The sequence below is a fragment of the Convolutriloba macropyga genome, chromosome 14, assembly GCF_964194025.1.
Source record: "Convolutriloba macropyga chromosome 14, txConMacr16.3, whole genome shotgun sequence".
NCBI lineage: Eukaryota > Metazoa > Xenacoelomorpha > Acoela > Convolutidae > Convolutriloba > Convolutriloba macropyga.
The window spans coordinates 2,692,774-2,743,746 of NC_134481.1; the positions used below are offsets into that span (position 1 = coordinate 2,692,774).

The window sequence follows — 50,973 nt, forward strand, 5'->3', positions numbered from 1 at the left end:
AACTTGCATCATGTAAAACAAAGAGTCAACCAAGTACTCCTTTCTATTCAAACTAAGATAGCACAAAAGATACTGAACTTTATCTTCCAGGGACATGTTGAAACATTACAAGTATCAAACACTGACAAATTAATCTCTTCTTTGTTACCACCGTCAGAAAGGATGGCCCGTAAAAACCGTTTTTAGATTTAGAAAAATTTATTAAACCATTCAGAAAGATCAAAACCAGATGTGGAACGTCTAAGAAAAAATCGACAGCATTAGCTCAACCCTAACGTCCAACTATCCCAAAGTGGCTGGGTCTTCAAAAGTTGACTTACAATTACTGACAAGTTAAACCTCATAAGGCAACTAGTAGGCAACTTTGACATCATTGGTTGCAAAGCTACAGTACTTATCTTCTCATAACAAGCTTTTACAGTCTAGCTAAAATGCCTGCAATAACTCCAGACTATTTTTGATCTTTTATAATGCATACTTTCCGGAAGTCCATGCTTTATTGGTTTAATGCTGATATTGACCAGGGGGTACCAACAATGATTGCATTAGCGGGTTAGACCAGATACTTTGCAAATATGATAAAGAGGTGTCAGGACAATATACCGAATACCGTAATACCCAATTCCAAAATATAAAAATTGCCAAAAAACCCAATGACAAACTACCCAATGTACCAAAATACCCAATGCCAAAATACTCCTGCCAAAATTCCCAGTTCCATTACACCCAAAACCAAACTACCTTATTAATAATTCAATAGTTCGTTTATTGAAATTAGCGAACTTTACCTTAATTAAAGTACCAGTCTACAATGAAGTACAAATTAACTAATTGGACGCAAATTAAGTAAACAAGTTGCAAAATTATCACAGAAATTGAATTGTTCTAAATAATTTGACGCGTCATTTTACTCTTTAAACTCGGCCAAGAACAGACGCTAAACAGGAGCGAAATTACTTGGGGTACGTCCCAGCACAACTGATTAACTTTAATCCTTGATTGACATGAGTTTCAAAAGAAGTTAGAAACAGAGACCACTAAGTATTGACAAAGCTTAGAATGAAGCTCCTATAAATGTAAAGTTACGGAAATTACCACTGGAAAACATTTACTATCAAAGAAAAACGATAATAGTCATGAAATTGTTCCTGGACAAGAACAAGCAAAACAGATTTTTGGTCAAATGAAGAAGACCGCAGGAAAGGAACAGAATCCAGTCAATAATATGATAATTGCCAGCAGCATGCTACCAATTGAATCCGATGTTGCAACTCAGCTGTCTTTACCAACCAGAATTTCAATAATCGAACGCTAAACCGCCAAACACGAGCCGCCATTTACATTCAGACATTTCGAAGTGCCCGCCAAACTTAAAGAATTCTGCTTTTATGACACAGGAACAACTGACAACGAGGAATTGTTGATTTTTGGAACACAAGAAAATCTAGAGTCGCTGAAAACCTACAATGCGCTTTGGCTCTGTGACGGAAATTTCAAAATATCTCCCGGCCAATCTTACCAGTTTTACACAATTCATTTTCAGATTGGAGGATTTTTTCCACCTTGTATTTATGCTCTATTTAGCAACAGAAAATGAAACTCGTATCGGAAGCTCCTTGTTTGCTTGAATCAACTTACTGTGGAGTTAAGCCGGAAAAAGTTCTCCCGGATTTTAAAAGGGCAGCAATCAAAATCTTTTCAGAAAATTATTCAGCAAGTGAGATAAAAGGCTGCATTTTTCAACTGTGAAAGTTTTAACAGGAAGATATGCGAACTTGGCCTAGAAAAATTTTTTGAAAACAACCTCCGAATGAGCATTGACGTTGCGAATCATTCCTGCACTCAATTGCGTCCCTGAACCAATGGTATTGACCTCTTTCGATCTTGTAATTGAGGAAACACAAGATTTACGTTTGTATTCATTACGTTTGAAATTATTTGTAATCGGTTACGTTTTTCTGTGCGAACATTCTAAAAGTTGACGTTATTTTGTCTCGCTTTTTTTGTGTGCACAATTAGGCTTTACCAGTTCGGCTTGGAACATAAAACGAGAATTCTTTATCAAAGATAGCATCAAAGTGATTATTGTTATTATTACAATTGGGTATGTTGGCATTGGGTATTTTGGCTTTGGGTATACTAGCATTGTGTATTTTGGCATTGGGTAGAATGGTATTGGGTATAATGGCATTGGGTACATTGTCATGTAACCGATAAGGAAATTTTTTCTTTTCATTTGAAAAAGTGCGAATAGGTGAAAAATCTACGACGATTTGAATCGGTTTTGAATATCCGAATCGGGGATTAAGCTAGAAGAAAGTGAAACAAAGGCGATTGCCCGTTTGTGCCCCCCAGTACATTATGCCCCCCCAGTTACAGAGCACGTGTCCTTACACGGTAAATCATTATTTAAAAATATGGCACGCGCGTCAGGGGGATGCAAAAAATATGCACCCACTAAGCCACTAAGCTGGGGGGGGGGGGGGCAAAAACGGAAGAGGTCCAAACTTTGTTACCAAACTGGCAGCGACTACAGCATCCTTTCGGATCATTTACCATCTTGGATAATCACAAAACCCCTGTTGGGTTCAGGAGCAACGACACAGAGTCATCATTTTGAAACAATTAAATAATAATATTAATCCCAGCCTCAATATTCGGTTCATATCCACCAATATCCTCAAACGAAGGGGGCGATCCTCAAAGAACCGATACCCATGGGGGACTGGAAGCCCATCAAATTGGCCCCAATGTTCCCCAATACTTCCGAATAGAGATATTTGATTTAAAAAGAATGCATTACTAGCACACGTGTGGTCGCTTTAACATTTCCTTAACTTCATATACGGTCCCAAATTCGCATTTTTAAAGGAGCACAATGATTTTCTCTGGGCACTTATTTTCAAAATGGGAAGCAAATATATCTCAATTGATCAACAGGCCTGGTCAACCAGTTCATTTCCTTCAATTGTGACATTCATCATATGCCCGGAGCAGAATCCGGAACTCAGGAATTTTCAAATTTCAACTCTAAAAAATTTCAAATCAAAATTAAATTTATGGATTCAAAATTTTCCCCACTTGACGACCATCGGTCGACCATCTCGTCAAGACGCTTTCTACGGAAGACTCAGAATTATGTTTACAACAATTAGTGGAGGAGCCATTGAGAATTGTTTAGTTTGAGAGAACCATTCAATCTGAAAAATAATTTTCGAGTTTGATCACCATTTGAAAAACATTTCAAAAGGTAAGCAAAAACTTTCTATTAAATGATGAGAGAAAAAGTTTCAAAAAATAATCTTAGTTCAATACTTGGTTAAGCAAAAAGAACAAACTGTTATCTCTAAAATTAATTGAGATTGACGATTGAACCTGGTCGCAACAACGCGATACGACAAGAGGAGCGATGTTGGCGAAATCGAAACTGAGTCCGACAACCACTCCGGATTAACAGTGCTCCTGGGATGGCAGCAGTAACACTGGATCACAGTATCCATAGATCGGCCGCGGAGTTGAAAATTGGTCTGGCAAAAAGGGAGCCAGAATCAGCATAATTGTTTCCAAAAAAAATTATTGAATTTAACTGGCGTTTAAAATCTCTGCTTTTTGGGTCAACAGAATACTATATTCTAGAAACTTAAGCCTCCGAGGTTTTTAAAAAGCGAAGTGCGTTTTGAAGTTACTGCACTTAAGGTTAATAAATTTAGAACGGAGTCGGAGAAAAAAGAGCTCTGACATGAGAGGCCTGCCAAAAAAGCAAAAAAAATTGCAGACTGTTGCTGAGTGTCCAGTTTGACAATCAGAAAAGTAGCTTGTGCAGCCTGAAAATGTTTAAACCTTTTATACGTGGATAAATTTCTAACTCGTTCCTTCCCCTTTGGTAAAAAGTACTCCCCAAAAAGACATACCCCGGTTTAACTTTCTTAATATTTATTGGCTTTGGATAAAATTAATGAAACTGTAACTCAGTAAATCATTTCATCGAGGACATGAAGCTTATGTTATCCATTATTCATTATGATTTTGCTTCACCTCATGATTACTGTAATCTTGTAACAACTTATATTCTAATATCTTATGAAAGAACATATATTTAAAGTTAAATGTTTAACTTATAAGAACCCTTTTAGTCAAAAGGATAACTTCTAAGAGCCTTGTAAGTCGAATGGTCAATTGTAAGAACTTGTAATGCGAATGGTTAATTTGTAAGAATTTGCAAGTTTCTGGAAGAAATTCTTACATCGCCTTGTAAGAACTTGCAAGAAACCTACAAGTTCTTACAAGTTAACCGTTCGCAATCGACCCGGGGTTTTCTGCTAACTGCTGGTCAATGGTGTTAATTAATTAATCAACAGGTAGATCTTGCCATTTCGGGGTCAATCGGGGCTTTTTGTGGCAACCATTTTTCTTGATATCATTACGAAGATCTTGCAACTGCTTTCTTATCTCAATGTTTATTGGCATGTAAAATGGCAAAAAAATTGGTAAAATCAATTGTTTTAGCATAAGATCAAATCTTCGTTTCGATGCAATATCCAATGCCCCTTATTGTATTTAGGGTTTTTTTTAAAAGAATAAGAAATTTTAGGAGTTGTCAGTTATATTTTGAGTAAACATTTTCCATTAATTCATTGAATCAGTTTTTATCGCAGCTCACTACATTTACTTCAAAACAACAGAAACAAAACATAGTGTCGTGGTCGATAACACGGGTCGAAGAATTCAATAAGTTGAATTTTAAATTAAATTTTGATTTGAAAATATACAAAAATTAGCTTGTATTTATAGTGGTTATCTATGCGAAAATATACAGAGAAAATTTAGATAGCTAAAAATATTTTACATGATTGGCATGTGAATAGATCTTAAGATTAGATCTTCTAATAGATTAGAATTGAGTTTAGTTTTGTGGCCATTATTTATCAACACAGCAATAGAGTTCGTCAGGTAAGTTCTTCTTTCGTTCTTTGAAACTTTAATAAAACTTCTGAGTTTCTTGATGTTTCATTGAAACCATCACATCCTCCCTCCTTTTTTAAGCAATTTTGTGGGTATTGGTTCTCCAAATCTGCCAGGTTGTTTCCTGTTCCTGGTTGATGTTCGTGAAGGTTCTGAGATTTCGGGTTGTTGGTGCTCTGCAGATGATGTGGCTGCAGAAGCTTCATCTTGATGTGAAGGTCCCACATCTATGTTCTGAGGTTGTGGTTCTGATTGAGATATGGTCTCCTCCACTGCTGGTTCAGTTTTCACATTGTCCTCGTCTAGTCTCGCAATTTGGTTGTCGCTCACTAGAATAGTCTGCGCTGAGTTTTTAGGCTGTATGAAAGATGTGTTCAGGCCCTTCCTGATGATGAAGGTAGCAGGAACTGTATTTGTCTTTTCGTTGGCCTTGAATAGAATGGGTTCGCACAAGTCGAAATCTGCTATTGCTGGTAGTCTCACTCTGCGTCCCAACAGGAGTTCAACTGGAGTTTTGCTCCTCGTCTTTGAAGTGTTGAGATTTGTCATCAGTGCCTTTTGCAGGAATGCTCAAAATGACACATTAAGGTTTGGAATCCATGCTTGAAGTGCCCGCTTCACTGTCTGAACTGCTCTTTCAGCTAGTGCATTAGCTCTTGGATGATAAACGGGTGATTCCATTTTCTTAATTCCCGGTGATTCACACCACTGTTTAAGATTACCACTTACAAATTCAGGACCATTATCAGATACTAAAGTTTTCGGTATTCCGAATCTTGCAAAGATTTGACTAAGATGTATTTTAACTTTTTCTGATGTTCTATTTCCCACGGGGAAAGCTTCTATCCAGCCAGAACCCGCGTCAACAATTACTAAGATATTGCCTTGGTCCTTAACATAACCCCAGTCCATGTGGAGCCGTTCCCAAACGTCGGCTTCTGGCCACGAATAGACAGTTTTTCCCAGGCTAGGCCTGTTCAATTGACAATTCTTACATTTACTAACAAAGTGTTGAACATCTTGGGTAATGCCAGGCCACCAAGCTATCATTCTGACTGATGCCTCAGTTGCATTCTTTCCGGGATGTGTCTCATGTGCTTTTGCCAAAAACCAAGTGTCGTAGTTTGGGTGGAATGAAAGGAACAACATCTCTGAAGATGATTCCATTATGTAAAGTAAGTGCATCTTTCTGTTGTTCGAATCCTTTTTCCGCTTCTGAACATTGCTTCCAATTGCCGCTTTTGATTCGTTTCATTATGTCCTGGAAGAGTCTGTTTGTTCCAAGTTCAGTTTTGATTTCTGCTTGGGTCACCAAATCATTGTAGATGTTATTGATTGCGAAGCACACTCGATCGTTGTCCGATTAGTCTTCGCCAAAATCCATTCTGCTCAAAGCATCTGCATGGGGTATCTGCTCTCCTGGTGTGTACCTCAACTCATAGTCGAAACCCATTAGAGCTATTGCCCATCTTGTGATTCTCGCTGATGCTGTCTTCGGGATCTCCTCGTCTGGCGCAAAGAGATATTTGAGTGGTTTGTGGTCAGTCTGTAGGGTAAATCGTCTTCCAAGAAGGAATTGCTTCAATCTTGTGACCACAAAGACAATTGCCAGTGCTTCCCGCTCTATGTTCGAGTAGTTTTGCTCCGCTGGAGTCTATTTTCTCGATACATATATGACTGGATGTCCTTCTTGCGAAAGAACCCCGCCAATGGCTTTTTCAGAGGCGTCAGTAGTAACCGTTGCTTCTTTTTGTAGACTATATGGCTGTACTAGTGGGTTAGCACATAATTCATTTTTTATGTCTTCAAAGGCTTTTTGTTGCATTTTGCCCCATGAGAAATCGCTATTTCTCATGTTATTTAAGGGTAGCATTTTTGTTGCAAAATCAGGAATCATTCTTCCGTAAAAATTGGCTAGCCCAACAAACGATTCGAGTTGTTTATTGTTAGTTGGTGCTTTTGCATTTTTTATTTTTTCAACATGTTTGGGATCTGGTGCTATTCCCTCCTTTGAAATAGAATATCCCAAAAAGCTAACGCTATCGACTGGTTTTGAGTTAGACATTTCTCATTAATAGTAAAATTTTTCTCACGTAGTCGACTCTTGACTGCAAGCATTCTCTTGTCGTACTGCTCCTTGGTAGTTCCATACACCAACACATTGTCTTGAAAGATCACAACACCTTTGATTCCTTTGAGTGTTGATTCTATGCAATTCTGGAAGATTGATGAAGAGTTTTTCAATCCCTGAGGTAGTCGGCACATCTTGAACAGTCCCTGAGATGTGTTGATTTTGCATATATCTTTTGCTTCTCCGTCAAGTTCAATTTGATAGTAGGCATCTGAGAGGTCAATTTTGCCAAAGTATGAGGCCCCATGTATGTTATGGAAGATCGTCTCCATGTCTGGTATTGGGTAGTCCTCATCCAAGACCTTGCCATTGTTATGCACTTTCAAGTCCACGCAAAGTCTCAGTTCTCCACTCTTCTTTCTCTGCCACACCACTGGAGATGCATTAGTGACTCCTCCTGGCTGTACCGGTTCAAGGATGCCTTGTCTGACCATTTGTTCCAGCTTCTCTGTGACCTTGTCTTGAAGAGGTAGAGGTATTTTTCTGGCTTTGCAGAACATTGGCTGTGTTCCTGGTATCAACTTCACATGAGCTTTGTAACCCTTCAGAGCAGGTAGGTGCTTGGCTGTGATGTTGTTCACGCCGTGCTTGGGTAGAAGGTCTCTACCAAGTAGTCCAAATTCTTTATCAGACTGCACAACTGCAAGTTGTTTTTGAGTGAGCCTGCTTCCGTTCCACTCAACGTCACAAGTAAGTGAACCCAGAAGCGTTAATTGATGACCATCATAAGCTTCAAGATGTCTTATATTACCATCCAACTGAGGTTTACCAAGCCCAGTCCATATTTTTGATGATATCACTGTGCTATCTGCAACTGTGTCTACCTGCATTTTTACTTTGCAGTTATTTATTGAGATATATTCCCATGTCACAGACATGCTAAAGATTTGTTCATTAGTATAAAACATTCCCATCTCCGATGCTGGAGATGCTTGCTCTGAAGAAACATTTTCTTCTTCGCAAAAGTTTTTCTGTTTACTGTACTTACCTGAATTTGGTTGGGGTCTGCTTCTACACATTTTTGAGAAGTGTCCCACCCTTTCACAGGTGTTGCATTTTTTACTTAGCGCTGGACAGGGTCTACTAGAGTGTGGCTTACCTCCACACCTAGCGCACATGTTGTTGTTTTTATTAGCCGTATTTTTTTCATTTGGTTTTCGAAATGTCTTTCTGAAGTTTAACCCAACTTCTTCTCTCACATTAAAGGGCTTATTATCTGATGAAGAACTTGCAAAAGCCATTGCTTGACTTCTGAACTGTAAGCTCTCGGTCATTTCAGTAACCGGCATTGCTGGTTTTGCTTTAATACCGTCTAGTAGTCTAAGTTTTGCTTCAGGGTCCCTCAAACCTGAGATAAACTTTATTTTTACCAACTCCTTCGGGGTTGGCCGCTGTTTTCAATTTTTCGAAGTTACAATAGCGTGCTTCTTCTCTAAGACGTGCTAGGAAGTCGTCGTCTGACTCCCCTACACCTTGTATAACGGACAGAAATTTAGCCCTTTCTGCCGTTACTACTCTCTTTTTAGGAGAAATATAATTTTGAATCGCCAATCTGATGTCTTTATACGGAGTGTCTATCAAATTCCGAGGACTCATTAAGCTCCTAAGTTTAATAATTGCATCTTGCCCGCACACACTAAGTAAGAGATTGGTTACCTGTAGGTCCTGTACAGTACCATCGGTGTTGACCTTGTCCTCTTTCTTCTCTGCGCAACATTTCGCCACAAAAGACATAATCCACGCAGTAGCTGATTCTGCATTCTGTAGATCCAAAATTTGTCTGTCTGTAGCTGGTCTGGACACCATTGTCGTGGTCGATAACACGGGTCAAAGAATTCAATAAGTTGAATTTTAAATTAAATTTTGATCTGAAAATATACAAAAATTAGCTTGTATTTATAGTGGTTATCTATGCGAAAATGTACAGAAAAAATTTTGATTAGCTATAAATATTTTACATGATTGGCATGTGAATAGATCTTAACTCCGAATCCCGGAGGTGATTTTCTATTTTCATCAACATTTCATGAGAATCATATATGGCTTTGGTACAATCGAATTCATTAGTTGGAGGTCGGTGGATGTTAGAATCAGGTCTCTGTTGGTGGGAGAATTTACTTCTGACATATGATTGATAGGTCAATAAGATAATGATAGCGCCAAAACAAAATTAGAATTGAGTTTAGTTTTGTGTCCATTATTTATCAACACAGCAATAAAGTTCTTCTTTCGTTCTTTGAAACTTTAATAAAACTTCTGAGTTTCTTGATGTTTCATTGAAACCATCACACATAGCATACCTCAAATATTCTGCAAACAACCAGCCATAAGTTTTCTCTTTCTCGTCACTTTTGGTATGGTTTGAGTGACCATGTAAGATAACTCACCACCAGGGTTTGAAAGAGGTGAGAGGTGACAGAAACCCTGGTTTGTCGTTCACATAACATGCGTTGTGAAAACCGCTGCTCTTTCTTAAAGTTATTGGCACACCTGCCTGCGGATACCCAAAAACTGCAATAGAAACATTCCTAGAAACAACTGAACCCAACCTATTCTGTCCCACCCAGCTTAGTAAGCATATAACTTATACGTCCCCTGGCGCACATGCTATTTTTTAAAGTTGTTATTAACGTGCTATATAACAACACAAACTTTGTAATTGGGGGTCATAAAAACACGGGGGAGGGGGGGGGGGGGGGTCGAAAGAAATTCGATCCCTTAAACTGACTTCCACAATAATGGAGATTTAATTAAAAGTAATATATGACAAGTTTTGGAAAAATTTATTCTAACAGTTATGATTAAATCCTACTTTGAGTTGAGTTAAAGAAATGGTATTTTAACACAACTGTTAATGTAAGAATTTAGGTAATATTAAAGGGAGGGTGTAGGTTAAAGGGTGACCGGACAATAGATCGAAAGTACAACAGATCAAAAACCGAAAAATTGGGACAATACACCGAAAATTAATCTCTATTCTTATTGGTTGGAGTTAAGCTTCACTTGCGAGCTGCAATATAATTAACACATTACGGCCATGCCTCGCGAGCCATGGCCATACCTTAGCGGCCCGTGGGAATTGATATGAATCTATCACAACCGAACAAAATATCACAATAGAACATGTTATATGCTGTATAATAAATGAGCGCTTAAATCGGATTGGCCAATACGCAACTTGAATTATTTAATTTTCGATCTATTGTCTCAATTTTTGCTTTCGATCTGTTGTCTTTCGATCTATTGTCCTATCACCAGTGTAAAGTTGAGCTTTTTGTTAAGGCAGTGAAGGAGCTAGGAAAATTGGCCGACAGGGCGTTTAGCCTACAATGAAAAAATGAGAAATTTAGCCAACAGTTTTATCATAATCGGTCAAAAAAGTCTCATTGGTCCATAAATCAGTAGTTCGGTGGACCATTCTCTCTGGTGTGCGGTCGGGCAGCCTGACGGGGGGAAGGGGGAGGTTGCGAAAACACGGATAGACCTTCGTTACGCCAGTTGACGGTATGTTTGTCAGCTTACGAAATAGTGATTTAAATTAGCCAATCACAGCTTCAGAAATGATTTTATTGCTCCTTTTACTTAAATTGACGGCTAAATGCCTCATTTTTCGTTTGTCGGCTAAACACCCTGCAGGCCAAATCGGCGGCCACCGGCAGTGAGGTCTTATAGTAATGTTGCGGTAAATTAAGTAAAGGATAAATTACTTTAAGTGCTAGGATGAGTTTATGTTTTTAGATAAAAAATTTATTTCAGTGTTATTTAGAATGTAGCTGACTGTTGATCGACAGAAGCCATATTGTATAAAAGTAACTGTTCGTCTTTGTATAAAAGTAATTCATCCTTGTTCATAATGTGTTATGATCGACATGCTTATTGTTCTTATACGCCAAATTTTTTATTCCAACATTGGTGTTTTTTTTGAAAACTGACTCAATGAAAAGTCGGAAAACTTTTTTCAGATTTCTTGCTTCTCAAAGATAAAAATATTTATTTTTCTCCCCTTTTCTCTCTTTTCACGCCTCGGGACTTCTTATGTTCACTTCTTTAAGCACGACCGTATTTAACCAGATATCAGCTGCCTCTTCACGTTTATTATCTTTGATAAATTCGTTCAGTACCAACAATTTATTTATCTGGCATTAGCAGAAAATAAGATTTGGCGCATCTAAGTCCGCTGTCAAATTGATTTCTAGTCGCAAATTAGTTTTACTTCTGATTGGTAACATTTTTAGTCCAATTTTTTTGTAATAATTTTTACTGTGACCAGTTCCAAACTTCTTATTTTCATGATATTTCTCTTCGTCACTTTTTTCCAGATGGTTTTTTTAAAATGTGTAGTCTTATTTGAATCTTAATTAGAGAAAAAATATATAAAAGATAGTTAGGCTCTACAACCTCGAGGCAGTTCAACTTAGTCAGTTGGTTTGCAATTAAGTCTTAAGAAAATATGGAAAACACGTACTCAATAGAAAAATATTTGTATATGTTGCTTACCCTCTTACTTGCCCTCCTAAGTCTGATTGTCTTGCCCTACTTACTGTACTTCTCACACCAGGCAAATCTCGCTTTTGACTCTTTAGTAAATGTTTCCTAAATTCTCTTTACACGTTCGAACGTCAATTCTAGCCCCCCCTATTGCCTTGTTTGCAGCAAACACCCTCGTTTCAGGGCATTGAGTCCCTCGTGTGACCAAATTTTTATGTTCTAACTCATACGTAGAACATCACTATACCTTCTCGTTTGATGAACCACCCTATTAAATGTACTTTTTTTATAGAAAAAAAAATTAATGGAAAATTGAGACGTAAATTAAAAGAAAAGTTGACGAAACTTTACAGAACCAAATATAAGAAATCTTAAATCAATTATTTACTACCTTTACTGCGATCATGTTTGATTAGTAACAATGGTTTTTTTAGTTATCAGGAATATGATTCCAGGGATAATCGGTCTTCACTTTCCCTCGCATCTTCAGACATTCGTCAACACAGGTGCGGTAGGCTTTCAGTCCCCGGTGGATCCAGTTGCGACATCGGTTGTAACAAATCACCCCTGCAGACATAACTGGTTCCTCTGGTATTTGCAAATTTTTCTGGTCAACTTCAACCGAATCCGGAATATAATTTTCATTCTCTGCCAACTGTATGTTATGATATGTCGACCAAGGTTTAGGTCCAACGAAATACGACTGGCTAATATAAATGAGTAGATTAAGAAGAAAAACAAGAAAAATAGTTGATGGAAGTTTGAAATAATGTGTCATTATGATTTAAATATTCTCTCCACAAAATATTACTTCACTTTTTTAAATCATTACGTTGCAAAATGTACACCTTTGCTAAAAACGTACACATTGACGCACAACAGAGAACCAATTAACTTGAACTTCATTTATCGAAGTTCTTTATTAGTTATTTAATAACCGATTTATAGATCAATTTTTGTCAAGAGCCATCTTATCGAGAAAAACCAGTTTGCAATATATCTTTTTAATCCGCATTTAAAAATGGGATCTTTTCCGTTATTGCCCCCACTCAATTTTGCAACACCCGTTTGGAGTAAGCCGGTAGAGCCAAACCGGCCCACGACAGAATGCCATAAAATGAGATTTCAAGCCGAATATATCCCGTGCTGTGATTGGTTGATCCTAAACCTATTAATTTAGAGAAAAATTTTTGTAAATATTTCAAAAATAGCATAACGAAGTATTATCCGTGGTCGCAACCTCAGCCGCCCTTCCCACCGTCAGGGGGGTTGTGGCCACGGAGAGGCCTAGTGTAGTGCAACCCGACCGCACAAAATGAATCATCAAGCTGGGACAACTGATTATGTATCCGTTTCTTATATTTGTTGTACTTTGATTTAAACCAATCATATTATTTGGCCAATGAAACTTAAGCGTTTGGTTCTGATTTTCTAATTTTCTCACTCTGCTGGGCGCCCGGGATCTTTTCAACAATTGCCCCCTTTTGCAAAAGGGGGGTCTATTCTTGAATAGAATTTAAGCGAGCGACTTATTAACCAATCAGAGACGACTAAAGTCTTTCCACGTATGCGTATACTAAGTTAAACTAAATAGAATAAAACATGCCAAACTGGAATACAGAGCGAAAAGAATTTCCGACTGGCGAGTCGGTGCAAAGGCTTCGCGCGCGTCGCGGCTTCGCCGCGATTTCCGGATTACATCCCACAGCGCGTGAGAGGCATGGCCGTGAACAGCGGTCCACAATTGCGCTTAAACTGATATTCGGCTATCTAAACTGTAGGCCAAGTAATATCATGGTAAAGTATAGCATAGAAGAGGTGGCGATTCTCTACTAGGTACCAAGGGGGGGGGCAATTGTTGAAAAGATCCGGCGCCCGTTTGGCTCTAATGCCTAGTTCTCCCTCGTTTATATATGTTATCGCATGTGACTGACTTTCAAGACTATTTACATATACATACACGATTAATGCTCATTTAAAACTAGAGCGTAGTTTTGGAATTTTTACATGTATGACAAAAACAGTTTGAAAATTGAGAATTAACCTGAAAAATTAAATAATTGGTAAATGCTAATTACGACAAAATAAAAGTAAGCCGACGTAAAAGCGAAGCGAGCAAAACGTTATGTAAAAGTTAATTGGCCTATCAGAAACAATACACTCTTAACCGTAGAAACTAAGGCAGCGCATAGTATTTTTTAATTTATTATATATTCCGATGCAACAATGAATCAGAAAACGTCATTTTTCACGGCATCGAGAGTTTGCGACACATAGTCATGCCTATCATCCGCTGCGAGATGTAGTCTAAAAACCGCTGGCCGGTTGTCGCGGCGAAATTCCACCGGCGAGCCAGGGGTGATCTCTAATAGCACTACCACGGAAATTTCTGAAAAAAACTGCCTTCATTTTCAAAAATCGGCTCACTTGCCTATCGGTTTGCTTGACGACCACCTTAATTATTAAATTTTTTGTAGTCTAAATCATTACATCCAAATTTTTAAACACTGTGTCAGAAATTGTTCACTATAATTAAGTTAACCATATTTTACCAAACATAAAGCAGTTATAAAGAGGAAAATCTGACATTTTGAGGATAAAAATCGACTGTTATACGTGGCCGGAGGGGGGAGGGACAATACCGAAAAAGATCATAGTAATGCGAGGGCCTTTTAATCAATTGCCTGCAATTTATGCCTCATTTTTTTCTGTCTAATTCACACGTTGTTAAGCGCAATTGGGGACAACAGTGACAAATTTGGGATCAATTCTGTTTCGGTCCCTCAGTGTTTTTTATGACCCTCAGTTACAAATTATATTTTCCTATATAACACGTTACTATGTAGGAAAATAGCACGTGCGCCTGGGGGTCATAAAAGATTTGTGCTCACTAAGCTGGGGGGGGGGGCAAAACAGAATAGATCCCAAGTTTGAGCTATATTACTAGAGCAAATGTAGTGGAGCCGATCAATAGGACGACGTTTCAAATGGACGACGCTAAAGTTTGTTTTAAGTGGACGACAATTGCATGATTTCTCAAAGTTAATCCTCACTAAACGTTGAAATTTTGACTGTTTTATCCATAATGAAGTCACAAGCATCAATGATGACTAAATTAGACGAAAAAAATGAAAAAAAAACTATGCGGACCGCTGTCCATGGTCATGTCTCTTACGCGCACTGGGATGTAATCCTGAACCAAGGGGCCGGTTATCAAGGCGAAGCACGCCCACTGGCCCGTCACCTAGGGCTAAAATATCAGCGGATCTTGAGATTTTGCATCTTTTATTTTTTTTGTCGTCCATTCGATGCAAAACGTCGGCGTTGTTCATTTGAAACGCCCCCAAATGTACATTTTGCACCGTAATGATTATACGCTTCGATATGAATTCAACAGCTGTTATTTTAGTTGACAAAAGAGTGAAAAACGCAATTGAAATTAGTTCTATTTAGCTAGAGTAGCTTGAAAATAATGAGTTGAATTGTGATTTCTTAGTTGTTTGTTTCTGGTTGTTATTTACATTTCTTGACCTCGTTGACCTTTACAGGTTGTTGACAATTATTACATTTATAACTTATTATAACAGTAGGACATTAAACTTGCGTCTTAACATTTGAACTGAAAGGCAGAATAAAATAACAATGTAAACTTAAAAAAGGTGTTGTCATTTTGTTCTGAGCTTTTGAAGTGTCGCAGTTAAATCGAGTTGACCCATAAGTGAAAAATTAATTAAAATGACGGCTCATCCGAATAATGGCTTTCAAATGACTAACCAGTGGTTGGTTTGATGATAGTCCCTGCATTCTTAAGCCTATGTTCATGGGTGAATGAGGAGTAGTAAATTGGGCGGGGGGGGGGGGGGGCAAACGAGGGACGTCAGCATAATGTCGGGAGTGACTGGGGGGTGGTTTATCCAAACCATCTAAAATTGCGCCTCAATAACCGTAAACTTCCGTCTACACATCAGTTTCATGAGGGTGCAGGTGGCGCGAGCGGGCGGAGGAAAAGGGAGCATTTGAAGGCTGGCCAGACGACAAAAAACACAGTCGACAAAAAATAGGCCTTACGAAAATTTGAATAAAAAAACCAACAAGTCTATTAATTTCTATATTTTTTATTTGAGAGCATCTATTCATTGTAAAAAGTGACAACGTAAACATAAGTTTTTAGGATGAAAGTTTTAGAATCCAGATTTTTTGCCTTAAGTTTCTCTGGCATCTATTGATTTCTGAGTTATTTTTGCAAGCAACTGCAGATAAGGGGGATTATTATAGGAATGTATGAAGTGATTTAAGAGCTCTACTTTTACCATGATCAAAAAATTAGGAATGCTTTGTGTCTTATAAGTTTTCTTTATTACATTTTTTGAAAATGTAACCGGGAACGTCCATATATTTTTACTGGAAACGTCACCCGTACCAAACTCAAAGTTTAAATCAGTATTAGGCAAATCTAAACGCAAGATTTTAATTATTTTTTAGTACTGGGCAAGTCTTAATACAAGTCCTACAAAACTGACAAGTCTTGGCCAAGACTTGGGTAACTTCTGCAAGTTGATTCCCAAGGCAAAACAAACTTTTCAAAAAAATTCGAGTAATAATTTTGAATTTCAAAAATTTTTGTAAAGTGCAACAATTTCGAGGTTGGTTTGCAGCCACTTTAAAAGCACCCAAAAGCCACCAAAAACTATCAACTAGCACAACGGGTGCCATATTAATAGTTCTCAACAAGTTTTCAGCAACTTTGATCAGTTTACAGCCAAATTACAACAAGTATGGTCAAACATTGCTTTCGCGCGAAACGTGCATCCAACAACATTTCACTATTCCGTTACGGCGGTAAATACTGTGGTGGTGCTTTTTGGTTAAACAAATTGCATTTTCCAGGCTATTTTTTTGACATTTTTGTCATTTTTGATACATTTTTGGCTAATTTTGACTTTTTTTGGCCAATTATGACGTTTTTTTTGGCTTTTTTGACGTTTTCTCTGCTAATTTTGTTTTTTTTATAACTTTGTGTTGCAAAGACTTGGTTTAGGATTTGCCAAGTTTTGGTCTGGTCAAGACTTAGATTAGGACTTGCCAAGTCTTGATCAAGACTTGCACAAGACTGACAATTCCAAAATGTGTTATGATCATAGCTTTGAATAGCAACACTGATAACTAGACCTGTAGTTAGACTTTCCCGGAGCTGATGTTGACTTGGCGTTCGCCACGGGCAGAAACGTTTGTTTTTGAAAAGTGATTATTGCGAAAAACCCTTTGTTTTTGGATTAAATTGTAGTTTGTCCGTTTTTTAAACGAAAGGAGCTATTGTTTTTGATCACTCTATTTAAATAAGGACCGTTTTTGAACATCATAACCCAAAAAAAAATGTTTAATCCATTTTCAAGTAACAGCGGTATCAATTGAAAAATTCACAATCATGTATTTTTAATAAAAAGTCTGTATCTCGTCATATTAAAATTAAGATATGAGAAATTTTTCTGCTGGTTTCAGATACGGCTTTATTTTTCGTTGAATAACTTGGGAACCAACTAATCAGAAACTGATCGAAGCAGACATAGAAAACTATTTTTTCATCTGCTTGACGGGACCAAATATTTAAATATTTTCAGCGCTTCGCCTGCTTGACGAGCAGTAAATTCTCAGTTGAACGAACAAAAAGAGGATTACGATTTCTTACAGGTTAGGAATTTTCGGTCTTCTTTGCTTGTTTAAGATTATTGCCTCTAACATTTTTAGACCTGAAAGAGTGCAACTGCGACTTCAAGAAAAAGGATAACCATTATTTTTCATCAGAGAGGAATTTAGGGATTCAGAATATCTAATTATTAAAACTCACAGATGAACAAAATCATGAAATTAAAAACACAGCTCGAATCATGTTGTTTTTGTAAGTTTACATCTCCTCGAAGTGTATTTATTAAACTTTTATTTGCCTTATTGAACAAGTTATGGCAAAAAAGTACAAACCTTACGAGGTCAAGGTCATGACAGGAATAGCTCTTTTTAATCATTTTATGTTTATAAAATCTGCTCTCAGCTAGAACGATTTCTCGCTAAAGTATTTCAAAATACAGTAACAAAAAACTTTAGTTGGAATGATTGGAATCAGAATCTCTTGCTTGCGAGTACATCATGCAAACTTATTTGACAACTTAGTTTCTCCACCTTGGCTATTCTTAAACCTCATTGTTGTGTTTTTCCAATTTTTTATGACCATTTTTTCACAGCAGCTCAATGCTACATCTACTTGCAAGCGCTCATAAAAATTTGAAAAAGTGAAATCAATTTGTAATGTTTTGTAACGTGCCACAGTTTCGAGGTTAACTTGCAGCCACTTTGAAAGCACCCTAAAGCTATCAAAAACTGTCAACTAGCGCAACGGGTGCCAATACAATAGCTCTCAACATGTTTTCAGCAACCTTCATCAGTTTACAGCCAAATTACAACAAGTATGGTCAAACATTGCTTTCGCGCCAAACATGCATCCATCAACATTTCACTATTGTGTTACGGCCGTAAATAATGTGGTGGTGATTTTCGGTTAAATCCAATTGCGTTTTCCAGGCTATTTTTTGACTTTTTTTGTCAATTTTGATACATTTTTTTGCCAATTTTGACATTTTTTGGCTATTTATGACAGTATTTGGCCTTTTTGACATTTTTTCTGCTAATTTTGGTATTTTTGGATAGTTTTGTGCTGCAAAGACTTGGATTAAGATTTGCAAAGTTTTGGTCCGGTCAAGACTTAGATTAAGAACTTGCCAGGTCTTGATCAAGATTTGCACAAGACTGACAATTCCAAAATGTACTATGATCATAGCTTTGAATAGCAGTACTGATAACTAGACCTGTAATTAGACTTTCCCGGAACTGATGTTGACTTGGCGTTCGGCACGGGCAGAAACGTTTGTTTTTGAAAAAAAGTTTATTGCAAAAAACCCTTTGTTTTTGGACTAATTTGTAGTTTGCCGTTTTTTAAACGAAAGAAGCTGTTGTTTTTGATCACTCTATTTAAATATGGACCGTTTTTGAAAATCTTAACCCAAAAAAATGGTTTAATCCATTTTCAATTAACAGCTGTGTCAACTGAAACTTTCACAATCAAGAATTTTTAATAAAAAGTTTGTATCTCGTCTTATTAAAATTAAGATATGAGAAATTTTTCTGCTGGTGTCAGATACGGCTTTATTTTTCGTTGAATAACTTGGGAACCAACTAATCAGAAACTGATCTAAACAGACATAGAAAACTATTTTTTCATCTGCTTGACGGGACCAAATATTTAAATATTTTCAGCGCTTCGCCTGCTTGACGAGCAGTAAATTCTCAGTTGAACGAACGAAAAGAGGATTACGATTTCTTACAGGTTAGGAATTTTCGGTCTTCTTTGCTTGTTTAAGATTATTGCGTCTAACTTTTTTAGACTTGAAGGAATGCAACTGCGACTTCAAGAAAATAGATAACCATTATTTTTCATCAGAGAGTAATTTAGGGATTCAGAATATCTAATTATTAAAACCAACAGATGAACAAAATCTTGAAAGTAAAAACACAGCTCGAATCATGTCGTTTTTGTTAAGTTTACATCTCCTCGATGTGTATTTATTAAACAAATATTTGCGTTATTGAACAAGTTTTGGCAAAAAAGTACAAACCTTACGAGGTCAAAATCTCGACATGAATCACTCTTTTTTATCATTTTCTGTTTATAAAATCTGCTCTCAGCTAGAACGATTTCTCGCTAAAGTATTTCAAAATACAGTAACAAAAAACTTTAGTTAGAATGATTGTAATCAGCATCTCCTGCTTGCAAGTATATCATGCAAACTTATTTGACAACTTAGTTTCTCCGCCTTGGCTATTCTTACACCTCATTGTTGTCTTTTCCCAATTTCTTTGGCCATTTTTTCACAGCAGCTGAATGTTACATCTACTTGCAAGCGCTCATAAAAATTTGAGAAAGTGAAAACAAATTTGAAGATTTTTTGGGCATGCAAAATTTAACAATGTAGGCTCAGAGCGACAATTGGTTGCTGCAGTGTAGTTCGGTGCAGCAATTTTAGAGAAAAATTTATTGGAAAAAATAAGGGATAACATTTTAAACTACAGACCAAATGAAAGACCAAATTAAAATTTGGATTTTTGCTGGGGCCCTTTTTGTTCACCAATATCAGGCATTTTAACCCTATAGACTGTTGAAACTTTAATGAAAATACAGCCTCTTTTTCTAACTATTTTTAACAAAAATTTTATTTGTAAAATACATGAAAACACTTTTTCAGAAGCAATATTGTTTTTTTTCAGATATGTTATTTTTACGAAATGTTAATTTCAGATGATCAAATATTTGTTAAATGAGTAAAATGATCAAACAAGTTAAATTTAAACAAGTTAAATGATCAAATATTTGTTTTCAGCATTTTTTACGAGATGAATCACGCCAATACGGACTTTTTAATCGTTGTTTTTTGTTTCAAGGAACCATTTGAGCAAAAACTGGAGTTTTTATATTACAGTTTCTTTCCCATAGTCTGTCAAACAGAAAAGACAGAATTTATGTTTCGTTTAGGCTCTGTTTATCGCAAATATGACAAAATGATTTTACAACCACGAGGGGATATTATATTATCTTGGTTACCACAACTATCTTTATGGTTCTTTGACGGACAGTTGATTAAGACGTGAAAATCCCATTTAGTCAATGTAGATTTTACTCGAATTCCTGTAATTCTTAGGAAGGTCCGTGTCTTTGCCCTTATAACCCCCCCCCCCGCTCAGTAGTCAGATAAACTATTGCCGTCAAAGCCCTAAATATGCTATAACGGGGGCTATTTTTCAGGGGGGGGGGGGGGTGGGCTATAATTGGAAAGACCCGAAAGTTCTGATCATTTCAATTTTTTGACATTATACCATAATTCATTTTTTTTGGTGAAAAAATCGAATGAGGGAAAAATCAGCGCTGGGAAACTTTTGTCTATATCATATGTTTACGTTGAGCGGGTAGATTCTAACTGTTAAAGCTTATACATAATTAACGATTGAAAGTTCTCAGCCTCAAAATTTGTCCTCTATAGTTTGGAAATGAAAAACATAACGGATTAACTTCGGGCGAGTTGCTCTCAAATGTAGTAGCCAGCCGGGGATTAGGGATCCTAGCATTAGCGGGTGAACGAAGTGAGGTTGGGTTAGGGATGGGAGGGCTGGACGAGAGGGGGATTCAAATCGTGGCGGAAGGTGAGGTAGGGGGTCAAACTTTAAGAAAGATGGTGATCTCTGTTCTCTTAGGTGGGTTCTCAAAGATTAAGAGCCTCTCTTCGCACTATGAAATTTTCTCAAGACAGTTTTGATGAATCGCATACTTACAAACTAGTAAGCCATATGGCTCTAAGAGAACAAGAGAACTCCTCAGCCATTCAACTACCTCCAAGTTTTACCGGTTTATCCTGCTTCTGATGACAAAAAATCACACGGTTCTGACAAAAAAATTGGTCAAGCAAAAAATCGCACAGAAAAAGGACCAATATATTTGCTGCAAGTTCGTTTCAGAGCAGTTAGGTATACAATTAAAGTAGATATACAATTGATTCCTAATCAAAGTTAAAGCATATCTGGGAAATCTACTCTATGGGATTTTATTACCGTAAGCAGACGTCATCGAATAAATGTAAAATTGCTAAAACTAAACGACTGTTGTGAACTTTTCACGAAAAATTTTGTTTCCTAATGGTCTATATTGCTTTTGCAATAAACGATATTTTCTGTTAACTTTAGCAGTGGTTAAGAGTTCACTTGACTTCCATTTTTCGCTGATAAGAAAGAAGAAAACAACAAAAATTAGACAAGCTTGATTATTCAAATGAAAAAAGTGGGCTCACGCACAGCACAGAAAATTCCAATTTACACCGCAAAAGAAAATCCAAAAAAATTGAGCCATCGCTGCAATCAAAGCCATTGCAATCAGAATGAAGGTCCAAAAAGAAACTAGGTTTTTAAGATAGGCAGAATATACTATTACTGATTACAATCTGTATGAGTATTGATACAATTATTGTTTTTTATTACTTTAATTACCGATTGCTGAATTCGATCTATTTTTTTCCATTTAGTGATTTAAGATAATCGGCCCGTACGATTTTTGTGTACGATGTGTAACAGTTATGGCCGTAGAAAGTCTGCCATCATTTCAATTATATATATTTTTCTACTCTTCAAATTACCCTCCAAAAGCGTCTTGGCTCTTCAAAACTTTAAATTATTAATTGAACGGCAACTGATTGTCTGTACTTGATTTTTGCTTCTATCCAAGAAAGCGGAGTAGAAAGAAAAAAATTTTTGGAAACTTTTAAATAAAAAACAGTTGTTTCTCAACTCTAATTCGCATTCGTTCAAAAGAATGATTTGATGTCACTGTAGATCATAATTTACTGAATTCGATTGCTTTTATTGCAACCAATACATAAGGCTGTTATTTTCAGCGCATTTATAAAGACTTCCTGCGAACAAGCATAAACGTCGGTTGAATTGCTCTCGAATTGCAGACTGGAGCTATTTAATTTAGGGGGGGGGGGGGGTTGTACTTTAGACATGTTTTCTTCTGGGTGCTAGAAAATCGAACCAACAGGAGGGTTTGATATCGTGAGATCCTTTTCGGCCGTCTAACGTTAACCTCTCAGCTACAATGACTTTGATTTCGTTTCGCTCGTAAAAGTTTTTACCAACTAACTTTATTTGAAAACAAGAGCAACATAAATCACTCAACATTATAGAAATAAAGTGCGAAAAATCAAAGAGTTTTTGTGAGCAGACGCGCAAAAATGGTTGAGCAAATATTTAGCATTGAAAAGACCCACATGTTTACAATATTTCGCCCGGAAGCAATTGAATTTCTGTTTAAAAACGAAGAGAGACGATAGGTGAATTCTTTAACAATTAAGAAAAAGGTAACCATAAAATGAAAATATGTAAGTCTTTCTGATAGTACAACAGAACCATCTAGTTGGTTATCGGACCGTCATCTCCGTGTTTTGTTGATCTAAAAATAAAAACAATCTGTTAAAAGTGAATTTAAAATACAGTTTAAAAAATATATATGAAAACACGATTAAAAGAAAGGATCTATTCTGTTTCGCCCCCCAGTGGTTTTTACGACCCCCAGTTACAAATTACCTGTTGTTATATAGCACGTTACAATGTAAGAAAAAAGAACGTGCTCCTGGGGGGCGTAAAAGTTCACTAAGGTTGGGGGGGGGGGGGCAAAACAGAATAGATCCAAAAGAAATAATACTCTGAGCTCAAGATTTCAGTTTGTCGGTTGTTCACATTTTTTAACATTAAAAGTTTTATCAACAAACTTCGAGTTTTGTTTTTGATAAACAAGTATAAGAACAAATGATTACAGAAAAGAATCTGTATGAGTAAATGTTTGAAGTTTAGGGGCTTGAGAATTAGTTCTTTCTAATTGAGACCTGGCATATTAAAGCTTGCTCGTGTATGTTTCAAGTATTGGTTGAGTGACTCCGCTTGAAGTCACTGAGAACTTCTGGCGTTTATCGAGAACCGCGAAGTGATTTGAGATATTAAGTCAGAATTTCGAAGTGACTTCTGCAGAGTCACTTAACCATGCTTAAAACACGAAACGCGCACGTTTTAAAATGACGAAAGTCAACAAAATTCAACTTCTGGCTAAGTAGCAACTTCTGGCATTTCAACTTCTGGCACTGCAGCACTGCAGACTTTCGGCATTTCAAAATGTGCTCGTGAATGTTTCAATCTACATTATGAATAAATTGAAGAAGTTACAGGTGAAGTTATGATAGAGTAAAAGTTGAGGGGTAAAGTGAAGGTAAAGTTTGTGATGTCTGACTGTTAGAAAAGGGTGCGTTTTATTCTGTATTTTCTGTTCCAATCATCCACATCAATTCTTCTGTCTCCCCAGTCACTTGCTGCCCCTCTTGAAAGTACAGATTCCTGAAAAAACTAACACTGATTTATTTCTGACGAATGGTGAGCAACCAGGGTTTTTCTATTAATATCCCCTCTCCATGAAATTATTGTTATAGCGCCCCATTATAGTACATTTACGGCAATTGTAGGTTGAGCTATACATTATATGACAGTAAGTTGTAAAGTGTACATTTGATCGGGTAAATCTACTCGAAAATATCATTGTGGACAAGAGTGCGACATTAAACGAAATTAATTCAGATTTGCTTCATAAATGCAAATATCCGTCACAAATATCCACAATGCTTGTTTGTGAGCCAGCGTGGACAAGAGTGACACGAGTTCGTAGCTGTCTGTCAACTGGACTCAGAGTCACTGTTGTCTACATTATAACTTTTATCTCGGGCTAGAGTATCTAGTAAAAGCGATAGTTACCAACATGTCAATTGGAACGAAATTGAAGCAAATCTACAACTAACCATATCACGCATAACAAGCTAACAATAACAACAAAGACTCCGAATTGTGGGCCAGAGTAAGTACTTAATAAATTCGAGCAAGAAAGTTCGAGAGGTTTGTAAAGAATTAAATGCTCAAAATGTTGCACAATTATTCATTCATCCGCGAATTTGAGTGGCAGAATGCATGACTATTTGTCACTATGTCCACGGTTAAATTATAAATTACTCATCGTGACTAAAATGGAAAAAAATGACGAACTATCTTTACTTTTGTCCAAAAATGGCAAAAAAATTCTCAAAATTACCATTTGCAACGTAACTAAATCTTACCGCATGTAAAATCGATTTTTTAAAAAAAATTCATAGAAACCAAAACAAAGGGAAATGGGATTGGTGGTGAACATAATCATTAAAAAGGGAGTTTACCCTTAAAAGCTTTAATTTGAGCGTTTACAACTCTCAGCGAGTACCGACTATAGTACTCGCTGGATTCGGATTTTGAAAAAGAAACAGACTTATGAAAAGACTAATTGTGGACCCATGAAAAGACCTTAGCTGGACTTTCTTCGTAATGAAAAGACTTAAACTCGACCCATGAAAAGATATTAGCTCGACGCGTTAACTAGGCAGCTCGACCGTGTAATTAAAGTCAATATTGCCCACCCCCCCCCCCCCCCACTAGACTTTTAAAGTCTTTTCATAATTCGAGGCCTACGCCTGGGTAGCAGGAAATGACCCCATTCGATACTTTCCACTCATAATATAAGAATGAGAGGTGGAAATTTGTATTCCAATTGCAAACGTGTTGGGCAACCGTTTGAAATTATTCTTCTGTAAGCGGTTGAAGTGTGTTGCACATGTATTATATTAGACAGCTGCTTTTACTCATCAAGAACAATTGACATTACGTCGCCAAACGTACACTTTTACAGTTTTTTTTACTTTTGCAGTTTTATGCGGCGCTCTATTGTCACAATTATTCACGATTTGACTGAAAATTGAATTGTGAATAATTATGACGGTGAGACGCGGATAAAATTCGGAAGCATTCGATTTATAAAATTCGGAAGCATTTATAGTACTTTAACGTGAGCAATGTTCACGAACTAAGAAAATATTGTTCAGAATTTGGAGCATGACATATGTCTATGCTTCAGGCTAAATCGATAATGGCTTAAATTCTGTTTGGTTTTTAGATATTGATGCCACAAAATATCCAGAGGACCGAACGGTATACCTCCGGTTTTTTACGTAAAGACGAGCAAGAATATCTGCAACATCATGCATTCTGTCCTTCGGAATATAAAAAGGCTGCGGAAAATACCCGAAAGCTGGAAAGTTGCTGCCATAACGCCTATTTTCAAAAAAGGAGACCGAAGAAAAGTTGAAAACTACCGGCCTGTCTCACTATTGAACATTGATAGCAAGATTCTGGAAAAAAGTATATACATTGTCTTGTATAATCATTTTCAAAAGCTCCTAACTAAGAGTCAACATGGTTTTTTAAGGAGAAGATCTGTGCAAACAATTATGCTGCTGTTTCTCAAAAGAATAAATGAAGCTCTTGATCACGACCCGCAATCAGAGATTATTGCTTTCTACACTGACTTCTCAAAAGCTTTTGACAAAGTACCACATTATGAACTAATTCAAAAATTGATTGACATTGGAGTTGGAGGATGTTTGCTCGAAATTTTAATCGACTACTTGAGTGATCGACGACAACATGTGCGTGTGGGCAATACCAGTTCGAAGATACTCGATATAACAAGCGGGGTACCACAGGGGTCACTCCTAGGCCCTATACTGTTCTGTATATTTATTAACGATCTTCCAGATGTCCTGATGTTTTCTGAGCCCTTTATCTTCGCTGATGATCTTAAAATTTTGGCTGTACAAGGAAGCTGCTGGGAAGTCTAAGATGATCTACATGGGATTGAGAACTGGATAATCCAAAATAAAATGGAGCTGGCAATAGACAAGTGTGCGTATCTGAATTTCAGAGGTAGAGAACAACATTACAAATTGATGAGAAAAGATTTGGCGAAATCCACGACTGTCAAAGATCTTGGTATTCACGTGGCGGCTGATGTATCGTGAAAACAACATACTGAAGAAAGAATGAAGAAAGCAAATAAAGTTCTGTACATGCTTAAGCGAAATTTTGCGACTAAAGTAAACGCGTTTGTGAATTTGGGATTATATAAGTCCTTAATTTTGCCGGTATTGCTGTATGGTTTCACGTGCTTGACTGCAGGAAGAACTGAAATTCAAATTCTGGAAAATTTTCAAAAAAAGGTAGTCAAATGGATAACGGGAAATAAAGATACAGAATACAAAAGCCAGCTTCGACTATTAAACATATTGCCATTACCAATGTTTATCCAACTTAACGATCTATTGCTGGTTTAAAAAGCTTTGAATGAAGAGAATAGCTGCATCGAGCTACCAGAAGTACATACGAAAGAAACAAGGAACAACGAAATTTTTAAAATGACGAAAACTCGAACAGCAAAAGCGCGCAGCGAATTCACCTTTAAACCTGTCCCATTGCAAACCGCCTAGAAAATTTAATAAACTTAAGGGAACCATCTGGACTGAAAAACCGAATATTACGTACAATGTGGAATTTTTTCGAGAAGAAATTGTCTGAGCGAAATATTTGCACTTGGCAATTGTTCTGCGATTGTCAAAACTGTAGAAACTATTGGACATTATTTTAATTTGATGGCTGGGACTTTAGACCTTCAGCACAGCTGTAAATCCCCCAACAACAACAACAACAAAAGATAATTAGATCAATATTGCTTTGAACAACACTGCTTTGTTTTAGCTTATCAGCTGCGGATGTTTTGACAAAGTTGGTCTCATTGGCCAATAATAGACGATCAAAAAAGTACCGTAATAAGATTAGCGTCTTGAAGGATGTTAATTTGGATTTGAAAACATAGATTTTATTAGATAAGTTGAACTTTGATTGTTTTGATTAAAAAAATCCCTCAGAGCTGATTGCTCATATTTGTGATAAAAATATTTTGTTCTCAAATAAACATACTGGAGGGACATTCAAATAGAGATCAAACAGATCACAAGAAATTCCATCTATAACAATGTAATCAAAACTATCGTTGGATATAGAGAAAGCAAATTTTGGCATTTGTTACCTAAAACTGTAGAAAAAAATACTGCATTTTAGACAATGCAAATACCAAATGTGGTTACGTTTACTGTGAGTCATTGTAACGGCAATACTAGGATTAAAGTAACAAAATTCTTTCACAATTATCCACAATGGAGAAAATTTAAGCATTATGAATAAATGTGACAGATATATCCACTTTTGATTGAATTTGAAATAGTTTTACCTTCTGTCAGTGTTGTCTACACACGCTTATGAGCCTAATCTTAAAACATGGGCGCTGATAGTGCTTACAAAATTGCGTATATTTACACGACCAAAATGTACATTTGGCGACGTAATGGATACCAACAAAAACAAATATCAAAATACAGTTTTTTAATTTGCTTACTTTACAGGGCCCGAATTTTGGTCACCTTTTATCTTAATGCAATCCAACTATTTAAATGTCGAGTTCAACATTCTGCCTCATTCAAAAATGGAAGTTAAAGATTTTTGTCACGTTTTTTTTCTTAATAATTGACATTTCTTTTCTATTGTTTAAAACAAATGCAAATTGAGGCACAAACTGGAAAACTAGTGCACACTTTTAGATAATTAGATCTTTACTGTGAAATAAAAAATGGATCAGTTTAATGTCCAGACAACACGTAACCTAGATCAATAACAAAGGGAGAGGAGTAAGGAGAAAAATTAATCCAATAACTTGTCAATATTTGGTGTAAATTTTTGTCGAAAACTTAACTGCTGCCTCTTGTAACACTATAGAGTGCCAATTTTTGATATTACGTATATTATTCGATACGCGAGCTATGGTTATCATTTCATAGGTTAGTTGAGTTATCGAACAGTTCTCTAAAGTCACACTTGTTATCGCAACATGAGTTGATTGAATTTACTTTGTTTACTCTATGACGTCATTGATGTCAGAAGGTAGCACGAATAATGAGCGATTGAGTAAAATTGAAATCTGTACACTTAACATCAAAAATATATTAGTACGCCTTGTTTTACGAGGTAAAAATTCAGTGCTCGACGCAAATTTACCTCGACTGAAAATGATTTTTTGAAAACTATTTTTACACCATGATTCCGTTATAATAGTGGTGTAAACTTCCGCTGAATTTTTAATACGCAATGATAACTGGCCATACTTTCCATTTTAAACTTGGTGAAGTTCATGGAAGTTTCACGGTCAAAAGAAAGTTATCAGAAAATTGCAACAGCTTAGACTATTTTTCTCTTGAATATGTGAAAAGTAATTACTCAAAACGCAATCTTACATGGTAAACTTTCTGTTTTCGAAATCAATATCAGTCAACATAAATGTGGTCCTTTCGTGCAACTTTTGAATCAATCGCTGAAAAGTAATCAAAAATTTAACAAATCTAAAAATGGTGAAGCGATAATCCTACTTACTCAGAAAATCCACATAGGAGTCGACCAGTTTTCCGTAATTTACAGTTTATTGAGTCAACAGTAAAATCTGTTCTACTTGCTAATATATTTGTTGAATTAACACTGCAAAATCTTACTAAAATTTTTCAAGACATGATCAAGTGGAACTTTGTTTTTATGCAAATTTTATGAAAAAAGGAAAAAAGAAAAAAATACTTAAAAAACTAGGAGAAAAGAATATACTTTAATACACTCATCAAGTTTAACAGATTTCACGCGGAACTCAACTTACAGTTTTTACGCAAAAAACTGGCAAATTTCTCTCCGGATTTTCTCAGTAAGAAACTTTGTCAGTTTTCTAGAAGAAAAAACAATTACGGTTCTATCAATTTGCAGTTTAATCATATAAAAATGAAGCAAAACGGAGTTCAGATTTTTATTGAAAACGTTCTTCGAAAACAGTAAATAACTATGTAATTTTGCTTTTTGGACGTTTATTTTTGTTAATGAGATTACTTCGTGACAGATTCTTTTCAATGTGAAAATTGGATAAAGTTAATCAACTTAAACACATGGGTATCTGTTAAAAAGCAGTTGATGCTAAATTAATTTTATTGTTGAGACTAGCTCAACTTTAACGTTATTCACTCGGTCAAAAAAATTATGCTACCATATATTACATTAATGAAGGTCAAAAGAGTTCTTCGTAAGACTAGGGGTGCTATTTTTTGATATTTTGTAAAAAATTTTTTGTATAATAGAAAAAAAGGACAGCTGAGAACAGGCTACTGAAGCCTAATGCTGCTCCCTGCGATTGCGCAGAAACAAATTATTATTATAAATTTTCTTACCTCTTCGAAATTCCCCACGTTAAATGCTGCCCTGCATTCGCAAAACACAACACACATCGACAACACTAAGTAGAGGCACCCAACCAACACAGTCAGCTTTGAACTCAACATTTCCCTTTTTTCCTTTTCAACACTCACACAAAATCACCAGAGAATTGATTATGAAGACTTCCTGGAAAGATAAACAGACTTTTATTTTGATGTTAGATTTATTATCAATAAAGAAAAGATTTCTAAACTAGACACTTAGACCTCCGCGCTTTTTTTCATCAACTATTTGAACAAATTGTTTTTGCTGTTTTGTGAACAATTTGAGTTCCTTTTTCAACTGTTCATGTTCATTAGAGGTCAATTGGCATAATTTTTAGAGGTCAAGCGACATGAACTTGTCTGAGACGGATGAGGAGTGACTAACAATTTTTCTGTACACTACTTTCAACATTTTTTTCAAACAAACTTCATTTGAACAATTAATTGAACAAATTCTTTTTTTATTGTTTTTTTAGCAACGTGACTCTGTTCAATACCTGTCTCAATTAATTAGTCTGTAATTAGTCTGTTCAATACCTGTCCCATTTGTCACAAGAAACCGTTTATTTGAACAGTTAAATGAACGATTTTTTTGGTTTTGTGAACAATAAGACTTTCGGTTTCAATTGTTCATACTTGTTTGAGAGATCAAGTAACATGAACCTGTCTGGAGCGGATGAGAAGTCACTGAAAAGTTATCTTTTCACTACTTTTTCTATATTTTTCTGGGAATTGACTGAGTCAACTTACATGAATGCGATTGAAAGCTGCGGAAATACTTGGTAGAATTTTTTCACTTTAATCATTAAAGTTTTTAGTGAAATTATTCTGTTTTTAGCAAAATTTTTAACTGTGGTGTAAAAATAGTATATTATATTGTAGTGATGCATTGAGTTCAAGCACAGTACTATCATAAGGACAATAAATATGTGTTTTGGGTCTATTCTGCCCCCCCCCCCCGTCCCACAGCAATTTTTTATGACCTCCAATTACAAATCATGTGCTGTTATATAGATATGTGTTTTTTATAAACATTACTATTTAAAAATAGCAATGTTTATGAACAACACATATCCCCTGAGAGGCCTTAGATTAACATAGCCACTAAGCTTGGGGGGGTAGAGGAACACAATCAATCCCATTTTTTTAACATATTTTATGGCAAATCATATAAATCAAGATTTGGCGGCTATACTTTCAACCATTTCAGTTATATCCATCAACCGTTAATTTGCGAGCTTCTCCTCAATCATTCGAGTCAAAACTGTTTTCAATTGTTCATTTGCATCGCAGCTAGAAAAAATCTGTAAACAATTACTACTGTGCTCTTTTTTAACCTCTATTATTTTAATCCACTCCGCCCCCCCCCCCCCGCTATCGTTTCCACCCGACTATTTCCAGGATACTCAATTTTTTAAAACTTAATATGTTACATCAGATCCACAAGCTTGTAAATATTCGTGTTAAAAATTAAGAGCAAAAAAACTTTTCGGTTTAGTTTTGCTTTTTACCGGGAGTTACGCAGGCTTAAAATTTAGTGAACGTTTCCTTCACTTGGGTTTGAATGTTCACAAATCTTGTAAAATTTTCTGAAATTTTGATCAATTTTGATAAAAGAATGATGAAATTATTCAGGAAAGCTTTTTTAATTTTAATGTTAAAGATAAATGAGACTTACTGAATTGTACGAAATGACACTTTTTAGGCCAAAATTCGCAAAATTTTTTTAACAAATCATTATCTCTGGTACAATTACGATTTTCTAACAGCGTAGATTGATAGCATGGCCAGTTTGGTTCTCGTCGTCGACTGGCACGATGAAGGAGAATCGGATTGTTTTTTGGCTCTGTCCCTTTTGTAATTTCTGCATTTTCATCCCCAGTAGAGCCAAGCCTGATTTCATACATAGGTTAAATTAATAAGAGAATCCATGGCTTTTTAAATAATCCTTGATTAAATTTTGTTTTCGGAGTCAAGCTAAAGTTGCTCATGGCTCCGCCAAAACGTTTTTACAATTTTTATAGAACTTTTGAGATTCTCGAGCATTTTTTTAATTCAATTTGTAGTAGCATGATCAACTGGTAGTTAAAATTTTTTTTATGAACTTAGCATTTTTAAAAAAAAATGAAAGAAAACGAATTTTTCAGAGTGTTCTTGAAACAACGTTTTGCCAGTTTTTTGCTAATTTAACTGTCTATTTATGCAAAATGCTTCAATCATTTTGATATACTGACTTTATCAGTCAAATTATCCATAATAGTCGACACAGTTAGGCGATCTCAATGAAAGAACGGTAATAGCAAGTCTAGTTTTGGTGTTATCATTGTTTTTTAAAGGCCCAAAAAGAATTCGCTTTATTATTATTCGATAGTGTTGCATTTTTTTTTCAAACTTTTCGGTTTAGTTTTGCTTTTTACCGGGAGTTACGCAGGCTTAAAATTTAGTGAACGTTTGCTTCACTTGGGTTTGAATGTTCACAAATCTTGTTAAATTTTCTGAAATTTTATTCAATTTTGATAAAAGTATGATGAAATTATTCAGGAAAGCTTTTTTATTTTTAATGTTAAAGATAAATGAGACTCACTGAATTGTAGGAAATGACAATTTTTAGGCCAAAATTCGCAAAATTTTTTAAAAAAACATTATCATTGGTACAATTACGATTTTCTAACAACGTAGATTGATAGCATGACCAATCTGGTTCTCGTCGTCGACTGGCATGATGAAAGAAATTCGGATTGTTTTTTGGCTCTGTCCCTTTTATAATTTCTGCATTTCTCATCCCCAGTAGAGCCAAGCCTGATTTCATACATAGGTTAAATTAATAAGAGAATCCATGTCTTTTTAAATAATCCTTGATTAAACTTTGTTTTCGGAGTCAAGCCAAAGTTTCTCATGGCTCCGCCAAAACGTTTATACTATTTTTAAAGAACTTTTGAGATTTGCCAGCATTTTTTTGATCATTTTGGAGTCGCATGATCAACTCCAATTAATGATAATTCTAAATTATTTTCTGAGTAGCAATTCGTGTTCCTATCTAATGCCTTCAGATGACACCAGTGAATTTTCGCCGATCGAAATATTCATCGTAGGGAATAGTGAGTGGTATGATAAGAAAAATTGCTAGCGTAGAATTTCAAAGTAAAAATACTTTTTTGAATTTCGCTGTTTCGGTGTTGCGCAGGTTTAAAAGTATATGGACATTTGACTGACTGTTGTTGTTGTTGTTGTTCACATTTCCCCGTCTTTTACGCAATCTTTTGCCAAATTTTGACCAAAGAATATGTTAAATTGGTGATAAAAAATGGTGTCGCTGATTTTACCTCTAAAAACAGAAGATTGTTCCAGAAGACTGATCCACTTTTTGTTTGATCCAAAACTGTTGCTATATTAATATCTAGTAGTTAAACTTGTTTCTAATGAACTTAGCCATTTTTAAAAAAAAATGAAACAAAACGATTTTTTCAGAGTGTTCTTGAGACAATGTTTTGCCAGTTTTTTGCTAATTTAACTGTCTATTTATTCAAAATGCTTCAATCATTTTGATATACTGACTTTATTAGTCAAATTATCCATAAAAGTCGACACAATTAGGTGATCTCAATGAAGGAACGGTAATAGCAAGTCTAGTTTTGTTGTAATCATTGTTTTCTAAAGGCCCAAAAAGAACTCGCTATGTTATTATTCGATAGTGTTGCATTTTTTTTCAAACTTTTCGGTTTAGATTTATTTTTACCGGGAGTTATGCAGGCTTAAAATTTAGTGAACGTTTGCTTCACTTGGGTTTGAATGTTCACAAATCTTGTAAAATTTTTTGAAATTTTATTCAATTTTGATAAAAGTCTGATGAAATTATTCAGGAAAGCATTTTTATTTTTAATGTTAAAGATAAATGAGCTCACTGAATTGTAGGAAATGACATTTTTTAGGCCAAAATTCGCAAAATTTTTTAAAAAATCATTATCATTGGTACAATTACGATTTTCTAACAACGTAGATTGATAGCATGACCAATCTGGTTCTCGTCGTCGACTGGCATGATGAAAAAAATTCGGATTGTTTTTTGGCTCTGTCCCTTTTATAATTTCTGCATTTCTCATCCCTAGTAGAGCTAAACCTGATTTCATACATAGGTTAAATTAATAAGAGAATCCATGTCTTTTTAAATAATCCTTGATTAAACTTTGTTTTCGGAGTCAAGCCAAAGTTTCTCATGGCTCCGCCAAAACGTTTGTACTATTTTTAAAGAACTTTTGAGATTTGCCAGCAATTTTTTGATCATTTTGGAGTCGCATGATCAACTCCAATTAATCATAATTCTAATTTATTTTCTGAATAGCAATTAGTGTTCCTATCTAATGCCTTCAGATGACACAAGTGAATTTTTGCCGATCGAAATATTCATCGTAGGGAATAGTGAGTGGTATGATAAGAAAAATTGCTAGCGTAGAATTTCAAAGTAAAAATACTTTTTTGAATTTCGCTGTTTCGGTGTTGCGCAGGTTTAAAAGTATATGGACATTTGACTGACTGTTGTTGTTGTTGTTCACATTTCCCCGTCTTTTACGCAATCTTTTGCCAAATTTTGACCAAAGAATATGTTAAATTGGTGATAAAAAATGGTGCCGCTGATTTTACCTCTAAAAACAGAAGATTGTTCCAGAAGATTGATCCACTTTTTGTTTGATCCAAAACTGTTGCTATATTAATATCTAGTAGTTAAACTTGTTTCTAATGAACTTAGCCAATTTTTTAAAAAAAATGAAACAAAACGAATTTTTCAGAGTGTTCTTGAAACAAATTTTTGCCAGTTTTTTGCTAATTTAACTGTCTATTTATGCAAAATGCTTCAATCATTTTGATATACTGACTTTATTAGTCAAATTATCCATAAAAGTCGACACAATTAGGTGATCTCAAGGAAGGAACGGTAATAGCAAGTCTAGTTTTGTTGTAATCATTGTTTTCTAAAGGCCCAAAAAGAACTCGCTTTGTTATTATTCGATAGTGTTGCATTTTTGTTCAAACTTTTCGGTTTAGATTTATTTTTACCGGGAGTTACGCAGGCTTAAAATTTAGGTAACGTTTGCTTCACTTGGGTTTGAATGTTCACAATTCTCGTAAAATTTTCTGAAATTTTGATCAATTTTGATAAAAGTATGATGAAATTATTCAGGAAAGCTTTTTTATTTTGAATGTTAAAGATAAATGAGACTTACTGAATTGTAGGAAATGACATTTTTTAGGCCAAAATTCGCAAAAACTTTTAAAAATCATTATCATTGGTACAATTTCGATTTTCTAACAACGTAGATTGATAGCATGGCCAGTCTGGTTCTCGTCGTCGACTGGCATGATGAAAGAAATTCGGATTGTTTTTTGGCTCTCTCACCCTCATATTTTCTGCATTTTCATCCCTAGTAGAGCTAAGCCTGATTTCATACATAGGTTAAATTAATAAGAGAATCCATGTCTTTTTAAATAATCCTTGATTAAACTTTGTTTTCGGAGTCAAGACAAAGTTTCTCATGGCTCCGCCAAAACGTTTTTACAATTTTTATAGAACTTTTAAGATTCACCAGCATTTTTTTAATTCAATTTGTTGTCGCATGATCACCTGGTAGTTAGAATTGTTTCTCATGAACTCAGACATTTTTTTAAAAAATGAAACAAAAAGAATTTTTCAGAGTGTTCTTGAAACCAATCTCTGCCAGATTTTTGCTATATTAACCGTCTATTTATGCAAAATGCTTCAATCATTTTGATATACTGACTTTATTAGTCAAATTATCCATAATAGTTGACACAGTTAGGTGATCTCAATGAAAGAACGGTAATAGCAAGTCTGGTTTTGGTGTAATCATTGTTTTTTAAAGGCCCAAAAAGAATTGGCATTGTAATTATTCGATAGTGTTGCATTTTTGTTCATACTTTTCGGTTTAGTTTTGCTTTTTACCGGGAGTTACGCAATCTTAAAATTTAGTGAACGTTTGCTTAACTTGGGTTTGAATGTTCACAAATCTCGTAAAGTTTTCTGAAATTTTGATCATTTTTGATAAAAGTCTGATGAAATTATTCAGGAAAGCATTTTTATTTTTAATGTTAAAGATAAATGAGCTCACTGAATTGTAGGAAATGACATTTTTTAGGCAAAATTTGCAAAATTTTTTAAAAAACCATTATCTTTGGTACAAATACAATTTTCTAACAGCGTAGATTGATAGCATGGCCAGTTTGGTTCTCGTCGTTGACTGGCATGTCGAAAGAGGTTCGGATTGTTTTTTGAATCTGTCCCTTTTGTAATTTCTGCTTTTTCATCCCTAGTGGAGCCAAGCCTGATTTCATACATAGGTTAAATTAATAAGAGAATCCATGTCTTTTTAAATAATCCTTGATTAAACTTTGTTTTCGGAGTCAAGACAAAGTTTCTCATGGCTCCGCCAAAACGTTTTTACAATTTTTATAGAACTTTTAAGATTCACCAGCATTTTTTTAATTCAATTTGTTGTCGCATGATCACCTGGTAGTTAGAATTGTTTCTCATGAACTCAGACATTTTTTTAAAAAATGAAACAAAAAGAATTTTTCAGAGTGTTCTTGAAACCAATCTCTGCCAGTTTTTTGCTATATTAACCGTCTATTTATGCAAAATGCTTCAATCATTTTGATATACTGACTTTATTAGTCAAATTATCCATAATAGTTGACACAGTTAGGTGATCTCAATGAAAGAACGGTAATAGCAAGTCTGGTTTTGGTGTAATCATTGTTTTTTAAAGGCCCAAAAAGAATTGGCATTGTAATTATTCGATAGTGTTGCATTTTTGTTCATACTTTTCGGTTTAGTTTTGCTTTTTACCGGGAGTTACGCAATCTTAAAATTTAGTGAACGTTTGCTTAACTTGGGTTTGAATGTTCACAAATCTCGTAAAGTTTTCTGAAATTTTGATCATTTTTGATAAAAGTCTGATGAAATTATTCAGGAAAGCATTTTTATTTTTAATGTTAAAGATAAATGAGCTCACTGAATTGTAGGAAATGACATTTTTTAGGCAAAATTTGCAAAATTTTTTAAAAAACCATTATCTTTGGTACAAATACAATTTTCTAACAGCGTAGATTGATAGCATGGCCAGTTTGGTTCTCGTCGTTGACTGGCATGTCGAAAGAGGTTCGGATTGTTTTTTGAATCTGTCCCTTTTGTAATTTCTGCTTTTTCATCCCTAGTGGAGCCAAGCCTGATTTCATACATAGGTTAAATTAATAAGAGAATCCATGTCTTTTTAAATAATCCTTGATTAAACTTTGTTTTCGGAGTCAAGACAAAGTTTCTCATGGCTCCGCCAAAACGTTTTTACAATTTTTATAGAACTTTTAAGATTCACCAGCATTTTTTTAATTCAATTTGTTGTCGCATGATCACCTGGTAGTTAGAATTGTTTCTCATGAACTCAGACATTTTTTTAAAAAATGAAACAAAAAGAATTTTTCAGAGTGTTCTTGAAACCAATCTCTGCCAGTTTTTTGCTATATTAACCGTCTATTTATGCAAAATGCTTCAATCATTTTGATATACTGACTTTATTAGTCAAATTATCCATAATAGTTGACACAGTTAGGTGATCTCAATGAAAGAACGGTAATAGCAAGTCTGGTTTTGGTGTAATCATTGTTTTCTAAAGGCCCAAAAAGAACTCGCTATGTTATTATTCGATAGTGTTGCATTTTTTTTCAAACTTTTCGGTTTAGATTTATTTTTACCGGGAGTTATGCAGGCTTAAAATTTAGTGAACGTTTGCTTCACTTGGGTTTGAATGTTCACAAATCTTGTAAAATTTTCTGAAATTTTGATCAATTTTGATAAAAGTCTGATGAAATTATTCAGGAAAGCATTTTTATTTTTAATGTTAAAGATAAATGAGCTCACTGAATTGTAGGAAATGACATTTTTTAGGCAAAATTCGCAAAATTTTTTAAAAAACCATTATCTTTGGTACAAATACAATTTTCTAACAGCGTAGATTGATAGCATGGCCAGTTTGGTTCTCGTCGTTGACTGGCATGTCGAAAGAGGTTCGGATTGTTTTTTGAATCTGTCCCTTTTGTAATTTCTGCTTTTTCATCCCTAGTGGAGCCAAGCCTGATTTCATACATAGGTTAAATTAATAAAAGAATCCATCTCCTTCCAAATAATCCTTGATTAAGCTTTGTTTTCGGAGTCAAGCTAAAGGTTCTCATGGCTCCGCCAAACCGTTTTTACAAATTTTAAAGAACTTATGAGATTTGCCAGCATTTTTTTTGTTCAGTTTGTAGTCGCATGATCATTTCCAAATAATGATAATTCCAGCTCATTTTCTGAGGAGCAGTTCCAGGTCTTATCTAATGCCTCCAGATGACACCCGTCAATTTCCTCCCATCAAACTATTCATCGTAAAGAATAGTGAGTAGTTCGATAAGTAAAATTGCTAGCGTAGAAATTCAAAATAAAAAGACTTTTTTGACATTCGCTGTTTCAGTGTTGCTCAGGTTTAAAGTTTTGTGAACATTTGGCTGACTGTCTTTGTTGTTGTTGTTCACATTTCCCCAACTTTTTGCCAAATTTTGACAGATAATATGTTAAATTTGTAAAAAATAGTATCGTTGGTTTTACCACTAAAAACAGGGGATTGTTGCAGAACTGTTTGATCCACTTTTTGGCTAAAACGGTTGCTATATTACTAATTGTTGCCGAAACCGTTTCTAAAGAACTTAGCCATTTTTTCGTCAAAAAATGGAAGAAGTGTTTTAGTCCAGTTTGTTTAAGTTTGCCGGATTAACAATAGCTGACACAATCTTGTTGATATCTCAAGAAGGCAATTTTCAATTGTGAGTTTTTTATTTGTGTTCTTGAAATAATTTTTGCCAGTCTTTCTGCTAATTTATCCACCTAATTAAGCAAACTGCTTCAAACATTTTGAAGTACTGACTTTATTAGTCAAATGATCCATAATGGTTGACTGAAAAAAGTGATCTTATTGAGGGAACGGTAATATCAAGTCTAGTTTTGGTGTAATCGCTGTTTTTTGTAATTTTTCGACAGTTTTCAATTTTTTGGTTTTTTTCTGTTCAAATTCGCTTTTTCCCGGGAGTTACGCACGTTTAAAATTTATTGAGCGTTTGCTGCACTAGAATTGTTTTCGTCACAAATCTCCTTCTAAAGTTTTTCTAAACGTTTGATCAATTTTGCTAAAAGCATGATGAAATTCTTTAGGAATTCCTTTTCATTTTTACGCTTAAAGATAAAAGCGACTTGCTGAGTTGTAGGAAATTACAGTTTTTAGAGCCAAGCCTGATTTCATACATAGGTTAAATTAATAAGAGAATCCATGTTTTTTTAAATAATCCTTGATTAAACAATGTTTCTGGAGTCAAATTAAGACTTTTCATGGCTCCGCTAAAGCGTTTTTACTATTTTCAATGAAATTTTGATATTTTCCAGCATTTTTGGTTCAATTTTTAGTCGCATGACCAACTCCAGTTAATGATAAATCTAGCTCACTTTCTGAGAAGCAATTCCGGATCCTATCTAATGCCTCCAGATGACACATGTCATTTCCGCCGATCAAATTATTCATCGTAAAGAATAGTGAGTGGTTCGATAAATAATATTGCTGGCGTAGAATTTCAAAATAAAAAGACTTTCTTGACATTCGTTGTTTCGGTGTTGCGCAGGTTTAAAGTTAGGTGAACATTTGACTGGCTGTCGTTGTTGTTGTTCATATTTGCCCGACTTTTACGCAACCCTTTGCCAAATTTTGACCTTGAATATGTTAAACTCGCAAAAAATAGTATCGTTGGTTTTACCACTAAAAACAGAGGATTGTTGCAGAACTGTTTGATCCATTTTTCGGCTAAAACGGATGCTATATTACTAATTGTTGCCGAAACCGTTTCTGAAGAACTTAGCCAATTTTTCATCAAAAAAAAATGAAAGAAGCCTTTTAGTCCAGTTTGTTTAATTTTGCCGGGTTAACAACAGCTGACACAATCTTCGTTAACTCAAAAGAAGGCAATTTTTAATTGTGAGTCTTTTATTTGTGTTCTTGAAATAAAGTTTTGCCAGTCTTTCTGCTAATTTATCCACCTAATTAAGCAAAATGCTTCAAGCAGTTTGAAGTACTAACTTTATTAGTCAAATTAATCTTAATAGTCGAATCAATAAAATGATCATATTGAAGGAACGGTAATAGCAGATCTAGTTTTGGTGTAATTGCTGTTTAATGTAATTTTTTGATAGTTTTCAATTTTTTCAAACTTTTCTGTTCAAATTCGTTTTTTCCCGGGAGTTACGCAGGTTTAAATTTATTGAGCATTTGCTGCACTTGAATTGTTTTCTTCACAAATCTCTTTCTAAATTTTTCTAAACGTTTGATCAATTTTGCTAAAAGCATGATGAAATTGTTAAGGAATTCATTTTCATTTTTACGCTTAAAGATAAAAGCGACTTGCTGAGTTGTAGGAAATTACACTTTTTAGAGCCAAGCCTGATTTCATACATAGGTTAAATTAATAAGAGAATCCATGTTTTTTTTAAATAATCCTTGATTAAACAATGTTTTTGGAAACAAATTAAGACTTTTCATGGCTCCGCCAAAACGTTTTTAAAATTTTCAATGAAATTTTGAGATTTGCCAGCATTTTTGGTTAAATTTTTTGTCGCATGACCAACTCCAGTTAATGATAATTCTAGCTCACTTTCTGAGAAGCAATTCCGGGTCCAATCTAATGCCTCCAGATGACACTTGTCAATTTCCGCCGATCAAATTGTTCATCGTAAATAATAGTGAGTGGTTCGATAAGAAAAATTGTCAGCGTAGAATTTCAAAATAAAAGACTTTTTTGACATTCGCTGTTTCGGTGTTGCTCAGGTTTAAAGTTTTGTGAACATTTGGCTGACTGTTTTTGTTGTTGTTGTTCACATTTCCCCGACTTTTACACAACTTTTTGCCAAATTTTGACAGAGAGTATGTTAAGTTTGTGAACAATAGTATCGTTGGTTTTACCACTAAAAACAGGGGATTGTTGCAGAACTGTTTGATTCATTTTTTGGCTAAAACGGTTGCTATATTACTAATTGTTGCCGAAACCGTTTCTGAAGAACTTAGCCAATTTTTCATCAAAAAATAAATGAAAGAAGCGTTTTCGTCCAGTTTGTTTAAATTTGCCGGGTTAACAACAGCTGACACAATCTTCGTTAACTCAAAAGAAGGCAATTTTTTATTGTGAGTTTTTTATTTGTGTTCGTGAAATAAAGTTTTGCCGGTCTTTCTGCTAATTTATCCACCTAATTAAGCAAAATGCTTCAAGCATTTTGAAGTACTAACTTTATTAGTCAAATTAATCTTAATAGTCGAATCACTAAAATGATCATATTGAAGGAACGGTAATAGCAGATCTAGTTTTGTTGTAATTGCTGTTTAATGTAATTTTTTGATAGTTTTCAATTTTTTCAAACTTTTCTGTTCAAATTCGTTTTTTCCCGAGAGTTACGCACGTTTAAAATTTATTGAGCGTTTGCTGCACTTGAATTGTTTTCTTCACAAATCTCCTTCTAAAGTTTTTCTAAACGTTTGATCAATTTTGCTAAAAGCATGATAAAATTGTTAAGGAATTCTTTTTCATTTTTACGCATAAAGATAATAGCGACTTGCTGAGTTGTAGGAAATTACACTTTTTAGAGCCAAGCCTGATTTCATACATAGGTTAAATTAATAAGAGAATCCATGTTTTTTTAAATAATCCTTGATTAAACAATGTTTTTGGAGTCAAATTAAGACATTTCATGGCTCCGCTAAAGCGTTTTTACTATTTTCAATGAAATTTTGAGATTCGCCAGCATTTTTGGTTCAATTTGTAGTCGCATGAACAACTCCAGTTAAGGATAATTCTGGCTCACTTTCTGAGAAGCAATTCCGGGTCCTATCTAATGCCTCCAGATGACACATGTCAATTTCCGCGGATCAAATTATTCATCGTAAATAATAGTGAGTGGTTCGATAAGAAAAATTGCTAGCGTAGAATTTCAAAATAAAAGACTTTTTTGACATTCGCTGTTTCAGTGTTGCTCAGGTTTAAAGTTTTGTGAACATTTGGCTGACTGTCTTTGTTGTTGTTGTTCACATTTCCCCGACTTTTACACAACTTTTTGCCAAATTTTGACAGAGAGTATGTTAAGTTTGTGAACAATAGTATCGTTGGTTTTACCACTAAAAACAGGGGATTGTTGCAGAACTGTTTGATTCATTTTTTGGCTAAAACGGTTGCTATATTACTAATTGTTGCCGAAACCGTTTCTGAAGAACTTAGCCAATTTTTCATCAGAAAATAAATGAAAGAAGCGTTTTCGTCCAGTTTGTTTAAATTTGCCGGGTTAACAACAGCTGACACAATCTTCGTTAACTCAAAAGAAGGCAATTTTTTATTGTGAGTTTTTTATTTGTGTTCGTGAAATAAAGTTTTGCCAGTCTTTCTGCTAATTTATCCACCTAATTAAGCAAAATGCTTCAAGCATTTTGAAGTACTAACTTTATTAGTCAAATTAATCTTAATAGTCGAATCACTAAAATGATCATATTGAAGGAACGGTAATAGCAGATCTAGTTTTGTTGTAATTGCTGTTTAATGTAATTTTTTGATAGTTTTCAATTTTTTCAAACTTTTCTGTTCAAATTCGTTTTTTCCCGAGAGTTACGCACGTTTAAAATTTATTGAGCGTTTGCTGCACTTGAATTGTTTTCTTCACAAATCTCCTTCTAAAGTTTTTCTAAACGTTTGATCAATTTTGCTAAAAGCATGATAAAATTGTTAAGGAATTCTTTTTCATTTTTACGCATAAAGATAATAGCGACTTGCTGAGTTGTAGGAAATTACACTTTTTAGAGCCAAGCCTGATTTCATACATAGGTTAAATTAATAAGAGAATCCATGTTTTTTTAAATAATCCTTGATTAAACAATGTTTTTGGAGTCAAATTAAGACATTTCATGGCTCCGCTAAAGCGTTTTTACTATTTTCAATGAAATTTTGAGATTCGCCAGCATTTTTGGTTCAATTTGTAGTCGCATGAACAACTCCAGTTAAGGATAATTCTGGCTCACTTTCTGAGAAGCAATTCCGGGTCCTATCTAATGCCTCCAGATGACACATGTCAATTTCCGCGGATCAAATTATTCATCGTAAATAATAGTGAGTGGTTCGATAAGAAAAATTGCTAGCGTAGAATTTCAAAATAAAAGACTTTTTTGACATTCGCTGTTTCAGTGTTGCTCAGGTTTAAAGTTTTGTGAACATTTGGCTGACTGTCTTTGTTGTTGTTGTTCACATTTCCCCGACTTTTACACAACTTTTTGCCAAAATTTGACAGAGAATATGTTAAATTTGTGAAAAAAAGTATCGTTGGTTTTACCACTAAAAACAGGGGATTGTTGCAGAACTGTTTGATCCACTTTTTGGCTAAAACGGTTGCTATATTACTAATTGTTGCCGAAACCGTTTCTAAAGAACTTAGCCATTTTTTCGTCAAAAAATGGAAGAAGTGTTTTAGTCCAGTTTGTTTAAATTTGCCGGATTAACAATAGCTGACACAATCTTCGTGTTCTCTCAAGAAGGCAATTTTCAATTGTGAGTTTTTTAATTGTGTTCTTGAAATAATTTTTGCCAGTCTTTCTGCTAATTTATCCACATAATTAAGCAAAATGCTTCAAACAATTTGAAGTAGTGACTTTATTAGTCAAATGATCCATAATAGTTGACTGAATAAAGTGATGTTATTGAGGGAACGGTAATATCAAGTCTAGTTTTGGTGTAATCGCTGTTTTTTGTAATTTTTCGACAATTTTCAATTTTTTGGTACTTTTCTGTTCAAATTCGCTTTTTCCCGGGAGTTACGCAGGTTTAAATTTATTGAGCATTTGCTGCACTTGAATTGTTTTCTTCACAAATCTCTTTCTAAATTTTTCTAAACGTTTGATCAATTTTGCTAAAAGCATGATGAAATTGTTAAGGAATTCATTTTCATTTTTACGCTTAAATATAAATGCGACTTGCTGAGTTGTAGGAAATTACACTTTTTAGAGCCAAGCCTGATTTCATACATAGGTTAATTTAATAAGAGAATCCATGTTTTTTTTAAATATTCCTTGATTAAACAATGTTTTTGGAGTCAAATTAAGACATTTCATGGCTCCGCTAAAGCGTTTTTACTATTTTCAATGAAATTTTGAGATTTGCCAGCATTTTTGGTTCAATTTGTAGTCGCATGAACAACTCCAGTTAAGGATAATTCTGGCTCACTTTCTGAGAAGCAATTCCGGGTCCTATCTAATGCCTCCAGATGACACATGTCAATTTCAGCGGATCAAATTATTCATCGTAAATAATAGTGAGTGGTTCGATAAGAAAAATTGCTAGCGTAGAATTTCAAAATAAAAGACTTTTTTGACATTCGCTGTTTCAGTGTTGCTCAGGTTTAAAGTTTTGTGAACATTTGGCTGACTGTCTTTGTTGTTGTTGTTCACATTTCCCCGACTTTTACACAACTTTTTGCCAAAATTTGACAGAGAATATGTTAAATTTGTGAAAAAAAGTATCGTTGGTTTTACCACTAAAAACAGGGGATTGTTGCAGAACTGTTTGATCCACTTTTTGGCTAAAACGGTTGCTATATTACTAATTGTTGCCGAAACCGTTTCTAAAGAACTTAGCCATTTTTTCGTCAAAAAATGGAAGAAGTGTTTTAGTCCAGTTTGTTTAAATTTGCCGGATTAACAATAGCTGACACAATCTTCGTGTTCTCTCAAGAAGGCAATTTTCAATTGTGAGTTTTTTAATTGTGTTCTTGAAATAATTTTTGCCAGTCTTTCTGCTAATTTATCCACATAATTAAGCAAAATGCTTCAAACAATTTGAAGTAGTGACTTTATTAGTCAAATGATCCATAATAGTTGACTGAATAAAGTGATGTTATTGAGGGAACGGTAATATCAAGTCTAGTTTTGGTGTAATCGCTGTTTTTTGTAATTTTTCGACAATTTTCAATTTTTTGGTACTTTTCTGTTCAAATTCGCTTTTTCCCGGGAGTTACGCAGGTTTAAATTTATTGAGCATTTGCTGCACTTGAATTGTTTTCTTCACAAATCTCTTTCTAAATTTTTCTAAACGTTTGATCAATTTTGCTAAAAGCATGATGAAATTGTTAAGGAATTCATTTTCATTTTTACGCTTAAATATAAATGCGACTTGCTGAGTTGTAGGAAATTACACTTTTTAGAGCCAAGCCTGGTTTCATACATAGGTTAAATTAATACGAGAATCCATGTTTATTTAAATAATCCTTGATTAAACAATGTTTTTGGAGTCAAATTAAGACTTTTCATGGCTCCGCCAAAACGTTTTTACAATTTTCAATGAAATTTTGAGATTTTCCAGCATTTTTGGTTCAATTTTTAGTCGCATGACCAACTCCAGTTAATGATAATTCTAGCTCACTTTCTGAGAAGCAATTCCGGGTCCTATCTAATGCCTCCAGATGACACATGTCAATTTCCGCCGATCAAATTATTCATCGTAAATAATAGTGAGTGGTTCGAAAAGAAAATTTGCTTGCTTAGAATTTCAAAATAAAAGATTTTTTTGACATTCGCTGTTTCGGTGTTGCGCAGGTTTAAAGTTAGGTGAACATTTGACTGGCTGTCGTTGTTGTTGTTGTTCATATTTCCCCAAGTTTTACGCAACCTTTTGCCAAATTTTGACAAAGAATATGTTAAATTTGTAAAAAATAGTATCGTCGGTTTTACCACTAAAAACAGAGGATTGTTGCAGAACTGTTTGATCCACTTTTTGGCTAAAACGGTTGCTATATTACTAATTGTTGCCGAAACCGTTTCTAAAGAACTTAGCCAATTTTTCATCAAAAAATAAATGAAAGAAGCGTTTTAGTCCAGTTTGTTTGAATTTGCCGGATTAATAACAGCTGACACAATCTTCGTTAACTCAAAAGAAGGCAATTTTTAATTGTGAGTTTTTCTTTTGTGTTCTTGAAATAAAGTTTTGCCAGTCTTTCTGCTAATTCACCTACCTAATTGAGCAAAATGCTTCAATCATGTTATTACACTGAACTTATTAGTCAAATTATCCATAAGAGTCGACACAAATAAGTGATCTCAACGAAGAAACAGTAATAGCAAATCTAGTTTTGGTGTTATCGCAGTTTTTGAAAGCCCAAAAAATCGCATTGTTTTTACTCGATAGTTTCGCATGTTTTTCACACTATTCAGTTTAGTTTTGTTTTGGTGTTGCGCAGGTTTAAATGTATATGGACATTTGACTGACTGTTGTTGTTGTTGTCCACATTTCCCTGTCTTTCACGCAATCTTTTGCCATATTTTGACCAAAGAATATGTTAAACTGGTAATAAAAAACGGTGTCGCTGATTTTACCTCTAAAAACAGAAGATTGTTCCAGAAGATTGATCCACTTTTTGTTTGATCCAAAACTGTTGCTATATTAATAACTAGTAGTTAAACTTGTTTCTAATGAACTTAGCCATTTTTTTTAAAAAAATGAAACAAAACGATTTTTTCAGAGTGTTCTTGAGACAATGTTTTGCCAGTTTTTTGCTAATTTAACTCTCTATTTATGCAAAATGCTTCAATCATTTTGATATACTGACTTTATTAGTCAAATTATCCATAAAAGTCGACACAATTAGGTGATCTTAATGAAGGAACGGTAATAGCAAGTCTAGTTTTGGTGTAATCATTGTTTTCGAAAGGCCCAAAAAGAATTCGCTTTGTTATTATTCGATAGTGTTGCATTTTTTTTCAAACTTTTCGGTTTAGTTTTGCTTTTTACCGGGAGTTATGCAGGCTTAAAATTTAGTGAACGTTTGCTTCACTTGGGTTTGAATGTTCACAAATCTCCTATAGTTTTCTGAAATTTTGATCAATTTTGATAAAAGTATGATGAAATTATTCAGGAAATCTTTTTTATTTTTAATGTTAAAGATGAATGAGGCTTACTGAATTGTAGGAAATGACATTTTTTAGGCAAAATTCGCAAAATTTTTTAAAAAACCATTATCTTTGGTACAATTATGATTTTCTAACAACGTAGATTGATAGCATGGCCAGTCTGGTTCTCGTCGTCGACTGGCATGATGAAAGAAATTCGGATTGTTTTTTGGCTCTGTCCCTTTTATAATTTCTGCATTTTCATCCCTAGTGGAGCCAAGCCTGATTTCATACATAGGTTAAATTAATAAGAAAATCCATGTCTTTTTAAATAATCCTTGATAAAACCTCGTTTTCGGAGTCAAGCTAAAGGTTCTCATGGCTCCGCCAAAACGTTTTTACAATTTTTAAAGAACTTTTGAGATTTGCCAGCAATTTTTTAATTCAATTTGTAGTCGCATGATCAACTCCAATTAATTATAATTCTTACACATTTTCTGAGAAGCAATTAGTGTTCCTATCTAATGCCTTCAGATGTCACCAGTCAATTTCCGCCTATCAAATTATTCATTGTAAAGAACAGTGAGTGGAATGATAAGAAAAATTGCTAGCGTAGAATTTCAAAATAAAAGACTTTTTTGACATTCGCTGTTTCGATGTTGCTCAGATTTAAGGTTTTGTGAACATTTGGCTGACTGTCTTTAATCTTGTTGTTCACATTTCCCCGACTTTTAAACAACCTTTTGCCAAATTTTGACAAAGAATACGTTAAATTTGTAAAAAATAGTATCGTTGGTTTTACCCCTAAAAACAGGGGATTGTTGTAGAACTGTTCGATCCATTTTTGGCTAAAACGTTTGCTATATTAATAATGGTTAGCTGAAACCGTTTCTGAAGAACTTAGCCATTTTTTCATCAAAAAAATGAAAGAGGTGTTTTAGTCCAGTTTGTTTAAATTTGCCGGATTAACAATAGCTGACACAATCTTCGTGTTCTCTCAAGAAGGCAATTTTTAATTGTGAGTTTTTTAATTGTGTTCTTGAAATAAAGTTTTGCCCGTCTTTCAGCTAATTTAACTACCTAATTAAGCAAAATGCTTCAAACATTTTGAAGTACTGACTTTATTATTCAAATGATCCATAATAATTGACTGAATAAAGTGATCTTATTGAGGGAACGGTAATATTAAGTCTAGTTTTGGTTTAATCGCTGCTTATTGTAATTTTTCGACAGCTTTCAATTTTTTTGTACTTTTCTGTTCAAATTCGCTTTTTCCCGGGAGTTACGCAGGTTTAAGGTTTAATGAGCGTTTGCTTCACTCGAATTGTTTTCTTCACAATTCTCTTTCTAAACTTTTTCTTAACGTTTGATCAATTTTGCTAAAAGCTTGATGAAATTGTTAAGGAAATCATTTCCATTTTCACGCTTAAACATAAAAGAGACTTGCTGAATTATAGGAAATTACACTTTTTAGAGGCAAGCTTGATTCATACATAGGTTCAATAATGAGAGAACCCATGTATTTTCTAATGAATTCCATAATTAAACATTGTTTTCGGAGTCAATATCATGGCTATCATGGCTCCGCCAAAATGTTTATACAAATTTTTAATGAACTTTTGAGATTTGCCAGCATTTTCTGTTCAATTTGTAGACGACTCACCGACTCCAATTAATTAAAGTTCAAACTCATTTTCTAAGAAGCAGTTAGTGGTCTTTTCTAATACTTTCAGATAACACCTAAGCGATTTTGCTGATGTAACTCCATAAATACCTGAAATTGAATTTCTATAGTCGATATATTGTTTTTTTTTGTCAATTTAGATTTTTTGCGCACATCTTTAACTGTTAGGTGTTAAAGTAGAAGCAGCAATAATGGTCAGGCTTTGTTTTAGTTGTAGTTATTCAAGTTAGTCTTTTTTAAAAGTCTTTTTTGATCATTTCATTATTTATGTTAATCACATATCAAAATGATTTCCAACCAAAGCTCAATTCCTCAAATATTGATCAAACCATTTATTGTAACACTAAGTGCCAATCAAAATATATAACCGTTTTGACGAAATGCCAGTTTTTTGGCTTCAACACTGTATTTGCGTACAAGTGTTTGTGAAATTTTGATTTGTGTCGGTATTGGTTTTTGTTTTGTAGTATTTCAATTTACTGTCACTTATGACAGTTCCAGTTGACTTCCTTTTCAGCTACAATTTATTCCATTTGCTATTATTTATTTGGTAGTTTATGGTTGTCATGACTTTTCAAATAAGTTTGTTTGGAAAAAAAGCAACAGCTTTGCCAATTTCAGTTTTTTGTCTGCATCCAGCGTAACGTCAGCAGACAAAGAAAGAGAGAGAGAGAGAGAGAGAGAGAAGAGAGAGAGAGAGAGAGAGAGAGAGAGAGAGAAACAGAGACAGAGAATTTGCATATTTTTTCATGTGAGTCAGAAGGTAGACTTCAGTGAGTTTTTATCTTTTGTAAAACTTTTCCATGGCTATGGTACTAACAGGTTTCATAACTGTGATTTGAACTTTGGACATTTGCGCATTTTGGGTTTTTTTGTTGTCTTGTCACATTGCCACATTAAAATTAAGTAAAAAATCAAAGTAGTAGCATTGACAGAGCGTGCAATTGACTGTTTCTGAGGTTCTTAGTGATTAGATTATGATATAAAAGGCTTCGAAAATCTTTTCTTGCTAAATTTTTTACATTTTTTTTTATTTTTGCCTGTTTTTGTTCTTTAAAGAAGTGTAAAAATCTGGATATTGACATGCACTAGTAATTTCCTATGGATAAATAATTGAAGACAATTGATCATTGCGGCAAGCAGATAGCTAATGATCTTGAATTTGAAATTATTTGATTTCAAGAACTACAAAACTGTATTTTAACTTTGCCCTTTTAGTTTTGTTTTTGTTATTTACAGACCACAGCGATTTCAAATCAAAAGGCAATTTTTAACGATCATAATTAACTGCAAAAAGGCCAATAAATTTTTGTTTTAATCTAAGTAAAATCCTTCAACAATTATTTTGGCCTCAACACTGTGCTTGCGTTAGTTTGCTTGTGAAAAGTTTTTGCCTTTTCTGTTGTTGTTTTGTACACTTTTGACTTAGTCTCACTTAATGATAGGGCTGATTGGCATTCTAACAGCAGCAAGAGCAGTCAGATAACCAGAAATGGTTTTTGAAGCTCAAAAAACTTAGAATTTGAAAAAACACAAAACTGACTAAAACTGAAAATTGTTGTAAGTTGGGACTGAGAATCTGTAGAACTCCTCCACCCCCGATTTTGGGAAGGATTGCCCTCAGCAACCAAAAGTTTTGGCATTCGGTTACGGTAAGCTCTAAGTCACCCATGAACCATCGATTTTATTGCATCATAGCCCAAATGTGGCTACTTTACACTTATATGGCACAAAACTGTATTTTGTCGTATTTCAATTTTTTTTTTTGCAAATTTTTTAGTTGTTGTTTGCCTGATCTCTTGTTCATGATCAAATGATATATTTTGAGAACCAGAGTAATGCATATGTCTCAGTGTGGTATAGTGTGGTATCATGGTTGTTTTAACTTTTTAAAAAAATGTCTTTTCTCGAGAAATTAGTCAATGGTTGTTTGAGCTTTGGCTCCTTTCATCCTAATCTTTTCACATTGACGCGTAATCTCCATAAAAGAAGAGGTCATATCATTTTTCAAATGAATTAGAATGTAGTCTTCAACGCGGTTTCGTCTCTGAAATAATGGTTTTTGTCTTTGAAACTACGAATTTTCAAAAAAAATTTACTTTTAGATATTTTCAACATTTTCAGGTGCTTTTGCTATCTTGTTATTATTTTATTTTTACACGTCATATTAAATATTAATTCCGTTGAAAAAATGTGTTTGATTATTATTTTTTTAGTGAATAAATAATGATTTTAAGTGCTTCAGCACCGTTTTCTCGCAAAAATAGTAGCCGTTTTGATGTCCAAACTTGGTGTTGTTTTTTGGTCTGATAATTCATAAAAGACAGGTGTCATTGATTTTTTGAAATTTTGGAGGTGTCGCGAACCTGTTTAATGGCTTTATTTGATACTTATGGTTTTTGAAAATTGTTGATTTCATAAAATGTTTCGTCTGTTTTAAATGTGCATTTTTAACTTTTGTCCAATAATTAATTTTTCTGAAAAAAAAACAGAACACATTTTGTTTTCTGATGAAATTTACGTGAATTCTTTTGGTTGATGTTTTATTTGCTGCTGCTTTTTATAAGTTTTTTTAAACAGATAGAAATTGAGTTTTGGTCGTAATTAATAGTTGTTCCTATTTGATTTGGTTATTTTTTGCCTCTTATTGGTAATGGTAATTATCGCTGGCCGTGTTTTGAGGCGTCATTTACTTCATTTAGTGGTTTAAGTTGAAAGCGATTTCATAAATGAGTACACAATTGTTTTGAACAATATATCGGTTTTAAAAACTTTCTCTCTCTCTCTCTCTCTCTCTCTCTCTCTTCCTCTTTTGGTGAGCAATTAAGTCAAAAAGGGGATGGGTGTGATCGGAATATTATGCCACAAACGCACATTACCGAGCATACT

General features: G+C 34.6%; 2 long non-coding RNA genes across 3 annotated transcripts; both read right to left on the bottom strand.

Moving 5' to 3' along the window:
• Window positions 1-11,882: 11,882 nt before the first annotated feature.
• LOC142353187 (uncharacterized) lies at window positions 11,883-15,096 on the bottom strand. Of its 2 annotated transcripts, none has more exons than XR_012761033.1 (2): window positions 14,958-15,096; window positions 11,883-12,396 (listed from the first exon to the last, which is right to left on the bottom strand). It is a non-coding gene; the product is annotated as an uncharacterized LOC142353187 (long non-coding RNA). The 2 variants fall into 2 exon arrangements; XR_012761032.1 differs by having other exon boundaries at window positions 14,944-15,096.
• A 7,396-nt stretch (window positions 15,097-22,492) lies between these two features.
• On the bottom strand, window positions 22,493-29,604 carry LOC142353331 (uncharacterized). The gene is made up of 3 exons (XR_012761045.1): window positions 29,383-29,604; window positions 23,454-23,557; window positions 22,493-22,622 (listed from the first exon to the last, which is right to left on the bottom strand). It is a non-coding gene; the product is annotated as an uncharacterized LOC142353331 (long non-coding RNA).
• Between the last annotated feature and the right edge of the window lie 21,369 nt (window positions 29,605-50,973).